The sequence below is a fragment of the Salvia hispanica genome, chromosome 1 (genome assembly GCF_023119035.1).
Source record: "Salvia hispanica cultivar TCC Black 2014 chromosome 1, UniMelb_Shisp_WGS_1.0, whole genome shotgun sequence".
In the NCBI taxonomy this organism is placed as follows: domain Eukaryota; kingdom Viridiplantae; phylum Streptophyta; class Magnoliopsida; order Lamiales; family Lamiaceae; genus Salvia; species Salvia hispanica.
In genome coordinates, this window is record NC_062965.1 from 33,678,870 (window position 1) to 33,734,811 (window position 55,942).

Below are 55,942 nucleotides of genomic sequence, written 5' to 3' on the forward strand. Positions count from 1 at the left end.
TTTCCCTTCTTTTTTTGGCTTGGGGTCTTATTTATAGGGAAGCCATTCCTTGTTGTAGAAGGAAAAGATCTCCAAAATATGGTAAATCGGGCGCAAATCTAGGGCTTTCGATGCCGCCTTTCTCCGGTGGGCCGCGCACTTGGGCCGGCGGTCGCCGTTGGAGTCCGAGTCGTTCTCGGCGGTGGACCGCGCACGCCTGGCGGTCCCCGGACGAGACTTCTCTTCCAAGCACATTTTTCCGAGGGGGACCGCCATTGATTGCCCTCGGGCGCGGCGTCGTCATGTCTGGCTCCAGTTTCCAAACTTGGCATTTTGGCTCCTTTTTCGGCTCAATTATGCACTTTTCCCACAAAACACGTCAAAATACCAAAATAGATAAAATATGCAAATAATGGACGTGTAGATTGACTTTGACATTAAAAACGGACCAAATAATGGCCTTAAAACAGTGCAAAATCCGAGTGTATCAAGCACCCACCTAATCAACCTTGGTTTAGACTCTTGCAAGAGATGAGTGAGCGGTTATGCAATCCTCGCGAAATCTCTGATGAATCTTCTATAGAATCCTGCATGCCCCAAGAATCCTCTAACCTCCTTCTGATTTGTGGGGTAGGGTTGCTTCGAGATCACATCCACTTTGGCCTTATCCACTTGAATACCTCTCTCAGAGACCACGTGACCTAGGACTATTCCTTCTGGCACGATGAAATGGCATTTCTCAAAATTTAGGACTAGATTCTTGTTAGGTTTGGTATACTGAAAAGCATGTTTCGAGCAAGTTTCGCGCGAATAGAATCTTGCTTGTATACGTAAAACTCTACAATCCACTTTTAACCCGATTCGATTATTCGAGAGGCTCGCACGAATAGAATCACTATTATTATTACATCGTGTTTGCTTTGCATTTATAAGAGGTTTACAAACATTTAAATGCATAGAAGTAAACAAAGTCTAAATCTTTTTTTAGTAGACCGGTTTTGGGCGTCGTCCACTTTAAGGTAACACGGTCGATCTATGCAATGCTTCAAAGAAAAAGAAGAATTTCACAACCTAGATAGGCTTTGGCTACCTATCGTGAAAGGTTGCAATGTCGATGCATATTTCTAAGCCTTAGAAATAAGATGACATTGGTGGGGTATAGCACGAACGGATCTAAAGAAGACGTGTCTTTATGCTATCTCGAAATACTAGGTCTTGATAAAATACTATTTCTTAATCTACATATGTTAGATTGAGCATACGGTATTGATTATGCACTACTTTGACTTATCAAATGGGTGCGGGGCTAACCCAATAATCCCGATATATTGGGGAGTGGTGATTAATATCTGCGGTGCTAGGATTGCTATTATGTTGAAACGTGCCCGAGGTGAGTCTCGTTTGATAATGTCCTCAAGAGGAGCCCCAACAAGGTTTTATTATTCGGAAAACCGGCAGCTTGGAGTTTTATTACTCTATGAATAATAAATAAATGTTTTTGCTAAGTCCACTTTGGAATTATGATATCGAGATACAGTTCGGGAACCAGAGAGAAGATCCGTGGTCTAGTATTGAAGATCATCGTGGAGAAGGCGCGAGCAATCGACGATTCTTTGAAGAATCAAATCGGTAACTCTAAACCGTAGTATTCATGTTTAGGATTTACTTTCTATGAGCATGAATTTTTTGCGTTCTAGCATGCAATTATCTATTTAACATGTGAATTGATTAATCGCATAATCGGTCAAATAGATATGTAGTCTGATTTATTTGTTTTGTACAAGTCTTCCGATTTGTGCAAGGGGCACCAAACCCCAACAATTCTTCTCCTGACATCTTCTCAGCACCAGATCTAAATTGGCCAAGCACGAATCAAAAGAATTTCCATACACCGTGAAATCATCCATAAAAATTTCAATACACACTTCCAGCAAATCTGAGAAGATGCTCATCATACAACGCTGGAATGTGCCCGGTGCATTGCATAAACCAAACGACATTCTTCTGTATGCATAAGTGCCGAACGGACAGGTAAAGGTTGTCTTCTCCTGGTCTTCAGGATCCACATATATCTGGAAGTATCCACTATATCCGTCTAGGAAGCAAAAGTATTGCTTTCCAGCCAATCTTTCCAACATCTGGTCAATAAAGGGTAAAGGAAAATGGTCCTTCCTGGTGGCTTCATTAAGCTTCCGGTAGTCAATGCACATCCTCCATCCAGTCACCAATCGAGTAGGTACCAACTCATTCTTATCGTTCTCTATCACTTGTATTCCTGACTTCTTTGGCACCATGTGACTGGGCTGACCCATTCACTATCTGGAATGGAGTAAATAATACCCAAGGACAGCAACTTCAGGACTTCCTTCAGAACTTCCTCCCTCAAGTTTGGGTTCAGCTTACGCTGCGGGTCTCTATGAGCCTTTTCCCCTTCTTCCAGTCTGATGTGATGCATACAAAGGTCAGGGCTGATTCCCACTAGGTATGAGAGGGTCCATCCTATGGTCTTCTTATTTCTCCGGATTACTTCCAGTAGATCATTCTCCTGCTCTGCTGTCAAGTGGCTGTTGATTATCACTGGAAATGTTTCATCTTACCCAAGGTAGGCATACTTTAGGCTCTCGGGCAATTTCTTCAACTCCTTCTTTGGTGTGATGGCTTCCTGGGGCAGGGGATTTTTCTCCAGGCTCCTGGTTGCCATTTCACCCAAGTCAGTTCCCTCGTCTGGGCTCCTCACTTGAACAGACCCTGTCGACTCGAATGACAGTGGTTGGTGGCAGAATGCCATGATCGCTTCATTGATCTGTTCGTCTGTCAGGTTCGAGTTAATAGGGTTTCACACCACCCTGCCACCTCCTTGTCAACAGACTGACTCAACTCCGAATTGTTGAACTGTTCCTGCATTAATTCGGTCTCAAGGTATTCCTGGACCAGGGGGTTAATAACATCAACAACATGCAAATTTTCCACATCCAATGGTTTTTTCATGGCTTCATCAATGCTAAAGGTGTATTTCTCCCCATGGTAGTCTAGGCATATAGTCCCGTCAAACACATCAATAATAGTCTTAGCGGTGCGTAGGAATGGTCTTCCTAAAAGCACTCCGCTAGACTCAGCAGATTCGTTATCACTCATTTTTATTACATGGAAATCAGCTGGGTACAGGAAATCATGCACTTTTACTATCACATTCTCCAGCACACCTTCGGGTGAAATGCATGTTCTATCGGCTAACTGAATTACTACTTTCGTATCAACCAGACTTACCCCTATCATCTTCTTATATATCGAAAGTGGTAAAACATTTATCGAGGCTCCTAGATCACACATTGCATGCTCAATTTTAATGTCACCCAAAGAAATGGGCAAAGTGAACATACCTGGGTCTGTGCATTTTGATGGCATTCTCCTCTTCTGTATCACAACCGACACATTTTCTCCAATTACTATCTTCCCGTCGGGTTTGGTTTTTCCAGCTATGAACTCCTTGATGAATTTGCTGAAAGTAGGCAGCTTCAGAGCCTGTAGGAACGGTAAGTTGATTTCCAGTTTGCCGAAGATCTCCATGAAGTCTTCAGTGTCATCCTTCTTCTTCTTAGCCTCCCCTCGGTGAGGAAATAGCTTCATGCGCTTCAACGTTCCTGCTGGACCCCCGACTGAAGATTCTCCGATTTCTTTCCTTACTTCCTCAATCTCCACTTCAGGCTCTGGGTCTAAGAAAAATGGATCGGCCATACGAGGTAGTGGCTTCTCCAAATCACTTTTTTGAAGGCCATCTTCTACCCTGGTGTTCCTTATCTCAGTATCCCCTTGATCAGTGGTCAGTTTCTCATCTTCCTTGCTTGTCATAGGAGGTACACTCTCATCATCTTTCATTACTGGACCCTCATAGCCCCGTCCTGACCTCAGAGTAATCTGACTGATATTTGCCCGGTCAGGTGGTTTCACTGAAGCTGGTATCCTTCCCTCGTGTCCCCTCATCTCATTCAACGAAGTGGCCAATTGCGACATTTGCTTGGCCAACATATCCATGGCAGACTTCTGCTCTTGTTGTGCATCTTGAATTTTGTGTACCACATCATTGTTTGCCTGCATATTGTTCTGCATATGTTGTTGAGAGTTGACTAGGTCGTGTACCATATCATCCAGATTCCTCAGAGGCTTATAGTTCGGCTGAATGGAACTTGTCCCTTGATTATGGCCCGGTCCACTCCCCTGATTTGGGCGATAGTTCCCTTGACCTCCTTGATTGTTGCTGAACTGACTCCCTGATCCTTGATTTCCCTGGTGTGTATGCTGGAAATTCTGATTGTTTCCCATGGCGTTCCTCTGGTGTGGTGGCACATAAGAACTCCCTTGTTTACTCTGGTTCCTATTGTTCCAATTGGGTTGATCCCCTTGATTGCGATAACTCCAGTTGTTTGGCCCTTCCTGATTCTTTCCTGACCAGTTCGAATTATGTTGTGGTCCTTCTTGTCTACAGTTAGGACAATTCTGTTGGGCTTCTGCTGGACCTGGGTACTGTAGTTGGAGCTGTTGGTTCCCATCGGCCCACCTGAAACAGGGGTTGTCTCTCCATGGTGCCATGTATTGGCCTCCCCTTTTAGGGCAAATGGGACTGCATGCAGGTGGTAGTCCTCCTCAGTGGCATCGTTGGGCCGCTTTTGGATGTTGCACAACTTACTAAGCTCGTTTAGGAACTCGTAAGGACATTCATTCCTCCATCCAGAAAATGTAGGTAAACACCCAACACATTTGTCTTAATATCAATAGACCTCTGTCGCTGATTCGAGACTATGGCATGGGCGGGTTCACCATCCAGATGCGCGGTGAGTGAACCGATCTCCGGATCAGGGTCCACTAGGTGTGCCATATCTATGTCTGCCTCCTCCTCTGCTTCGGAGTGCTCTGTTTCTGTAGACGACTTCGGGTCCTCTCCCCCTGACGAATTCCACTATTTTTCACTTTCTGATTCGAACGGAAATGGATCTACTGTTGTAAACCCTGATCTGGTGGTGACTGTGGATGTCGATTCCTTGACCTGCCACCTGACTTGAGCGTCCCTCGACCCAGACGGGTTACTCCAGTTTCCTAATCGTGAGCCCTTGCTCATAAACTGTCAAAGAAACAAATAAAGGAAATTAAAACTATACACACCAAATCTTTAAACACGTAAACAAACTACGCCATCCATCCCCGGCAACGGCGCCATATGAAGAGAGAGATTGGAGAGTACTGTGTAAAATGGAACTTCCCCGATCCAGATAATCCACTAGACACTGGGTCTAGGAACTCAGAGAATCCTCGGTTTACCTGTCGTTGGGCACACAATCACTTCCTTCTCCTTTCAAAACCCTCAACCCGCTATGCTAAAAAGATTAGTACAGGGAAGCAGGGATCGAATCCACAGAGACAGATGCGTAAGTAAACATGCTAAAAGACCTGGAAACTATTTTTGGCTGCTGCCACGCAATTTTCTCGGGGTTGAGATTTAATTCCTAGACTCTGGAAATGAAATGTCCTATCCTAACAGCTAGATCTAGGCAGAGATAACAGAACATGCATAATGGTGACCAAATGAGCTTGAAATTACTACTAGACGGGGTAAACGGCTTCCTAAACTAACCTAGACACAGGAAAGAACATCATGTGGGGACCATTTCCCTAAACGGCATAGTACGACGGAAAAAGCTGCAGATTAACCCACTAAAGGACTAACTAACAGCGACATCATCTTCTCTAACTTTTATCACGAAATAACAAATAAAAAAGAGACCAAAGCAAGGATCGAAACAGGGTAAACGAAATTAAACCTATTAACACAAAGAACTACTGAAACTAAAGCAGATCTATGATTACTAGACGAGGTAAACAAGTAAACAAAATTTAAATGTCACAACCATGCAAACATGAACAGATCTACACGCTGGATGCTTCATCCACTCCGGATCCAAGCCATCCACAACAATCCAACACAATTTCCATCTCCGATCTTCGCAGATTCAACCAGATTCAACCGATCAACTACAAATCTCCATGCAATTCAAACTCCACCTCAGATCAATCAACAATATCCACCAAAAACAAACAGATAATGCAACAATAACATAACCGAAACCAAAGTAGCAAATTCCATAGCAAAATACGCAATATCCAACGAGAAAGTAGCAAAACACGACCGAGCTTCGAACAGCGAAGACTCGGGAAATCCGAAACACAAACAAAAGCAAATAAAGGATTGTATCTTCGCCTCCCTTGGAGACGGTGTTACACGACGACGGAATTGAAACGTGAACCCTTAAGATGATTCCCCTAAAAGTGTGTGTGAAGAGAAATGGAAAAGCTAAGCTAAGAGCTGATGATGCAAAAGGAGAACTCTTCATGTTGAATGCGTGCTCTTATTTATAAGGGGCGGAGCTTCTAGACTCTTCCTGGTGTTTCCCATTTTTCCCTCCTTGCGGATGCTCCTTCGTTTAGTAAACTCTTCCATTTTTCTGCTCACTTTTCCCGCCAGCTTCTTCCTCCAGGTAATCCTCTCTTTCTTCCTGGGGCTGGCATTTTCTCTACACACCTGACTTATAAAACATTGTTAGACCCAGGAAATCACAGAATTTATCCCATAACCAATGCATGAAATTAGCCTTATCAGTGTCCCTAGAGTTATTAAGTCGAACACAATTATAGATTAAACCCCCTCCGGAGGTGAGAAACCAGTAGATTAGGTACTAGGATTGAAGTCCTCTTTTTAATCTTAAACCCCTAACTCCCAAAAGCACGATGAGATCAAAGACCTCACTCAAAACCTCAACTCTCCCAAGTTATATTGTATTTAGTTGTGAACTATTCTTATTTTCAGATTAATTATTTCATCTCCCGATTAATCTAATTAATCATACACAAACAAATGGTGATCAAACAATTGAAAGGAATAAACCCAAGAATAATAAAAAACTACTAGAGCAAGGTATGAACAAAATTGATTGAATAAAAACTATAAAATTAGTGCATCATCACTAAGAATTCTACAAAAAAGTATTTAGCTACTCATATTCATGGAGAAAACCAAGTCAAACACAAAGGAATTCAACAAATACATGAATGAAAGATTCTAATTACTCCTGTGAGATAGATCTATGGAGTGAAACTTTAATCTTCCGAGGTAGAGTCTTCAATCTTCAAATCTCTCTCTCAAAGGTGTTCTTGGGGGTGTGTATGAGTGTAGGAGGCGGTATGTAGTGAATAGATGTGTAGACTGTACAACCCTAGCCTTTTTCTTCTTCAAAAATCCTGAAGCTTTTCGATCCTTTACTGGAAGTCCAACGCTGTATCACTTGTACCCGGCCGCGTGAATTTTCTAGACAAAGCAGTGGTTCTTGGCCATAACTTCTTCTACCTGACTCCGATTGAGGCGTACGAGGTACCCACACGAAGTTCTTTCAAAGACAAAGAGATCGTTATGCATTGGCAGCTGATTGGACTTCAAAATTGCCAGCAGAATTGCCTCAAACTAAGGTTGTAGCACATCTACATATTTTGTATCTTTTTCTAATTTTTTTCAATCATATTTCAACAAACATGTCAAAATAATAAATTATAGAAGTAAAGCCATAATCATGTCAAACAAAGATAAAATATAATCGAAATCGTGCTAGACTACTCTCTAAAACCATGCAAAATCCAAGTATGTCATTGACCTTTCAGAATGTGTAAAGAGTTTTTATATCGAAGTTGGAGAGTTGTATATTGTAATTCAAGTGGTGTTTGTTACATATTTATGTGAATGATTATCCTAATTATAGGTTTTTTTATGGCACCGTACAGTAACTAGCATGCTAGCACCTCAATAATGAAACGCCCGGTCAGATGAACTGTCTGGAAACCCGAATGAAATGCTAGATGGGCATTTACCCTTTTTTCGTTTGCCCGAGTCGAGCGAGTTCTCTGGACTCCTCTGCCAAAACATAAAAATTGTCCGATCGGGCGTTGAGCGCTTCCTGCTTCGCCCGGGTCGGGCGATCCTTCTTCTCCTCTGTCTGAGAGGCTTTGAACACTTTCTTTGAGACGTATCCCGCAGATGAATATGCTCAATGCTTCTTGCATTTTCTTTGTCATGGCCCTCGTTACTGATCGATGCATGTCCTTAATAGGGTTGAGCACATGATGTGTGATGGAGATAGTTCACATCATATAAGTATTTCTTAAGTCCCATTACGGCTAAGCCATAAGCTTAAATTCTATCCCATAGACCTATTACAAACCCTACCCCACGACAAAAAAAAAATCACATTTTTTCATATCTATCTAAAATTGATGTAAATTATTATTTTAAAATCTTTATGATCTGAATTTATTACTAAAAATTCCAAGTAAAATTTTAATAGCTTCCACCTAGATTGTTTTGTGCTACTAGTATTACGTCAACTGGTGTGTATAATACGTTTGGGCCATAAAATTGGGACGAACAATAATATAATTACAAAATGGGCTTATGATTAAATCTTAGGCCACAGAACTCAGAAAATGGGTTCAATATAAATACGTGACATTCGACTTTGTGATGTTTCTCTACTAAATACCAATTTCAACGCATTAAACTTACTACTCTTCAATGAAATATTACATAGACTAAACATATTTTCGGTTTCGACTCTATATATATCTAGTATATTTTCAAAATTTAAGGTTGTGTTTGATATTTCATTATGTTATTGAATCTTGTATAACCAAAGTCAGACGACGACAAAGAATCTCGGCATCGAGATTCAATTTTTTAATTTTATTTGATCAATTTCAACTTTAGCACCTTCTCAGTTCACACCATCACAATTTTTGTTGATTTGGCTGTCCTCACCATCCATAATCTTTTTGGTATGTCAGGTCATCCACAACAAAGCTTGTCGCCATCTCCAGCTCGTCTTGCCGAGACGATCGAGACAATGGCGAGCTGGCGTTGTGGATAAAAAATCCCGTCCACATGGCACATTCCTATAGGGCTTTGAAGTCCACTCGCCCCTGCAAGTGGGCTTCTTTTGTTCAATTAAAAATAAAAATAGATTTTTAATTACATAAAATTAATTTTTATGTTAAGAAAATTAAAATAAAATAACACTATAATTTAATGATGATCTATTTGAATATTAATTTGAAACTTTAAAATTAATGTTATATGTAAATATTTTATATTTTTATGTATTTTAATTAAATTGAAAATTAATTAAATTAAATTTTATAATAAATAAATTAAAATAGAAACTGAAAGTAAATTAAATAGCGAAACTATGAATAGTGAAGGAAAAAGATAAATTAAAAATGAAGGATTGTAAGTGTTATCTCGTAACTAAAAGATTTATTACAAAGTAGTATATGGTCCATGAATTAATAGTGATTGAGATTGAATAAAAAATGATTGGCTTTATAGATTACCATAGTTATATATACAAGGACATGATGGGCATATTTGAGAAAAGGGAAATTGTAAAAATAAAAAATGAGTTATGGAAGGTAAACCAAAACCCACGTACAACTGAAACAAAACTCATTTCATTTTCCCCCAACCTCCAACTCTTCTAGAAGCTCTTGACAGAAACACACATAATGATCTCAACAAGTTGGAGCACCAAATTCAAATGTATATAAAGTACAACCACCACCACAATTTTTATTACTCCATATGCTTACAAAATAAACCCCACCTTAGTTTCACATATATGTACCTAACTTCGGACCTGTTTATCTTATCCACATCACGTTGTTCTATACATGAAATATTTTCCAAAAGTTCGAAACTTACATTTATGCAACTCCATTTTTAGTTGAAGATGGGCATAATGATATAAAAATTTTAAATTTCGTGATCATATAAAAATACTAACAAAAAAAAAATACTCCCTCCCTCTGTCCCACGATTAAGAGTCACACTTTTTCATTTCGGTCCATCCCCAATTAAGAATCATACTTCATTTTTACTATAAATAGTAGGTAGATCCCACATTCTACTAACTCAATTCACTCACATTTTATTATAAAATTAAGATAAAAAATGGATCCTACATTCCACTAACTTTTTCAATCAACTTTTCTTTATACTCGTGCCCGGTCAAAGTGTGACTCTTAACCGGGGATGAAGGGAGTAAATAACAGGGAGGTGGTTGTTGAAATCCGGGCGTGAATCTAATTCTAGGAAAGGGACTGAACTTGATTTTGAATTGATTTATTTTCTTAGTCTTTCTAACAATACATCACTACTCTAATTTAATTAAATGCACTTACTTTGCACCTACCTGAATGTCACCTTTAGTTAATAGAAGTATGTAAATTAAATAACTACGTGACACACCTAAGCTAAATGATAACGTTGTCGTACTATAATAGAAATAGATGATGCTTCATATCACCATGAGATGCCACCACACACTCTCTCTCACCTCTCCCACCAACCCACATCTAGAAGCTCTCTCTCTCTCTCTCTTTATATATAAGGCCACATCAAGGAGTCCTAAGGGCCGGCCTTGATGCTCAAGCACACCAAGCAAGGTTGGGCATTGACACAATCACTATAATCAATTGTACCCCATAAAAAGAATGGTTTTACAAAATTAAAGGAGGATCATATTCATAGTACAAGTTTGGTGGGCATGGGAAGGTCTCCTTGCTGTGAGAAGGCTCACACAAACAAAGGCGCATGGACTAAAGAAGAAGACGATCGGCTCGTGGCCTACATCCGCGCCCACGGCGAGGGCTGCTGGCGCTCCCTCCCCAAGGCTGCCGGCCTCCTCCGCTGCGGCAAGAGCTGCCGCCTCCGCTGGATCAACTACCTCCGCCCCGATCTCAAGAGGGGCAACTTCTCCCAACAAGAAGACGAACTCATCATCAAACTTCACAGCCTTCTCGGCAACAAGTAGTAACTACTCCTACTTTTTTTAAATAATTCACCACTTTTATTAGTAATCATGAATTAGTTAATTTGGTGCAGGTGGTCTCTTATAGCGGGGAGGTTGCCAGGGCGGACAGACAACGAGATCAAGAACTACTGGAACACGCACATCAGAAGAAAGCTCGTGAGCCGAGGAATTGATCCGACGACGCATCGCCCCATGAATGAGGCTTCAGCATCTCAACAAAGCAAAGAAGAGAGTAGTGAAAAGTGCCCAGATTTGAATCTTGATCTGAGAATCAGCCCTCCACATCAGCAGCAGAAGCAAGAAGCCTTCAAAATGGGCACGAGTAGTAGTACCTTGTGCTTCGCTTGTAGTCTCGGCATCCAAAATAGCAAAGATTGCAGCTGCACAAATGCTACTAATTCTCGATATGATTTTTTATCTGGAGTTTTGGATTGTAGAAGATTGGAGATGAAATGAACCGTCTTAGGAGTATTTCATTTCGTTTAATTAACACTTATTAATCTAGGTACATCCCACTATTTTTCCTACTGTAAATGTATTGATCACGACCAATTTAAGGCACATTTTGCAGAGATATTATTATGGGATGTGGATTTTCAAATCTACTTTCTGCAGAAAGTAGGTGTGGATCATGAATATGTTAGTACTACTACTAAATACGATCCAGTTTGGTTCACATAATAAAGTAGTAACATGATTCGGTGGTCCGAAATCTCATTCAATTTTGGTCTTGACAAAATTGAATTTGGTAGCTTAAATTTTATAGATATGATCTACTAGAATATTTGCATCTTGAATTTTAGTCTCATAAGCTAGTTTTTTTCTGAAATTGGGGTTTGGTCTCTAATAGATAAAGTAAAATGTTTTTATCTTTATTGATATGGAGTTAGTTGTGTAGATTGATGATATTAGGAGATAAGATTCAATATTTATGAATAGTGGTAGGTTCTTTTTGTGGTGGATTTGGCATCTTTGATATGGATGGTGTGAAGAATCATGTGACTTGGAGAATTTCAAGAGCTAAAAGAAAGACCATTTTCTGTTCATTACTTTTTCTTTTTCTAAATTTAGATTCCTTTTTGTTGTTTGTCCTCTTTAGCAAAAGATATTAATGCGGGAACGGATAAGCTGTGAGAGGATGAGAAGCAAAGAAGAGGAAGAAGAGGTGCTCACCCTATCTCTTCAAGTTTATATATATTCTTGTTTCATAATTTTACTTATAATTATGTTTATTTGGATATACAATCTACACACTCTTTTTGACCCAAAAAAATAATCTACTTTTACCTTAGATCTCTCCTTCATAATTAGTTAACCTTTTATTTTTAAAAATTTTTACATCACATATTATATTGTTAATCATGTGAAATTTACTATCAACTAATACTGCTTCTACTAACAATGTTTCAACTTTCATTCAACTATGAAGTACTTCCCTGGAGGAAAATTTCACAATCATCATCCAAGCCAATCTATAAAGAAAATATATTGATAGCAATACATATGATTCTTTCAAAATAGCATAAATTTTTTATAGTAGTAATAAAGTACTACATGACATTCATAATGCCTACCTGCCTAGCATTGTATACCGTATAATTTTAGCTTTATAAATTCACAATACACTCTAGATTTACTCACTATATTTATAAAAAAAATATCACCGTATTTTTTAATTTATTGTCCTATATAATTTTGTTTTGACGGTCTTAGACCCTTATATCCTAATCCTGGTTTTCAGAAACCACTTTGAGAGGTTAGCATCATATTCAATTATAAACAATAAAAATGGATTATTTAAGTTGAATGGAAGATTCTTTTTCTGTTGCTAGTTTCAATAAAAGTGTAATCTTAATATTTGTTGGGTGCAATGGTCTCTCATTCTCTTTCAGTTGGAGTAGGTGAGAGTGTTGAGAATTTATTTAAATTACATTTCAATTTTTAACACGTGAAAGATAGACAGGTTGAACGTTTAAAGGAACAAATGTATTTTTATTGTTGTATATGAATTACAAAGAGAGAAAGAAAAAAATTAATCACGTCCTCCCAAAATCCCTGCCTTTTTCACGTGAAAAACAAACTTTGTCAAAACAACATAATCTATTGCTATAACTAGGAGATGGCACATTTTGGATCCTTTAATACTATTGATTCCAATTGTCAATGCGTATCTTATACAACTTCTATATTAGTGATCTTCCCGTCAGTCGTCACATTACAGGGGGCATGTTCGCGACGGAACCAGTTGCAGGTGGACGGCCGTGCGCGCGCATAAGGGAGACTAGCTCTATATTGATAGGATATCAAAATACAAACGGCTAACTTGGTGTCTTTCATCTCTTATATGTTATTAGTTCGTTTTATCGGTTAAAAAAATGTGAAGCGTAAGTATTTTCTTCCTATAGTTAGTATTTAAGCATTTTTAAAGAATATGTAATATCCAACTCAAATAATCAAAAATATTTGTACATATATATATGGTCTCATTCGATTTCTCCACTATTGCTTATGACTAGAGACTGTATTTATTCTTATCTCTTGTTCAATTTTCTTTTTCAAAAACTTGGGCCACTAACAATATATCTCAATTGTGTCCATAATGCTAAGATTACAATGGTCTTGCAATTATTCATCCCACCCCACATTTGCAACTATTTAATCATAAATAAAGTCTGTTTTCAGTTTATCTTATAATATTACTCTCTCCGTCGTCAAAGAATATGCACTTTGGATGCCATATAGATTTTAATGTAAAATTAGTAAAGTAAAAGAGAGGTAGAAAGAAAAGTAATTAAAATATTGTTAGTGGAGAATGGGTCTCACCTCATTAGAGAGAAAGACATTTCAAAATTAGAAAGTACATATTTTTGTGAGACGGACTAAAACTGAAAAAATGCATATTCTTATAGAATGGAGGGAATATATATTAGTATTACTATTTTTTTTAACATACTCAATGGACACGCTGAAAATCAAAACAACTGTTAGGAACGTAATACAAAGAGGTGTTTTGCATTATGATCTAAACTACTAGTAGTATGTTTAGTCTAAAACTCCATCTACCGACCCATTTTCTTTGCTTTTACGAGCTAGATGGAAGTCTAAAACCTTAAAAGATCTGATACATGACGGTGTAAATACTAACTCTAAACCTCAATGATTATAAATTTGAGTTATCCCTCCGTCCCATTGAAGATGACCCACTTTCCTTTGTAGTTTGTTCCAACCAAGATGACCCATTACTTAAAATGAAAACACTTTTATCTCTACTTTATTTCATCTCTCTTACTTTACTCTCTCTTCTCTACACACAAAATAAAGTTGTATAAAATCTCGTGCCGCCCATGAAAGGGATCATCTTCCTTGGGACGGAGGGAGTACCATATACTATATACTAGACTGTTGAGTTAAATTGTTGAATTAATGGTAAAAAAAACTATCATGACACTACAAAATTAACTGTACTTCCTTCCTTCGTCCTATCACAAGTGAATCACTTTCTTTATTGGGATGTTGTATCATAAGTTAGTCATTTCTCTTTTAAGTAAAAAATCTTTTTTCTTACTTTATTTTCTCACATACTTCAATCTTTTCACTCCAACTTTTATCTCTCATACTTTATTCTCTCAACTTTAACTCTTTAAATACTAATTTCATAAATCTTGTCCCCGAAAGAAGTGGCTGGCTTATGGCAGAAAGGAGAGTAGTACTTATATAGTACTACTCCTTTTGTCCCAATGAAGATGACCCTTTCTTGGGGAACATATAAAATTGTATGCAAATAAATTTTGTGTATTGAATGGAGAGAATAAAGGAAGAAAAAGAGAATAAAATAGAATTAATAATGAGTCATTTTAGTTGGAACAAATCAAAAATAAAAATGGATCATCTTCAGTGAGACGAAGAAAGTAAAAAAGTTAAATAGACAAAGTAGGAACAGGTAAACCTAAATGATAATGACCCCTTGTGCACATACAGACTCACATTGAACGGTCATATTTCTTCTGTATTTTAAATTTCTCTAATCACCCTTTTTAATCGTGGTAGGTAGAAAATAGAAATATTAGAAGGTTCCACGCGATAGTATTTCTTAACCTTCTCCTTTCTACACATAATGGGGTGGGCATTATATTATTTAATGTTTCTAAAGGGTCACTCTCATATAAAAAAATACTTTAAAATATGTATTCTCACACTGTTTAATGTTTCTAAAGGGTCACTCTCATATAAAAAAATACTTTAAAATATGTATTCTCACACCAACAATGAGGTAATTATTGATTTTCTAACTATGTCTGGTAAAAAAGGATGGAGATCCTCTGCTGTGTATAAATACACAGCGGCCCATGTTTTTCTACACAAATGATTAAAATAATCAAATAAAATAAATTAAATTAAATAAACAAATATATATTATTTTATTGAATTGTGAGAAACAGTAAGAGCCGCTGTGTATTTGTGCACAGCAGAGGATCCCATCCCGGTAAAAAATGGTCCAAATCCAACCAACATCACATGCAAAGACTTTGTTGTGGGGCCATTGGCCATGTTCTACAAGTTACGACTTGCAGGAAGTATTAATTTTTACGATTCATTACAGAAAATGAAATAACTCAACTACCGCGGAATGGAAGGAGTAGTATATGAATGGGAAAAGTTCATATAACATCTATGTATATAATATTTGCAACCATGTTTTTCAATTTTTTATTTATATTTGATTTGTTTAAATAGGACCCTTCCGACCAACCTAAAAGTAGATGAATGCTTAAAATAAGTAACACATGAGAAAAATATATTAGCCAGATCTATAACATTGATCTTATATATATGAGACATATAAAGTCAAAGTCGTCTTACAGTCTATACTAGTATTAAGAAAAATAAGATGAATTAAATCCACAAAAGTTTATGTATCCTCAAAAGTTATTCCATATTTTTTTTTGCTTTAAGGGGTAGGGCACTAAGATCCTCCTCCACTCAAGTGGTAAATAAGTTGACTAAGGGTAATTAACGCGACTAAGATATGATACTCCTTTTAAATTTATATATACAGCCTTTATTGCACTTGTTAAAACATCAATGTAAATATCGCCATGAATATAATTTTAATGGTCCATCCAAAAATAAGCATGCACAAACCTGAACGACATCTCAATTGATGCTTACAGTAAAGTTGAATTTAAATTAAGTTGAGTGTGGAATAAGTGCATGCAATCATATAATTTACATTTAAAGTCTTTTATATCTCTTTTAGTTGTGTGAGAAGGGACTAGTGATGGTAAATATTTTAAATCACTCAAAATTCAGGGATATTGGTTCTATAATCATGAACTTTGGCAAAATTTTGGCATTTTCCACTAACTTTAAAATTGTTGTAAAATTTCACAAACTTTACCTTTTGTTTGTTTTTTCCCAACCAAGTCCAAATAAGATATCTTCAGCAAAAATCTTATTATACGTGGGCAACTGTGAAATGTTTATAATATTTTAAATTACTTTTTATGTTCGTGACAAGTAGGATAAAAAGCTACGTTGAAAATTACATTGATTTAGTAGTACCAAGTAGGATAAAAAAATACATCTAGTCGGATTAGGTGATTGAGCCACGGAAAATAATAAACAAAATGTAACGTTTCTGATATTTAGACTAATTTTAAAGTTTACGGGAAATACTAAATTTTAGCCAAAGTTGATGATTTTAGAGACAAACGACCAAAGTTGATGATTTTAGAAAATTACATTGATTTAGTAGTACCAAGTAGGATAAAAAAATGCATTTAGTCGGATTAGGTGATTGAGCCATGGAAAATAATAAGCAAAATGTAAAGTTTGTAATAATTTAGACTAATTTTAAAATTTACGGGAAATACTAAATTTTAGTCAAAGTTGATGATTTCAGAGACCAACTACTGAAACATTTAAAGTTTTTATTCTCTCTTTTGTTATGAATTAACTTCGATAGAAGGGGAATATGCAGTAATGAAATATGTTGAAACTTGAAAAGGAGAACTAACGATTAATTGAATATGTTACCAACTTCACCTCTGCAGTTGGTACATGCATTATTTTTCTGATGTGGGCCATGGGTCCACCTCAATTCAATAAGCTATATCTCTTTTTAAGTTTTTTTTTTTTCCATAAAATAAGTCTTATTTTACCATGTTACTGGCCTAACACATGCATTGTTTTACCAAATGCATAAGTCATTCATTTGAGATTAATACGGATTTTAATGCGTAATTGATAATGTAAAATAAAAGGTGAAAAGTAGTTGAAATTGTATAGTTGATAGTGGGTCATAAATGATAAAGTAGGAGAAAAAATCTATAATAGATGGATATAGACTATTTCTATAAGATAGAAGAAAAAGAAAATACATTTGCAACTATTTAATCATAAATAAAGTCTGTTTTCAGTTTAATTTTTATTGTACAATGAATAAATATACCTTCTTCGTCCCACTGAAAATGACTCACTTTTCTTTTTTATTTATCCCAACCAAGTTGACTCATTACTAAAAATGGAAACAATTTATTTTCACTTTATTCCATCTCTTACTTTACTTTCTCCACTTCACACAAAATAAAGTCGCATAAATTCTCATGGCACCCAAGAAAATGGGTCATATTACTTGGGACGAGTAAGAAATAAAGAAAAAATTACTATTAGTTTTTAGTAATAATTGTAAATAAAATGAGTTGGTAAAATATGAAATAAGAACTATATAAATAAGGACATATGAGACATAACGAGGACAAAGAATGTGAAGATGCTAATATTAGTAATCACTATTCATTTATGTTTTAATGAATACTTATATATGCTTGACATACGTAGAAATAAAGAAGTAGGTTTCAGCTTCATATGGTTCATGCTTGCCATTCTGATGGTAGTAGTAGCAATAAAATTTGTCATTTCAACCAATTCGCCACTATACAAAAACAAAAACTCTTCAATTCTCAAAGATAATATAAAAACTCAAGAATCAGAAAAGCTGGGGAAAATGCATCATCTTAAGCTTAAACCTAATAGAAGTAGAGTACAGACTTCATAATGTAATATTTGGCACACTGACTAAAACATTGTGTTTGCAAGTTCAGATATGTCAGATGCAACCTGATCATACTCTCCCTTCAACTTTTCTTGCTCCTCCTGTCCGATTTCTCCCTTGGCGGGCTTGGTTGACACGAGTACACAGCATGTAGGCCTCTTGGTAGCTCCTGCATTGGCGAGGTCCTGAAACGAGCAGTAAATCATACTCCTTTTATCAGTTCACAATATAACCAACATTTGCATCAACCTAGTTGCTGTAGTTATTGTTTTATGCAATGGTAGGGCAAACCAAGGCCCTAGGACAAACAGGTTCAAAAGAAAAGGAAGTGGTGAAGTGAGAATCAATGCAGATTCAGCTGTGGCAATATATGCAGTAGAGGAGAGGGTCGAGGGGGGAAATTTTCTGCCTTCAAAGTAAACTCAATATGCACAAATGATTTGTTAGGGAGAGTTGAAACAATAACAAGGGAATACATGAGCACCTACATCTTTGGCTAAACAGGCTAAAAATACGATTATGTGGCTACTTATCAAAAGGTAATAACAGGGCAAGCAATCATAAGGAAATGAAGAGAATGCGACTTGCCTCTTTCGATGAAACATAGATATATGGTATATCAGCTTCTTCACACAAGATTGGAACATGAGTGATCACATCAATAGGTGATATGTTCCCTGCGATAACACAAATTCTGCAAGCAAAGAGTAAAGGCCCAGTTTCAAAAACTAAACACAAGAAAAAAAAAACCTAAAACAGGTTACTCAGTAAATCAACCAAACAAACAAATCAGGTTAAATGCATACAAACTTATTCTAGCAATCACTCAACATGATGAACCATGTCAAGGATATTTCAAATTAATTAAGTTCTTCCCACTTTAATACCATAATCGAAAACGAAACAAAGCCAGCTACAAACAAACAGATGCTAAATTCTAAACGATCGACCTTATTCATGTAGCAGCAAAACAAAACTAAAATCGAACACAGCTCACTGAAGCTCATGATTCTATAACATCAAATAAGTTTTTGAGCAGACATTTCTCAAATATACTACATAGCTGTTTAAAAATTAACCAGAAACGAGTATAACCTCCAACAACACATTAGAAACTCCATAAATTAAGGCGCCTTACAAAATAAAAACGTTTATCAAGGGAAACAAGAGGTTGCAATACTAAAAAATCATCCAAATCTAGACAAAATCAAAATACCCTTTGTTCCCGCGGCGAATACTTTTGACGACTTCCTTAACTCCTCTCTTCAAGCACTTGTGTTCCGCAGCTGAAATCACGAACAAAAAACAAGGTTACGGAAACAAAACAATCGAACGGAAGTACAAATGGATAAAAGAGAGTGAACCTCGGCGAACAAGTTTGAGAGCACGTTTGCTCAGCTTTTTGCCGGCGAGTGGCTTGGCAATGGGGGCGAGAGCCAAGAGCTTCTTCTTCTCCCTCTCCTTTTGCGCGGTTTTCTCAACCTCGCTGTCGCTTCCCATCTCTGCGTGTGTTTTGTTTGTGTGGGCGAGCGACGAATTTGGGGTTTAGGGTTCACAGAAGTAGGGTTCTAAGATCAAAGATACTGATATTTAAAACATCTAAAAGGCCCTCCATAATTTCTTTTCGATTTTTTTTTTTTTTGAATTTATGAACTCTCTTTTTTTTCATCTATACTTTAAAAATAGTTTTATATTAATAACACGATAATTAACACTAAAACATTTTCTTTATTGGAAGACTAAAGAGAATATATACATTATAATGTTAATTTAGACGTTAACATGACAAATTGCGAGATCATAGTACAATTTTAAGTTCTTTCCTTGTAAGTCCGTTAACTGAAATTGGGCTCTTTATAAGCCCATATGATGCAACTTTAATTTAAGATATTGACCTCTAATATCACGAAATTTTCAAAAAGTTAAAATTTTTCCCACGAACTTTGAAATTGGCAAATAATATTATGAACTCTACCCCAAGTTTGTTATTTCTCACCAAGAAAAAATTCCGGTAAATAATATCATGACACAGATTTTTTTTTATAATTCGACAACAACTTCGAGAGCTTCAAGTTTTTCAATCTTTTGAGGATAGTTTTTCTTGAAGCATACCCTCCAAAATTGTTCTTCAATCTATTAATATAGCCGAAATTTTTTCTTTGATCGGAAATAACAAACTCGGGATAAAGTTCGTGATATTATTTGCTAATTTCAAAGTTTGTGGGCAAAATCCAACTTTTTGAGAGTTCCATATCTCTTAATTTAATAGGGCACAATTTTGAAGTTTTTCCAGTTTCATGGAGTAGTTTTTTTTTTTCCATAACTTCAGTTCTTGATTAAAAATCCATTCTACAAAAAGACAGCACGAAGCCCCTTTTGTGTGTGTGAGAGAGAGTGAGAGAGATGAAGCATCCATGACCATCAAACTATCAATACGCTTCAAGTCGTGATCATAAACTGAAAAAGTTGTCCTTGACACAAATAATCTAAATGAGCAACTGCTGACCATAATATGCATTACAATTCACAAAAAGATATAATGTGAAGCATTTAAAGAAGTACAAGAGCTTAAGTTTCCTTGGTTGCAGGGGCCTTCTTCGCAGCTTCTGCAGCAGCCTTCTCCGCTTCTATATCAGCAACTATGGCGTCAATTTCAGCTTCTTCAAGTTGGCGAAGTCCCTGCTCTCTAGTCATCACAGCAACTTCAATGTTCTTTCCTCCACTTTCAACCACCTTCAAGCAAGATAATAGAAAAAAAATTCTTAGACATGAAATCAAACAATGCATTTGCAGATGTCAATACTCTACCGAAATAGTACCTAGTTATGAAAAACACCATCACAGAGAATTGAGATGCAGCAACAGAGATCAAAAGATGGAAGAACATATGCAACCAAGGCATGCTACATATTTATACAGAATAACATGCCATGCAATAACATATTCAATTGGTATAACATACAGCACCAGAGATTGGGTCACAGTTGCGAATATCAGACTTTTCACCTAGGATAACTTGGTTTTAGTGTTATGTTCAAAATCTGTTCTGCCCAATTAATTATAAATATACTCTTTCCGTCCCAGAAAGTTTGTCACATTTTTCCATTCCCGTCCGCCCCACAAAATTTTTCACATTTTTCCATTTTTGTCCATCCCACAAACTTAGTCACATTTAACTTTTTACCATTTTTGGTAGTGGACCCCATATTCCACTAACTCATTCTCACTCACATTTTATTATAAAACTAATTTATAAAAGTAAGATCCACTTATTTCAACTCACTTTCCGTTACATTTCTTAAAACCCGTGCCCGGTCAAAGTGTGACAAAATTTATGGATGGATGGAGTAGTAACTAAATGGGGATTTACCTCACACACTACCCATTATTCAAGAATTGATGCATTCATTATAACAGCAGACCTAAATATAGGACATGCATCATGATCGCCTTGCCACACATTGCTGCGGATGCAGGTTGAATCATGGATCTCTTTAAAGATATTATAATTCATAATAGTTCAAAGTAGTGTGGGAAGAATGTCCATGGATCCCTTTAACTAGAACAAATAAGTTACAAGGACAAAGTGACAAAGTCAACTACACAGTACACATTCTTTGTCAAAGAGAATGCTTGGCAGTGAAATAACACAATAGTGATAGAAACAAGTGAAATGGTAAATTTAAGTGTCATTCAATTAAAAAAAAATTTAGATTCATTTAAAATTTACCTCCAATAGAGCACGGATGGCTAACTTCACGGTTTCTTGGCCAGATGTTTCTGTGTAGTTCTTCTCAAGGAACTCTCTGATGGAGTTAGAATTTCTCCCAGTAGCATTGGCTTTCCACGCTGAAAAAGTGCCTGATGGATCTGTCTGATAAAGTGCTGGAGTACCTGTATGTGGATCAAACCCAATGATCAAGGTTGAAAGGCCAAAAGGTCTCACACCACCACTTTGTGTGTACTTTTGTTGAAGACCAGCAATATAGCGAGTTATGTATTCAACAGTTACAGGATCCTCGATTGTAAGCTTATAACTCTGACATTCTATACGTGCCCGATTTATCAAAACACGAGCATCTGCCTTCAAGCCTGCACATGCCAATGCTATGTGATCATCTAAGTTGACAATCTTCCTCACTGACCTGAGAGATACCAAATAAAAGTAGGTATTTAAAGCAAAGAGGCTTCCTAGACCAGCCAAATTTGAAGTACTTGCATTGATTCCCAGTGAAACAGTAAAGAGATATAAACAATTTACAAGTAAAGTTATACAATTCAACAGGTTAATGAAAAAAAAAAACTGGCAGACTCAACAACTTTCATTAGTCTCGCCTTAGCCAGGATAAATCACAGGGAATGATGAGAGAAGAAATGGAAACCGCATTCAGGAATACAACCGATCCTCAAAATACTTTGAACTATACCTTAGAACTGTGACTTACTTATTCTGAATTCTTGAAAGATATAACAAATGAAACTTGAAGGTTACATACATAAATCAGTAATGGTAATACACTACTTTTCAAAATGGCATCCGGTTCAAAGACTTGCATTCTTTTCAAAAACGGTATCCAGCAGCAGCTCTCTGAATCATTTGAGCTATGAGCTATCAGTATTCACTTCATGTTTTCAAAACCAGTTTGCAAAAGGAGTTCTCTAGCATTTTCTTTGCCCACAACAATCCTAACTTGTGAGTTTAAACAATGCAAAAATCCATCTCCTTTTACAAATCAACCCAAGCTTTAAATATCCTTCTTCTCATCCACAGGCAAAATCTTGCCAGAAACGGCAATGAACACAATGAAACTGATAATTGAAGCTATAGACTCAGCAATGAAAGACTAAGCTCAAACCGAAATTTATTTACCCAACACGTATAAACAACACAGGCATATCATCTTTAGGAAAAGATTACAAAAAAACTCAAATGAAAAATCTCATCAAGAAAATAAATTAAACCTCAATAGCAAACCTTAATCCCTAACTAAATCTATAGCACGATACATATAAACCGCAATAAGTTCAGTAGAGAGTGAAAAGACAATATTGCCCGATCTGCAATCATGCGCGTGATAAAGAGGGAGAAATACACCTTGAATCCTGAAGCTTAGGAGTGGACTTCTTCTCGACGGCGAGTACGATAGTGTCGGAGCCGCGAACACCGACGGCGGCGTTACCCTTGCGCACGGCTTCGAGAGCGTACTCGACCTGAAATAGGTGGCCGTCCGGCGAGAAAACGGTAATTGCTCTGTCGTATCGCGCCATATCTCGACAATCTACCGATCCGTCGGAATCTGTTTACGTTAATGCAATTTTGTTGAATTGAAGAGGAGTGGGAATGAAATTGGGAAGTTTAAAAGAGAGAGCTTGGGTGACACGACAATTGAATTATAAAAGTGTTGGATTCAAATCGACTTAAGCCCAAGCTACTCAAATTTCAAGGATAACGATTTTTACACACACAAGGCCCATAAATACCAACTAAATGATTAAAACAACAAATGCCCATGCCATCCCTTTCAAGGTAACTGGTAAGGGAAAAATCCGATTTTGGGTACAAATGTTATGTAAAAGGATTTTTTTTTAAATGGTTAAGAGTAAAGACGATATTCTCAAAGGCGTGTATATGCAGATATTTTTCGTGTTGTTTTAATTCTTGTAAAAGACACCAGCATAGTTGAGGACTTTAGGAAGAACGTATGGAAATATAGTGGAATGTAGGGCCTTTAGCCAAATATAATAAAAGTGAAATGAGACATTTATTGACGGACGAACAAAAAGGAAAAATGCGACATTTATTAACAGACGGAGGGAGTATTTAATTTATTTAGTCTGTGTGAGAGAAGTCCGTATTACAAATGGATGTAGAAATGGAAGTGCGTGATCTTCCTTGTCTCGGAGACAAAGTGGGTTTCCGACTGCAGCGGCACTGATGATAAGCATATGATTAGCATTGGGGTTAGAAATGGAGTAGACAATTAGTTATACGGATTTACAGTCAAACAAATTCAAATCATTTTTTCAAAATTGTAAAAATGACATTAAGTGGAGAATATTCTTTTAAATTTGAGTTTATATTGTGAATGATTGGAATAAAATCACTATTTGAAGTGAAATATATACACGGAGGGATATAATAACATTTATCTACCAAATCCAAAATTATCAATATTGCTTGATCATTGCAACAAAAATAAGACCTTTCACACATGAATCCATTAAAAATAGTACCTGCGCTTACATCACACAGAATTATACCTATAATAAAATCACATGCCTAATCCAAACAGATAATAACATATTTAAGAAAACTCAAGCCCAATCCAAACATATAGCAGTAGCAAATTTATGAAATCTCATGCCTAATCAAAAGAGGCAATTATTTATGAGGAACGAGTAAATAGTAGTAGTAGATCAATAAGTTGAGCGGTTGACGTTGGGATCCATATGATAGACGACCGCAGTGTACTCAAAAACACTACGAACATTAGTAGGGTCTTTATAATAAGTGCTAGTGATGATATAGCCCGTGGCCATCCTAAAGGCACCGGTGCCGGCCACGATGGAAGCCTCCCTTGACTTCACGGCCAAAGGATTCCGGCCGAGAATGCTAAGTGTGCTGCCCTCGAACTTGCCCTTGGTGAACACAAGGTTGATGAGCATGACGAGAGCCGTCTCACGGAGGTCGGCCATCGCCACGGTCCCTTGCATTCGCCCCACCTCCCCGGAGTCTAGCTCGGGCCCGGACGTGACGAGGTTGTCCAGCACCAACACCTTCCCGAACAACGACGGCAGAGTGTTGGATAGTTTGCATTGCGCCACGGTCCAATCGGTGGGGCTGTCGCCGCCGAGGATATCATGGAGGTAGAAATGGAGGCGCGTGATCTTCTTCGTGTCGGAGACAATTTGGGCTTCTGATGATAAGCATATGATTAGCATTAGGGTTAGGGTTACAACGAGCTTCTCCATACTCAACTTTTTCGATTTATTTTAGGGCTTTTGGGATAATGAGATTTCATGCAAAGTAGTGTAGATATATAAAAGCGAGGAGAGATATACTATTGACAATTTCTTTTCTTATGTTAATAAATTATTTTGTGTACGAGTAATTTATAGATGTGTTTAATTCCTTCTCTATATATGAAACATGTGCTAAATTGTAACTCTATCTTATGTCGGTAGCTGTCTCTCTCTCATCGCTAATTATAGTTATTACTACCAATTTACCATTAATTACTCTTCCTCTAATTCTCTTTCTCCCTCCCTCTCTCGCAGCTTCACGGCCAACACCACAACTGATTCCTACCATACCAACGTTCATAAATACCGCAGTGCTATTAACAATGGTAGAACTAAAGCAGTTCCTTTAGAGCCCAATGTCAAGATCTTTGACTCACTCCTAGTTATACTCGCAATTACAATTAATTGCCGTTAATTAGTTTGCAAAATTGTCCTTATCTTAGCATTGCCTAAAGCATTTTTCAAATAGCGTGATGCTAAGCGACCATAATATAGCTAATCTTAAATATTAATATAAATAAAACAGTATATTAACGCTAATACATTGAAATTAGTTCATCTTGCATATAACAAATTCTTTTGGAGTATTATATAGTAGTTTTCTTTTCTTTTATGTATTTTCTTACTGTAAAAATATGATTTGTGGATGTGTTGCATTCTACGTGTAATTAATGGACACCACCCATCATACTTAACTAGTTAACTCGATACCTCATTTTCAAGTAGATAAATTTAATTAGTGTACAACTGCCAGAGGACATATAATGAATTAATATAACTATATATGGGTACTAGTTTTATTTTTTGTATCCTTTTGTCATTTTTTCATTTTAAATGTTACAATTTTTATCCCTCTTTAATATATTATCATTTTTACGTCAAGAAATTTCATTATATGAAAAATGGATTATTTTCTAGTATTACTATTTGAATGACATTTGTATATAAAAATGAATTAAGTACTTTATGGTGTTACTACTCTATCTTTTCACCTTGAAAATCACTCGGTCGGGTTTTTTTCTCTAGAATCCTCCAATTGCATTGTTTTCGTCTTCGAAAAGGCTTCGCGTGAGTATCTTAAACACCCCAATCAGAGTCCGGATGAGAGAGTTATGGCCATTATACGAAAGTCGCACAGTGAGGCGCAAAATGACTCCAAAAGAAACGTTTGGACGGGCGTCGCTTCCGTTCCCTCCTCCCACGAGGCCTTGAGCACCATGCTTAGCTTCCGGTTGTTCCCCACTTGAACACTCTCTTCGGAGGAGCTTAATCCACGGATGAATGTGCTCAAGTTGTCTTGCATCTTCTTTGCTATTCCCCTCGTCATTGGTCGATTGATGTCCTTGGTGGGGTTGATCAAATGATGTGTGACTTATGGATTTGCATCAACTTCTAGTTGTTTTAAAAAAAATTAAAATATATTTATTAGAAACACAAAAGATAAAAATACCAAATGCACTAGAAGAGAATTAAAATGTTTTACAATATCATTGAGATATGATAAAAATAAAATAAAAAATAAAAAAATACTTTACAAGAAAAATTAAATGCATTAGAAATTTTAAAAACGAAGATACTTTATGAGAGAACCAGAGATAATATTAAAAAAAATGATATGGCATAATATCAAGAAATTTTCAAAAAGTAGGGTTTTTCCCACGAACTTTAAAATTGGCAAATAATATCACGAACTTTATCCCGGGTTTGTTTTTTCTATGAATAAAAAAATTTCCCAAATAATATTATGATACGGAATTTTTTTGTAATTTCTCGACAACAATTTTGAGAGCTTCAAGTTTTTCAAACTTTGAAGATAGTTTTTCGTGAAGCACACCCTCCAAAATTGTTATTCAATCTATTAAAATAACATGAATTTTTTCATTCGCGGGAAAAAATAAACCCGGGGTAAAGTTCGTGATATTATTTGCCAATTTTAAAGTTCGTGGGAAAAACCCAACTTTTTGAAAGTTTCATGATATTAGATGTCAATTTTCCTAAATATATATATATATATATATATATATATATATATATAGGGATGTACTAATATGCTAACTAATTTTAAAGTGCTAACGTACATCCAATCACGTGCTGCCACGTGGCACAAAAAATGCAATATTATATACAGAAAAATGCAATATGCATTTGTAAAAGTTATAATTGAATTTCGACAGATTGCATTTTTGTTATATGCAGATTGCATTTTTTATTGTTGAGTTTTGCATTTTCGATATTGACTGTTTAATTTGCATTTTATATCTATACGGATTGCATTTATATATGTGAAAATGCAAAACTTAACAAAATAAAATGCAATTTATGTGAAAATGCAAAACTTAACAATAAAAAATGCAATTTTCCTATAACTAAAATGCAATCTGCGGAAATGCATGAACAACTTCACAAATGTGTATTGCATTTTTATATATACAATATTGCATTTTTCGTGCCACATGGCAGCACGTGGTTGGATGTACGTTAGCACTCTAATTAAGGATGCGCCTAGTGCTCCCCTATATATATATATATATATATATATAGGGATGTATTCAAATACTTTTCATATCTTTTGTCCTTTTTCCTTCTTAATCCTAGCCCCACGATTTTGTCATCTGACGGTTAGATTAATGCCACGTGTCATTTAATAATGCACATTTTCATTCTAATAATGCACAACGGCTAATAATGCAACATTATAGACTAATAATGCACATTTTCATTCTAATAATGCACAACGGCTAATAATGCAACATTATAGACTAATAATGCATTGATCACAACCATCCAATTCAAGGATCCAAGGGCTGAGATTAAGAAGGAAATAGGACACTTAGGGTGCAAATATATATATATATATATATATATATATATTTTATAAGAAAAAAATGAAAAAATTATATTTTTGAAATGCATTAGTAGTATATACATAAAATAAATAATAGTGGTATTAAAGAGAACGGAATTTTCTAAAGGTAAAAAAAATTATACTATCAACATAATATTGAAAAGGTAAAAAAGTAACTGTATTCAAACAGCAGAAAAGACTATCATACGATGCATACCCCTTTATTCTGGTGTAAATTCGCCACTGCTGATACCTCATATTCAGAAAGATAGATGAACAATCCAATTGCTATAGCAAACATAATGTAGTAATATAGGAGTAGATTATAGTACTACTAATATTTGTATCCTTTGTGATTTTTTCATTATGACTCGTATTTTCATTTCTTTTCAATTTAGAACTAGTTCGAATATCTAACTTTCTAATTTCCTTTCCGTATCGTAGCTCAATGTCAAGATCTTTTCGCTTATATACGTAACACCCCAACTTTTATGTCTTCTTGGACATCGATTACATAGCCGAATTTTTTTCTTATTTTTATTTGTCAAGGACCCAAGTTCATCCACGTTTTAGATTCCCGAATACAAATATTCAAAATGACAAAGAATGTCAAGTTTTCTCAAAAGATTCAAGAACGTATATGTTTATTGAATTTCGAGTAAATGAAATGTCGCGGATCACATATCAGCGCATAGTTACACCAAATGAACTAGGGCCGATTTATCTATACATCTATACATATATAAAAGACGAGTTTTGGCCTTGATTTGAATATCTACGAATTCTGGGTATGAATTTGAATTTTTATAAATTTTAACCTCACTATATAATTCAAGCATAATAAGCATATAATTCAAACATAATAAGTTACAACCGTTACAATTTTATTAATATATCAAAACTAATAATAATTCATAGTAGTAATAAGTTGACACCAATATTAACAATTTTATAGTATTAAATTTTCAATCTTTAATGCATGAGAAAGTGGGTTGGCAAATTCATCATTATGAATATAAAAATTTAAAGTTTTTGGCTGTTACAAGAAGTGGAGGAAGGTGCATTCTATTTTCCATTATTATCATTATATTGTCATTTATGTTCTTTTCATGAATCAAAGTTATAACCATTATATATATGTGTGTATGCCTCGGGAGGTTTGAGAAAAGGCACCAAACAAAGAAAAAGAGTATTGTATTGTGACATTTTTAGCGAAGACCTTCATTTTGAAGGAATTATCTATTTATCCATCCAATATGTACTACTTTTTTGCTTTTCTTAATTCGCGTATCGTTTTATGCATTTCTATATTTTGATTATTATGTTATTATACCATTATATGTATTGCTGCTGATGATTTTTGAATTTTTGGTATTTTTTTTAATATTTTATAGATTATTTTGATGATATATATTCGAGGACTCATCAAAGAATCATTAATAATGGTTATGGAAAGGCCAAATAAAGGTATTTCCTATTAATTATTTTTCAGTGTTTAGACCCAATAGTAATAATAATTGGTTTCTTGATCTATTCATTTACTAATTGGTTTCTCGATCTGTTCATTTACTAATTGGTTTCTCGATTATTTATTATTTTTTTGCTATCGGTAATTCGTCCATCACTCTATGCAATTTTATATTTTGGTTAGCATGTTATCATATTATATTTGTTGTTGATGATGTTGATCTTTAGGTATCTTTTAATATATATTTATGGATTATTTTGATGACATATATTCATAATTTTATCCCATAACCGTGGTTAATGATTATAAAAAGGGCCAAAATAAAGGTATTTGTTCTATTTAGACCAATAGTAGTAATAATTGGTCTTATAAACAAAATCTCCAAATAGATTTATTACAATTGTAATGAAATAAAGCTTCAATTTTTTCCCTACATTTTAATTTCAATCTATCATTATAAAGATGCATACAAAATTCTCAAAAATATTAACAGGGCAGAATCTTCCTTTGATTTGAATAAATTTTTAAAATGCTTAAAAAGAGTTTTTTTTTTTAATGTGAAAATACTAAAATTTAGCATATATAAAAATCATATTTTGAGTTTAAATGTCCCACCATTGTTATAATTGAATTTACTAATTTAATCAAATTTGTTGTGAAATACTCCCTCCGTCTCACTTTAAGAGTCCCGGTTGAGTTCGGCACGAGTTTTAAGAAATACAAAGGAAAATTGGTGAAAAAGTATAGTGGAATGTGGGTCCTACTTTTATATATTACTTTTATTTATGCATATTTGATATGAACATAAAAGATTGTTACAAATTAAGAAACGATTAGTTAAGAATTAAGATCGCGGTCAAGCGAAGCGACCGCGATGAATCAAATTAACTAAATCGAAAACGAATAAATGAACGCAAGGGTTTAAAACCTAGATGTGTTCAAGTACCGAGCTGCCTTCGTCAGGATCTGAGATCCAGATCTGGTGAGAAAAAGGCGGCGGCGGCTTCGGCCGGTCGGAGGTGTCAGCGGGCAGCAGCTCCGGCAGCGACTGCATCGTCTTCGGACAGCAGCGCCGGGCAGCGGCTGCACAAAGCCGAGTAACAGCAGCTCCGTTGGACAGTGGCAGCCCTGACTTCGGTTGGGGCAGCAGCTGCCGTGTTCCAGGCGACGGAGGGCGACGGCGGAGGAGCTGAGCTCGTTGGACAGCGGCCGGCAGAGAGAATCCCTCAAGAGTGAACGCAGCAGTTGCTGCTGAAGGAGACAGCAGTCGTGGATTTATGTTGATCCAGCTACGGCAGCGGTATCTTCAGGAAATCAGTGGCGGAGAACAGCTCCGATCCAGTGGGAGCAACTGCCGGCAGCCGTGCAAACGAGCGCAGAAGCGGTGGTCAGCGGCAGCAGCGCCGACGCTGCAGTGGCAGCAGCGCCAGCAGACGCGAGAGGCGGCGGAGGTCAGACGTGGCAGCAGCATCTGCTGCAAGGCCCAGTGGCGGGCTAAACCCTAATTAGGGTTTTGGTCGCGTCGTCTCGTTCTTTGTTTTCGTATTTTCGTTTCTTAACACACAAGTAATTTATAATTGTGGTTTAAAATCCTAAACCTAGAATAATTAAATATCTTGTGGGAATTAGAATGATTTTGCAATTAAATCAAGATTCTAATTTAAAAGAGAATAATTGCCATCTTTAAATATTGCCAATTGAATAATTAGTCAAATAATTGATTTAAATTGTTAATTAGTTGATTTTGGTGGATTGTTTCCATCTAGATAATATCATGGTAATTAACATAAGGAAATTCAATATTTGTTTAATCTAATTTTTGGCTCTTCCATAATGGATGGAATTTTTAAAGAATATTCTCACTATATGCTTTCATGTTTTATTTTAAGGTTTAATTAAAAATTGTCTTTATTTTATTTTGTGTGTTATGGAATTATTTCCTAGAAATATACCTTGGTAAGAGACATAAGCACTCCCTTATTTCTCCCTAACTCCTGCCTTACATGGTATACATCAGCATCACATTTTATCCCCAGTTTTTAGCCAACTGCTACATTGGTTTCTCCGCTTATTTCTCCCTTATTTCTCCCTAACTCAACATTTCATTTTTACATCATTATTTTTTATATTATTTAATTTTCCCTACAAATGTATTTAATAAATAGACTAATAATGAACAATTCATCGTTGTATTAATCATTGGAAAATATAATACAACGAGAAAAAAAAAACTACAAATAAAAACCGCAAATAAACAAAGATTTAAAAAAAAAAAAACTAAGACGGAGGGGCCGGAGGGGCGTCGGGCTCGAGGCCCATCCTAAGCTGCAGGCCTTGGATGCATTTCCAGAGGGCCGCCTTTTCTTCAGGGGTCCCGCCGCCGGTGAAGTACAGCGTGTACATCTGCGTCAGATTGGCGACATTGCTCGAATAAGTGGCTTTTTCTAAGTCGATGTGGGGTTCCGAACCGACTTCCGACGTTGTGCCCTTCCCCTTCCGCCTCCCCTTCGCCTTCTTCGCTCCCTCCGGGCGCTCGTGCGGACCATCCCCACTCAAGTCGATGTGGGTCGCGCTCCCCTCGCTCTCCGAAACGCTAAGTCGCGAGCGCACCGATTTCCCGTGCAGCGCGGCGTGCATTCCCGTCCGGAATTTGGGGAGATCCTTCAGCTTATCGTAGATGTTCCAATACTTGAACCCCTTCGACAAGTACTTGCCACAATACCTCTGCATGGCCTCATCTCGGACCATATGCTCGTTCTGGCCACTGGGCATGTCCGCCAACAAGTTAGAATAAATACCGTTGAAGTGGCCGCAGTCCCTCATGAGGCGCTCCCAATGCCGACGGATCGCCTCGCTGCCATGGTCCTTCATTGAGGCAGTCTTGTGGCTCCTGTACTTCGCGGCAACCCGCTCCCAGAATATGATCTCAGTCTGGTAGTTGCTGCGCTCCGCGTTCTGTGACGTGTCCGCCCAGCAGGTGGCTATCAGCTCGGACTCTTGCAGAGTGTAAGTAGTCCTTACCCGCTTCGGCCTCTCATCGGAACCCGTATCAGTCGCAGGCGGCTCGGTGGGCGTTTCTTCCACCTCGAAGTCCTCCGCGCTCAGTGTCGCGGCCTGAGATTCTTGGTCGCCTGGGGTTGATCCGGGGGTGTCGAACTGGGGCCGATACACATCGTCGGCTGGAGAGGGCATTCTGCCGGCATAGTTGAAGTACGGAGAAAGTCTCCGCGCCGGAGGAGTCTGCAAAGGAGACGGACCCGCGTATGGAAGTTGGCCGGGAGGAGAACCCATCGCCAACAACGAGTGCATCCACTGCTCGTTTGCTTCATCCATGTTGGGAATTTGTGAACTCGACTCTTTCCCCTTACCCTTACCCTTACCCGAGCGGGAATTTTTCTTCCAAAAGCTCATAATTTGATGAAGATTGAAGATTGGGAGAAGAGATTGAAAATGGAGAGAATGAAGATTGTGGGTGATGAATGGAGGAAGTGGAGGAAATATTTATAGGGGTGGGATGTAAAAATAGCCGTTGGGCCGAAAAAAAAAAAAAAATTTAAATATCGCCGATTTATCGCCGAGCGTCGCCCACAATGGCCGGCGATCGCTCGGCGATAATCCGGCGATAAAACGCCGGTTGGCGAAAAAACGGTAACATTATCGCCGAATTATCGCCGTTTTCACCACAACGGCCGGAGACATAAGTCCGGCGATTGTTCGGCGATTTAACCTTAAAATTTTCGAAAATTACAGTATTAATAATAAGATGGATTTTAATTGGAATTTATTTCCTAGTTTGAATTTTGTCTTTAATATGATGTAGATGAATTTTATTTCATCTAGATAACATCAGATTAATTAAAGAAGTGAAAAATTCATTTGGCATTAACATGCTACTAAAATCCTATATTATTAAAGTTTGAAATGATTAATAGGATTTTAATTGGAATTCAATTCCTAGTTTAATTTGAATTTTATCTTTAATTTTGATGAAGGTGAATTTGTTTCATCTAGATAACATTGAATTGTTTTAAAGATGTGAGAAATTCATAGAGCATTAATTTTGCTATTAAAATCCTTAATTATTTATTTAAGTTGAATTTTGTCTTTAATTTTGATGAAGGTGAATTTTATTTCATCTAGAAAACATCATTTTGAATTAAAGATGTAATAAGATTCTTCTTGTCATGTGATTTTATGAAAGCTATGAGAAATTTAGTTCTCGAATTTAATTGGTTTGTTTTAAATGGATTTAGTCTTAATTGGATAAATGCGGATTTATATATCCAAGTGGGCATTTAAAATTAAGACTTAGCTAATCTTTTATGATATACACCTAGACATTAATTTTAGGATAGAGATGGATTAATTCTATCTAAGTAAATCCTAATAGTATTAAAAGGTAATTCTAATAATCAAGATACATTATTTTAACTAATAATGTATGATTGTTTAAGATTGGACTTAATGTCTAGATAATCTTGTTTATGTGAAGATAGAATTTTAATTCTATCTATTTATTTTAGATGCTTAATTAAATGATCAAGTTTCATCATTATATTTATGTGAACCTTTTGTAAATATGTTTTACATGTTTTATTGATGAAAGATGGGTATTTAATTTGAGTTATGTTTTTATTTGTTAAAAACTAGTTTGACTCGTGCATCGCTTATGTGCTTGTTGCTTTTCATGCATAGCTAGTACATGTTTAATTATACTTTGAATGTGGATATCTGCCTTATCTGCTTAAGTGATAATTAAACTATTAAAACCACCAACAAGAAAATATGAAGCGATAATTACAACACGTTTGTATATGGCCTCCATAAAATTGGTCTTAGTGCAAAAGTAGTGACCGACTGCCTTTACGTATAAACACAATGCCCTGTAAGTTTGGATCTCTTTCTAGATAAAGACATAAAATCGTTTTTCAAGAATATCGCGACTGTCTTTTAATGTGAGCAATATTGCTATGAAATTATAAGGATTGTATTTTAATAATGTTTAGAGGGAGCTATAGGAGGAGGTGCTTGTCCGGTTCGACCTTTCTCTAGAGGAGTTCACGCACAGGTAAAGAATCCTTAGTGCTTAATTTTATGGTTATACGCTTTTAGCATTGTTAGTCAGCCATGCCATTCTTATGGTCTCTGGACTATCTGTCGACATTGTGGCCAATAAAAATAATGGATTTCTTGCATGAATATGACACGGCTTCCTAGTAGAAGAACGTTTGTGCTTGATTTTGTGGATGTAAAATTGATGAATTGTTTTGTGGTTATTTGCAATTCTTTTTTAAATTTTACATGTTTATATTATTGGTGTTTATTCTCCAACAAAAATGGTTTTCCACTTTGGGGAAATTTATAAACGATCCTTAAATCAAAGGAACGCATTCCGATTCTTATTTGGGTTGGGAAAAAGATTACATTAATCCTTTTACTAGCGATTTGAGGTTAGGTCTCACTAGGATCGCCCTCCCGCTTTTTTACAATCAGACAAGGAAAATGATGCTTTTATCGAGGGATACCCAGTGGTCATGCCCAAAAAAGTTTTTTTGGCCCTTGGGCAATGCTCTTTTGGGGGATTGGGCAAGCCCCCAGTCAGATTGAAGAAACTAAATTAAAAAAAGGTTTTTTAAAATGTCCACCAAGTGTCTCATGAGATCGGGGGTGAACATTTTGGAGGGGAACGGTCTTGAAGGAGAACTAAAAAATTAACGACTATGTCGTGGAAATGGTTGAGGTTTTGATAGGGCCCCGGAGGGCCCGGGGGGAAAAAGGGCCCAAAACCCCAACTCCATGATTCTCGACTGACTTCCAAAGAGTTATAAAAAGTTAAGAAAGAGATAATGGGCATGTTTTGGCCAACATTTTCCCTTTTAGTACTCTCTAGCAAGCTCATTGAGGCACAAGCCGATAAGGAAAGAAAAGGGGGGGAACCCAAAAACCCACGACCCAAGACGCAAGTCCGAATGGGGTAGAGTTTGAGCCAAAACCAAGGGTTGGGGGGAAAAACATGATTCCAATCTAGCTATGAAATTTATGTTTTGAACAATGAAAGTCTTATTTTGCATTTAGGGTTTTTGGCTTTTTAAACCAAAATTTTCCCCCGGGTTGGGTTTTTTCCCCAGAACTAGAGTTTTTTTAAAAAACCACAACTTTTATTTCGTTGGGGATTTTCCCAACCCAACCCAAAAAAGATAATTCAAAATGTTAAAGTTGTGTTTTGTTTATTCAAAAGTTGTCATTTGTTATGTAATAATTGGGGACGGTGTATTTTGTCCAAATATTTCCCAAGTAATCAATTTAGTGACAAAAAAAGATTAAAATTGAATGTAGACAACCCGGTTTGGGCGGGGCCCCGCGGGGAAAACCTTAACAAATGAAAGTTCGGGGTTTTTAAAAAACAAATCTCATAGTTCATGGGAAAAACCAAAATTGGGAAAGATTTTTTTTTAAAAAAAGCCAAAAACCCGTATTTATTTACATTTTAAATTTTTGGGGTTTTTTGATTTTTAAAAATGTACATTGTTTAGTTTTGATATCATATGGGATTATTGATGTGGAATTTTATTCCTAGTTTATCAATTATGTTTTTGGATTATCAATTCATTTTATAATGTTTTCATTATTAGATAAATGAAGTTTTATCATCCAATTATTTATGACATCAAATGTAAATGGTTAATATCAAAATTGTTTATTTTGTGGTTAAATTTGTTGATTTAATTATTAAGAAGTTTTCTTCTAGAAATATTGGTTATTAAGTTTCTTTTTAAACCTTAAGTTCCCTTTAACCATTATTTTGTCGAGAGTCAATAAAAATTTATGTTGAAATGGGTTCAATACAAAATAAAATGATCTTATGATCCCTTTGTTCAAATAAAGGGTAAAAAAAGATAATCACAATAAGATTACAAAAAATGAGTAAATTAATTCAAAAGGACAAGATAAGTATTTATTATAAATACTAGAAATTCTTGTATAGTAAATATAGTGTGCACATTAAATTTATTCTAAAAGTTCCAAGCCAAGAGTTAACTATTTAATAGTTGATATTTTATTTATTTTGTTGGAAAGTTTATAATTTAAATAGTGGGGGCTTTTTTTAATGAAAAGATTAAATTCTAAGTTTTTTAATAAGAGCTTCATAGCCTGTTTTTTTTAAACTAGGGTGAATTTAACTCCAAATTTTAAATTTAAATTTTTTTTAATAAAACTTCCCCAAAGGTCTCCCCTTTTTTCTCCCTAATCCCCCCCACATCCCACATCCACCAAAATTTATCCCGCTTTTTTCCAACTTTTGCCAACCCGTCCAATGATTTCTCCCCTTTTTTCTCCCTTTTTTCCCTAACTCAACATTTCATTTTTTCATCAAAATTTTTAATATTATTTAATTTTCCCCCACAAATGTGTTTAATAAATAAATTTATAAATGAAAAATTGCCGGGATTAATCATTGGAAAATATAATCAACGAAAAAAAAACTACAAATAAAAACCATAAAAAACAAGGTTTTAAAAAAACTAAGAAGGAGATGTCCGGCGTAGGCCCATCTTGATCTTCATATTTTGGATGGTGCCCCGGAGGGACCGCTTTTTCTCGGGGTTCCGCCCGGTGAAGTACAGGTAAAACTGCCCCGAGTGGCGGCATTGGAAGAAACGGTCGTTGTAGAACGGATTCCCGACTGGGCATCTGACGATGTCCCCTTTCCCCCTTCCGCCTCCCCTTCGCCTTCTTCGCTCCCACGGCGCTCGTCGACCATCCTCGACAAGTCGATGGGGATCGCGCGCCCTCACTCTCCACACCGCTAAGTCGCGAGCGCACCGTTTTCCCCGTGCGCGCGCAGTGCATCCTCGCCCGGAATTGGGGAGATCCTTCATGCCTCTAGATGTTCCAATACTTGAAGCCCTTCGTCAAGTACTTGCCACTATACCTCGCATGGCCTCATCTCGACCATGTGCTCGTTCGGCCACTCGCGTTCGTCATCAAGTTAGAGTATATACCGTTGAAGTGGCCGCAGCCCTCATGAGGCGCTCCAAATGCCGTGGATTGCCTCGCCGCATGGTCCTTCATCGAGGCAGCTTGTTGGTCTTGTACTTCTCCGCAATCCGCTCCCGAAAATGAGCTCGGCCTCGTAGTTGCCGCGCCCGAGTCTTGCGTCGTGTCCGCCCAGCAGCTGGCTATAAGCTCCGGGCTCCGGCAAGTGTGTAGTTCCTGCCCGCTTTGGGTTCATCGAGCCGTATGCGCAGCCGCCCACTCGAACGGCGCCTTCCCTTCCCCGCTCCCGGAAGGCGGGTCCGGGCGTTTCTTCCACCTCGTAGTCGCCATGCGAGTGTCGGATCTTGTGTCGCCGGGGCCTGAGACCCTTTGCGTCTGAGGGGGCTCCGGGTGCGAACAACGAGGGACATCTGGGGCGATACACATCGGGGGGGGAAAGAGGCTCCGAGGGCGCGAAGTACGGGAAAGTTGGCAGGGAGGAGTCGAAAGGGGGTGGCCCCAAATGGAAGGGGGCCGGGGGGAGAACCCATCGACAAAAACCCCACCCATCGATTTGCTTCATAAAAGGGTTGGGATTTTGGGAACTCGATTTCGCTTTACCTTTTCGAGATTTTTCCTTTTTAACTCATAATTTTGAAGATTGAATGAAAGATTGAGAAAATGAGATTAAAAATTGGGGAAATGAAGATTGTGGTGATGAATGGAGGAGGAGGAGGAATTATTATGGGGAAAAAAAAAAATTGGGGAAATTTTTTATTTTTAAAAGGGGGAGCTAAATTTTGTCTCATAGAATATTCATAAATGGAATTAAGGTTATGTTTGATAGAAAAGGGTTCACCCCCTAGAATGAAAAAAGGGATGAATTGAAATTTTTTAACACTCTAATAAATTAAAAGACATTTCCAAGTTAGTATTAAAATTAGAATTGTTTTTGGATTTAAAGAAAGTTTTTTAAAGATCACAACAAATGGTTAAAAAAGAACTTTTGGGAATTTTAAAATTATAAAAAAAAGAATGCAATTTGGTTTTATTTTGTTAAGGACTTTTCAATTAGTCATTGTGATATATTGTGTTATACATAAATTTACACCCGTTATATACAAGATAATCCCGGTTAGGTTGGTATTATATAATTAAATTTTTGGGAATCATATTGAATGATTAAAACTTTAATATATTGCTATAAGTATTCTACTTTAATTATAGAAATTGAAGGGTCAAAATAATGGATTTTGATAGAGGAATATGTATAAGTGCACTTGGAAAACCATAAAATTATTCCTGGATCAAAGGGTAGAAATATTTTGGTCAAATTTCGGTCCCTTAGCAAAAAAGGTTATAGATTACAATTATTTTGTTTTTTGTACTCTAGAAAACATTGGGAGATTTTTAAAGAATTATAGTTTTATACATAGGGCCAAACCCTTTTGGATATAAGGGGGGATAATTTTGTGAATGTGTAGACAAGGCCAATAAAGAAGGTATCTGAAAGCATTTTTAGTATAAGTGGGGGTTTTTTTATACTAAAAGATTTGACGTAAGCCTTTTCGAAATTTTTATGTATACAGAAAGCCCCTCCACTTTGGGACCTAATTATGAGAATTAAAAAATAAAAAAATGGTTTAATTGAAATATGATAAACAAGTTAAGGGTTTTTACTAAAAAGGGCAAGAGGAAAAGATGAATCCGAGTTTTCCAAAGGGGGGCTTTTTGGCCGACAAAGAAGAAAAAAGTATTCACAAATTTAGATGGGTTTGGCTACCCATTGGTTTCGGTGTTTGTGATAACTCTTTACCTAAGCAGTTATTGTGTGGTAAAACAGAAAGGATCCAAAATGAAATGTATTCTTTATTTTAAAAAGGGTAAGATAATCTTCGGGTAACATGGTGGGGTCTCATTCACTATCCGGAATGGAGTAAATAATTCCTGGGGGAAAAGACTTCAAAACTTCTTTTAAAACTTCCTCCCTCATTTGGGTTCCCCCGCGGACCCCTATGAGCCCTTGTACCTTTTCCCCATCGATAGGGTATGAAAAGGTGGGACAAATTTCCTCTGGTCAGAGAGTCCATCCATGGCTTTCTTTTTCCCTTTTGATTACCCCCCAAAACTCACTCTCGGCCTCGTCAAGTGGTATTTATTATCACGGGAAGGTTTCATCTTCCCCGGGTAGGCTCTTAAGCCCCGAGCAATTTCTTTAACTCGTTTTGGGGTGATGGATTCTCGGGGTTTTCTCCATGATCTTTTTTGTCTTTTCCCCCCAATTCGGGCCCCTGTGGGCCTTTTGAAAAAAAAGTCGATTCGAATGATAGGGTTGGGGGAAATCCCTGATCGCCCTTGATCTTTCGTCGTCTTCCCCGAGTCAATGGGTTTCACACCCCCCCTCTCCTTGTCAATAGAGGACTCCCGAATTGTTGAATTTTTGCATTAACTCACTCAAGATTTTCCCTGAGGGGGGGTTAAATAACATCGATAACTCAAATTTTCAACACCCGGGGGTTTTTTTCTTAGCTTCATCAATGCAAAAGGGTTTATTTCTCCACATAAGTGGGGCAATGGTTCCATAAAAAATCAATTATACTTAGGGGCAAAAGGTTTTTTCCCAAAAAGCACTCCACTAGACCCCGTTTCATTCTCCTCTTTTTATCACATGAAAATCGATGGGGCAAAATCACGCACCTTTACTATAAATTTTCCCGCACCCCCCTGGGGTAAATGCACAATGAACTCCTTGGTGAATTTGCTAAAGGTAGGCAACTTCAGAGCCTGTAGGAACGACAAGTTGATTTCCAACTTACCAAAAATCTCCATGAATTCTTCGGTGTCATCGTTCTCCTCCGTTGCATCATTTGGGCCTCTTTTGAATGCTGCATAGCTTGTTGAACTCATTTAGGAACTCATATGGACATTAATTCCTCTGTCCAAAAAATGGGGGGAAGCCCCACGTTGCTTGATGTCGATGGCCCTCGACATTGATTCGAGCAACATGGCGGGCTCCCGTCTAGATGCGCGGTGAGGACCGATCTCCATCGGGATCCCGGGGTTTTCCATATCCCCGCTTCTTCCTCTTTCCCAGTACTTTGCGATGACCCATCCCTTTTCCCCGACAATTTCGCCCCCGCCTCTCGAGCCAAACGGGGAAAGGATTCCCGGTTTTTAGTCCGTCGGTGGTGACTGGATAAGACTCCCCTTTAAAACCCCCCCGGAAGTGATCGTCCCGCCCGGATTTCTCGGTTTCCCCAATCGGGGCCCCGTCATAACGAAAGACAAACAAATAAAAGGAAATTAAAACTATACACACCAAATCTCTAAACACGTAAACAAACTACACCATCCACCCCCGCAGGGGCGTTTATTTGTCGGATGTAAGCGTGAGTGTAGTGCAAAATAAAATCAGACTTCTCAGACCCGAGAGCCCGCTAGACCCAGGGCCCAAAGCAAAGAACCCTTGAAACCTCAGTCGTTGGTGCACACAATCTTACCCCCCCTTGCCTTTCAAAACCCTCAACCCATTGCACTAAAAAGATTAGTATAAGGAAGTAGGGATCGAATCACACAGAGATGGAGGTGTAAGTAAACGTCGGGGAGATTTGAAACTTTTTTTTCTGCCCCCTTTTTTGGGGTTGGGTTTTAAACACTGGCGAAAATGAAATGCTCCCCTTTATAGACCAGGCAAGAAAAACAAAAACATGCATGACGTAAAATAAGTCGTATCCAAAAACACTCGGGCGAAAAAACCCAGACCCGGTAAATGCTTCCCAAAACAACGGGGAGGAAAAATAAATGTGGGGACCATGACTTAACCAAAACTGCAATTAACCCGCTAAAGGAACAACAATACCATCTTCTCAAAAAGTTGATGGAAATCGGAAATCGAGCAAAAATGAAGCGAAAAGGAGCAAGCTAAATTAACCCTTACAACGTTACTGGCGAAGCAAAACTTTTCCCGACGAGGTAAATGAGAAATAATAGATTAAACATCAAAACCATGAGATATGAACAGATCAAAACTGGGCCCCTTCTCCCTCGGATCAAGCTTCCCACACAAAACCACGGCAATCCCCCTTTCCCTTTTCATCAAATCCCGATTAAAAAATAAACTCGATCTCCACACAATTCAACTCCAAACCCCAGATAAACCCCAAAAACATCCAAAGTAAAAAAGAAATTAAAGCGCTAACATGAAAAAAAACCATAGCGGCAACTTTCTAGAAAAAAAATTGCAATATCTGAAAAAAATTAACAAAATGGGGCCGGAGCTTAAACGGCGAAGTCTCGGAAAATTTGGAAACAAAAAATTTGAAAAACAGAAAATAGATTGTTTCTTTGCCCCCCGTGGAGACGGTTTTTGCAAACTCCGGGGGAAATTTACGACCGGGGAAAACCCCTAACTGATTTCCCCCAAGTGTTTGTGTGTAGAGATTGATAAAGCTAAGCTAAGAGCTAAAGGTGATGGATCTCTCTCATGTATGCCGCGTGCTCTTATTTATAGGCATGGAGCTTCTAGATTCTTCTTTGTAATTCCCATTCTGCCCTTGTCTAAAACGAGTGCTACTGTTTCCTTCAACAGGGGAATGTTGGCTCATACCCTAGGGTGCCCATTGATGAAACCCGGGTTCGGGATAAACTTGGCCTTTTCAAATGGGGTCCGGGGGACCAAGAGATTCTCTACGACCTCATTATACGGGGGGTTGAATTAGGGGGGGGCGAAGAGGTCGGGGGAAAAAGGGGGCGCCGGGGCGGGGGAAATCATTTTTTTTTTTTTGTTTTTAAAAAAAATTTTGTTGACTTTTCATCCATATTGCGACTTGTTTCTCTCAGTGGTACAGGTGTTTCACCTTGCGTCATGATGCCACCGGTCGACCCGGATTGTCGACATATCAGAAGTGCACCGTGGCAATTAGGCAGCTTGCCTATGCCGGGCCTGCTGACATGTTCGACGAATATCTACAGATGGGCAAAACGACTGCGCTTAAAACGCTGAGACAGTTTTGCAAGGGTATCAAAGCTATCTTCAAAGGGGATTACCTACGGAAACCAATGACCGATGAATGCCAGAGACTGATAAATATGCTCGGGACTGTGCATCATTTTCCGGGGATGTTGGGCAGCATCGATTGCATGCACTGGGAGTGGAGGAACTGCCCGGTGGCTTGGAAGGGGCAGTTCACTTCTGGTTTCAAAGGGCGACATCCCACGATGATCCTTGAAGCCGTTGCTGTCTACCGCTTGCAAATCTGGCATGCGTATCTTGGTGTCGTTGGGTCGAACAACGACATCAACATTCTAAAATCGTCACATCTTTTCAATGATGAGTCCCAGGGTGAGGGTCCACAAGTCAGCTTCGTGGCCAATGGCACGTAGTACAACATGGCATACTATTTGGCAGATGGAATATACCCTCGTTGGCCCGTGTTTGTCAAGATGATCCGACAACCGGTTGGGCCGCCCGCCCTCCTAGGGTACAATAAATGCGGCGGCTGCTACCCTAAACCAACTCTAAAGAAGTAAACATAGACTAGGGTTTCATTTAAAGAGTGTTGACCAAAAGAATTGAAAGAGATATCAGAGTATTAAATGCAACAACTTAACCTAGATGATTAGAGGAAAGAAAAGTATCATAAATCATGATCAAAAATCTCGAGAGTACGACATCATCTCCAAGTCAAAATCACAAGAAAAGACTAAGGCTTCAAACCGAAGGCAAGATGCAAATATTCCAAAAAGAAATTCTAGAGTGTATCAAAAATTCAGCGGAAAACGACCAAGAGAAAGTATAGCTATGTATGAAGACACAACTACGCTTGAAGTTCAATATATCCTTTTTAATTCATTAATCTGCTCAACACCCGCCACCACTCGTCGTCATTCAACCTGCACATAAGGAAAACACATGCAGGGCTGAGTATTTTGAAATACTCAGTGAGCTCGTTGCCAAAACATTTTATAAGTTATGCCACCCTTACCAAGTGAACTCGAGTTTTAAGCAGTTATAAAAGGAATATCACGAGTATCACAAAATATATTTTCATAGACTGGCCAGTCAAAATAACCTCCCATTTTCTCATCAATTAACAATCATTCCATGGTGCGACGAAAGTGTGGCCACACTTTTCGCCCACGAGACCGGCCGACTAGCAAGGACGGCTCTCGATCCCATTGTGTACACAGCCTGGTAGGGCTTGCGCATAGGCATGGCATAACAGTTAAACCACCCTTATAACACCGAATAACATTTTGACAAAATAAAAGAGAGTTTTAAGAGTAAAGCCCACCTCGATTGCTTAGTTTTCAAGTAGATTCGCTTTTCCGTTATCCGGCTTCGCAACCAAAGTTTCACCTTTTAATCACATAGGCACATATCACAAATTAGGTTCAATACTACTCTTACTCATGCATGTCTCATTACTTTTCCCTCTTCCCAACGATTTATCTTATCATTACTAATTAATCAAGATCATGTTTATCGCACACGAAGATTTAACCATCAAACACACACTACACAACACATCAACACACACACACACGGCACACACACACACACGCCACACACACACACGGCACACACACATACACATGTCCCCACATCCCTTTTTATCCCTCTTTCACTCAACCAAGATGCATGAGGGTTCAAGAAGACCGATTAATCGGTTGGAAGAAGAAAAAGAAGAGGTAGAAGAAGAACAAACATAACTCTTAAACAAAAATACCTTTTTAGCGAAAAACAATCGGTAGAAAACAAGTATTAGCCTTGATTCTTCAAAGTTCTTGGATTAAACTTCAATTTCTTCTCAAAGGATGAAGGATTAATGGAGTAATGTAGAAGAAAAATTGAGAGAGTGTGTGGGAGGGTGGGGGCCGAAAATTATGGGGGCTAGGGTTGATGTTTCTCTTATTTATAGAGCTCAACAAGATCTTTAGGTAATTAGAATAGAATATTTGGTAAGATCTCATTCTCCCAATTAATTAAAATAAAATAAAATAATATTGTGAAGTAGGGAAGAAGAATTAACAAAAATAGATCCTAGGGCAAATCCCTATAATTTTCGAAAATGAGGCTCTCCAACTAGCCATGATTTTGTTTTGGTATTTTTCCATATAGAATAAAATATCATGGAGCAAAATAAAAATAAGGAAAATTCTCCATGCAACAAGGTAAGGGGCGATTTCTAGCCTTTTTAAATAAGGCATGGATTTTTGGAATATTAACTAAAATAAGGTAAGGCAAGATCTCTTGAAGTATGGAAAGATTTGGTAGAATATTTAAATTCTAGGTATGGAAGGAAATCAAGTAAGGAGTCAAATAAAATAAAATAATTCCTTCCTTCCCAAAAATGGTGATTTTCGAAAATCACTAGAAAAATAAGGGGGCTCGATTTTTCCATCTTTAAACAAGGAAATAATTGGCTCTTGGAATTAATTTGGATAAATATCCCAAGGATTAAATAAATTCCGGAAGAAATAGAATTTCTCTTCAAAGGAGTCTAGGGTTCGAAAATTACAAGAATTAGGGTGACAAGTATTTATGGAAATTTTCTCTAATATTCTCACTCACCCTTAGATAATTAATTTACCACATAATCTCACAAATAAATAAATCGCATGCCACATCATTTAAATCACATAGTTTGACTTTTCAAACTTTCAACACAAACCCTAAACTCAAATCGACCATAACATCTCATGAAATAAATGCATTCTCGATTCCACGTCATCAACAATTAATTCTAGGGCTCTAAAAATTAGGGTTCTAAATTCCGGGATGTTACCAGTTGGGCCGAAGCAGACCTATTTTGCAAAAAAACAAGAGGGTGCTAGGAAGGATGTTGAGCGGGCTTTTGGAGTCCTCCAAGCGTGATGGGCCATTATACGGTGCCCGGTTCGACTATGGCACAAAAATAATGTCGCAGACATCATGACTGCGTGTCTCATATTGCACAATATGATAATAGATGATGAAGGCTTTGCTGCAGAGCGCTGGGCACCGGAAGATGGTGCTAGCACAAGTCACGGTATTGCAACCTCTCCCCTGCAGATGGGTGTACCACGCAGTAATGAATACTTCATTCAGTGCTTCACCGATATGCGGAGTAAAATATCCAATTCAACACTGCAAGCTGATTTGGTTGAAGAGGTCTGGAACCGTAGAGGAGGAGGAGCAACGTGATATGAGTTCTCTGTGTTGTTCGTGTTGTATCGAAAATTTTCGTTGGGTAAATTTCCCTTTTATATTAATACAACGAAAATTTTGTTATAATTTTTTTAATTTTAATTATGCATTATGTGTTTTAATTATTATAGGCAAATAATTTTTATTATAGCTAAAATCAAAATTTAACAATAAATATTAGAAAATTTAATCAAAATTTTTATTGTAGTTGCCAAGTTTTTATGAACTGGGCCAAGTTTGTTGGGCATGTCCAAGAAATGGTGGCTTGGGCATGCCCAAGAGTGTCCACAATTGAGAGTCACCATTGTAGACACTCTCATGTGCACTGATAAAACAAAAAAAGTGAATCATGGATATGTATAGGTGTTTTCTGACTAGGGAATCAAACAAAATAAGTAGTGTGGGCCCGGCCATAAACACTTTCCATTTAAATTAAACCCCTTAATAAGTGGAATTTATTGTGATGAAATTAGGGAAACAAGCTAGGTAACAGTGATTCCTGAATTTTGTGCCTAGTTATCTAATAGTATAAAAAAGCGTGAACTATAAATATGATCTCTGGATTATGTGTTTATTTCTTCTATAATCTCTGGATTTTAATAATATCGCCAGTAGTCCCTGGACTAAAAGTATCCATAGTGGGTGGGCCGTGGCCCTTGGCCCAGAGTCGGCCCAGGAGCGGCTCCCCACTACCGAGGCGCAAGGTGGACGAGAGAGGGCCGAGCTCTCAGCCAGGCCGAGGCCCTTGGGCACACAACTCGGCTCGTCACTGCAGGGGCCGAGAGTCGCGGCCCTTGGGCAATCTGAATTAATATTTTTTTTTTCAGTTTTTATGTTAATTTTTTAGGGTTCTAGAGAAGATGAAGTGGAGAGAGAGAGAGTGTATGTGACGAAAATTATACAGCAGTTTTGAAAACTTTTTGCATTAACTTAGGAAACAAATCAATCTCAATCACTAAATCCTTATTAATTTGGTCAACCTTTTAATTAAGGATTGTGATTTCAATTCACACCTTAATTACGGAAATAATTAAAATTAAAATTTTCAATAAATATATATATATATATATATATATATTTATTTATTTATTTTTTTAAAAAATTAACTCCTATATGAAGGAGAGGAGATTACAAATAAACTCCTAAGAAATGAGGAAATTACAACTGATGTCAAGAGGACTCGTACTCTCTTGGCACCTCATACATTGATGTTAAGCTCCTTGCCGCTAGGACAAAGAGAAATGGTGGCTTGGGCATGACCAAGAGGGCCACCACTGTGGATACTCTAAGGGTTTATCTCGAAATTGGTCATTTTGGTTTTTTTTGGGTACGAAAATGCCCTTTTGAGGGATTTTGATGGGTTTGGGCAATTTGATCTTTTTCACACTTTTCACATTTTAAATCTGATATTATTTCAGTTATGTACTAAATCTGATATTATTTCAAAATTATCATTATTCTTCCCTTTTGTCATCCTTCACTTTGCTTCTTTATTTCAATATTAGATTTAATTTTACAAAATTAAATTTTAAATTTCAATTTTTAAATATCAATAAATTTTTTTAATTATAAAAATTATTAAGAAAAACAAAAATTAATAGTCACAATCAATATTTGATAGTGTCTACTAATATTTAATCAATAAGGTATGACAACGTCTTAGTTTTAATCAATATTTAATAGCTTTAACCATAAATGGATTATATAACTCGATTTATTCTGAAATATATATGCATCTAATGTAAGACTAATATAATTTTCGTTTATTAATTTGAAAACAATCAAAATTTACTAGAAAATTTCAACAAAAATGCTCCTACATAAAATTTTTAGTGGGATCAAATTTTTAGTCAACTTCATAATATTCAATCACAAGCAATTATCACAACCGAACGAAGGCTAAATATAATAGCTCTTATTTTTTCATCATGATTAATATTATTTTTCTGTACTTCTTCAATTCAGCTGAATATTATACTCTCCATCCCCGTCCCAGATTAAGAGTCACTTTTTGCCATAAAAGTCCGTCCCAGTTTAAGAGTCACTTTTAGAATTTTCCATATTTGGTCATACAATTTTACCCCATTCTTCATCAAAATTACATAAAAATGCCATTATCTACATTAAAATAAATCAAAACAAAAATCAAAAGTCAAAAGGGACCCACCTTCAACCAACTCCACCATTTCACTTCATATATTACACATTCTACCATCTCACTTCATTTATTATACATTCCATCATCTCACTTCATTTATTATACACTTCAACTCTTTCTTAAAATCCGAGCCATAACAATAAGTGACTCCAAATGTGGTTAACTAACAAAAATTAATAGTTTTAATCAATATTTATTGTGTCCATGAATTAATAGTTTTAGTTAAATTTTTTTTATATTTAAAAATCAAAATTTAAAATTTAATTTTATAAAATTAAATATAATAAAAAAAACAAAAACAAAGATGACAAATGATGGAAGAAGAATGATTATTTTGAAATAATATCAGATTTAGTACATAACTAAAATAATATCAGATTTAAAATGTTAAAAATGTAAGAAGATCAAATTGCCAAAAACCCTCCAAAATCCCCCAAAAGGACATTTTCGTACAAGAAAAAAAGCCAAAAAAACCAATTTTGAGATAAAGTCCAAAGACTATGAATGAGATAAACTCATAATCCAAGAACCATTTCTGTAGTTCACTGTATAAAAAATGAATACACATTCCACTCATTTTTTCTTCACATTTCTTACGACTTGTGTCAAATGAGAGCATGAGATTATAAATCGCCGATGGTGGGAGACTGGGAGTTACTTTTATCTACCAAAAACATCATTCCTCGATCATTGCAACAAAAACGATTTTCCCACTCAGAACATATCAACCAACAAAATTAATCATCAAAAATACAAACAGAACAAATTTATGAAAACTCACGACTAATTCAAACAGAGAACTATTCTGAGTACGGAGAACATACTCTTTTCATAGAAATTCATCCGTAGATTACCCTATCAAACATGGCCTAGTATATCAATAATTACAGCAGAACACAACGTTGGGATCCATATGATACACGACCGCATTGTACTCGTAGACATTATGAACCCCAGCGGGATCTTTATAATAAGTGCTAGTGATGATATAGCCGGTGGCCATCCTAAAGGCGCCCGTGCCGGCGACGATGGAAACCTCCCTCGACTCGGCGCCCAACGGATTACGGCCGAGAATGCTAAGCGTGCTGCCCTCGAACTCGCCCTTTGTGAGCACGAGGTTGAGGAGCAGCACGAGAGCCTCCTCGCGGAAGTCGGCCACCCCCGCGGTCCCCTGCAGCCGCCCCACCTCCTCAGAGTCTAGCTCGGGCCCGGACGTGACGGGGTCGTCCATCACCATCACTTTCCCGAACAGCGACGGCAGAACGCCGGTTAGGTTGCAGGCCGCCACTTCCCAGACGGTGGGTCTGTCACCGTCGATGAAGTCCTGGAGGTAGAAATGGAGGCGCGTGATCTTCTTTGTCCTGGAGAGAGACTGCAGCTTCAGCACTATTATTGATAAGCATATGATTAGCATTAAAGTTAAAACGTGCTTCTCCATCTTTCTTTAATTTCTTTGTCGTTTTATTTTGGGAGAATGAGGTTATATGCAAAATAGAGTACATCTATAACCGCGTCTATAACAGTAAATTTTAAAGTACACAATTCATAATTTTTTTTTTTTTTTTTTGCGATAAAAAATTGTTTTTTGTGGATGTGTTTCACTCGTACGAGTTATTCATGGAAACAGCCATGACCCATGTACTACTTTAGATATAATTAGATACATCTGCGAAAGCAAAAGTAATGAATTACTCCGTCACCGTCCCTCCCTCCTCTTAAACATTGAAATTTTAAAAATTAATATAAATAATGAGCGAAAAAAAATTAGTGAATAGTTTGTCCTACTTTTATATATTAATTTTATAATAAAATGTGAGGAGAAGAGAGTTAAGTGAAGGGAGAATAAAGTAGGAAAATGAAAAAGGTAGAGAGAGCGATGAAGAGGAAATAAAATAAAAAAGAGTGAAGTAAAAGAAGAAAAATAGATTTTTTTTGCTAAAAAAAAAAGAAGAAATGATTCCTACATAGGACAACTCAAAAAAAAATAATGTGATTAGATCAATTTCATGCAAATAAACATAGATCCATGATGAATGCATCAAAATACTTAACAAACATGAATTTTAATGAATATTCGATTGTTACCTTCTTATTCTCCAAATAATTGACGTGAGTTGCACTCTCTCCACGTGTAGAGTCTTGTCTCGACCACAAATCATCTAACATACTCCCTTCGTCCGCCAATAAGTGTCACAAGTTGACCCGGCACATGTAATAAGAAATGTGAAGGAAAGTGGTTCCTACATTTTTATATTACAAATGTGAGTGAGGTGAGTTAGTTGAATGTGAGGACAATTATCAAAAGTACTAAAAAGTAAAGTGTCACAAATATTGACGAACGGAGCGAAAAGGAACTAGTGATATATAAGTAGTGGCGGACGGAGGGAGTATTACCTTGCTCCAGGTAGCCATTTGCGTGGGCAACTCTCAGATAATCACATTAGACCAAGTTTATCAATGACCTGGTTGGGTGCCATGTCATCATTTTCCATTTAAAAACAAATAAAAATTGAAATGGTGGTCTCTCACTTGGACCTCGGTCGGCTGGTTGGTGAAATGAGACCAACGGTCTCCTTGCTCATTTATTATTTCAACCAATGAGATGGTGCCACATGGTACAATCTCATTTTTCTCCATATATAATCCTTCTTCTTTGATATAATTTCTTATTTTTTAAGTATCGTTTATTTTTCACCATATGTTTTGAACACCAATTACATATCTTCAATTGCGTATTTCAACATATTAATTTTAACTTTTTATTTGTTAGTTTTTATAATTTTTAATTTGTCATTTATTGTATTTTTTTAAAATTTTGCAAGGAAATATTTCAAGTAATAATATTATCATGAAAAATAATGTATATATATATAAAATAGTGTGGTTGGGTGGTCATTGATAAACTTTGAAAAATTTGAATGGTTGGATTGGATGAATATTGATGATGTGGAAGAGATAGAAATTAATTAAATATTGAAAAAGTGGTTGGTTAAGTTGGATTGAGTGGTTGCTGATAAACATGGTTAGGTCTAGATGTTCTATGAAGACAACCAATAAATCTCAAGAACGTAGAGAATTTGATTTTGTGGATGTGTTTCATTCGTACGAGTTATTCATGGAAACCGCCATGACCCATGATACTCATATTCAAGGAGTACTAGTACTTCAGATGTCACGACCGCCCTTTAGGGTTAATAAATACGAGTGGTCGCGACTTAAAGAAATTTAAAACAGACGAAGAATAAGACTAGGGTTTCATTAAAAGTTTGACCAACAATTATTTTGTAGAAGAAAAGACAAGAGTTTGACATTATCCAACAAATAAGTCTTAAATTCTCAAAGATAAACGGGTTCAAAGTCAAACGAGTAATGAGAAATGTCGTGTATGAAGACACAACGATACCCAAAGTTTTAAGACAAGCAAGTAAGGCTCAGATTTTATTTGTGCTCAACACCGGCAAGTGCTCGTCGCCGCTCAACCTGCACATAAGGAAAACATATGCAGGGCTGAGTACTATAAAAATACTCAGTGGACTATGCCGAAAACAAGTTATAAAAATAATATTTATCATGCCAATAAGTAACCATCGGGGTTTTAGCTTTAGAAATGCCCGAGGCACTAAAATCATTTCCATTGTAAAAAGTCGACTGATCAGTCATTTTCCCATAGACGTTAACCATATCTGCTCATACATGGCTTGGAATGTGGCCACAAACCAAGCCACTTGACCGGCCAACCCGTACACTGACACACGGTCCACCATAGGTGTACACTAATTGAAAGGTCGTTGTGCTGCGTGTGTTCAAGAAATAACAGGTTCCCTAGGTCCAACAAATCCACTAGATCACGCGGTCTAGGAACTTGTTGGTCGAAGGAATTGACGACTTACCACATTAAAACCAGTATAGGGAAGTAGGATCGATCCACAGAAGGATAATACTATATTCAAGGGTTTGGGGGTGTTTTGGGGTTGCCCCGCCCCCATTTTTGGGGGTTTAGGAAAACAAATTTAACTTTTAAGGGGAAAATTTAAAATTCTTAAGCCTTTTGGGGCCTAGGGAAAATCATAAAAGAGCGTAGTAAAGGAAATTAACTGTCAACACTTGATCTAAGAAAACTACTTCACTACTAATAGGAAAAAACCTCTGGGGGCCATGGAAAAAGGGAAAGTCAAACGAAAAACGGAATAACTAACTCTCGTACAACGACCAAAAATCATCTTCTCAACCAAAACGTAAAAAAACCCAAAAATTAAAATGAATGAGATCAAACAAGAAACTAATTTTAAATCAAATCTATCAGAACTACAAAAAAAATAAACTATCTGGACAGACGAACAAAAAAAACACGAAAAAACTCGAATTCATCTAACAAACTTTCTTTCCTCCGTCGAATCCAACCCCGCGCTAAATCCACTCCGGATCCAAACGTCCAACACGAACCCAACCAGAAACTTTCATCACTTGATTCGAACACAAACAAAAAAACCCCAAACTATCACCAAATTCCCATATCACCAACTCAAAATCAAAATAAAATAGACAAATCATATTTAGAAATAAACTAACAAAAGAGAGATCATGCAAATCGACTTGAAATTTAATCGCAAATTGAAATCAACAAACGAAAGTTTAAGATCATAAAATGGGGGGTCCGACCCCCCAAAAGTGAAGTTCGATAGAAAAAACGAGAAAAAACAACCGAAATTAAAGGAATTGTATCTTCGTCCACACTTGACTTGGTTGCCAACCACAAATTTCTAAGAAAGAACCTTCCGTTCCCGACCCCCCCGATCTCCTTTTCCCAAGTGTGGTAATGGTGGGGCCTAAAAAGGTTAAAAAAAGGTATAACCCTTCTTTGCATGCTTTTTCTTATATAGACGTTTGAGTGGGGCCCAAGGATAGATAAGACTTTTTTGGGCCCAAATTTTATCCCCTCCTCCGGCCACGCCAATTTTCCTTGTAAATCTTGCTCATTTGCCCCTTTTCCCCACCATCTCCTTCGCACTTCCGATCTAGCGATTTTCTTCACACCCCCGGCTTGGGAAAAACGTTTAGACCCAACAAATTATAACATTTTTCGCAAACTGATGCATGAAATTTGTTTTATCACTAATCTAAGTGGGGTTTGGGGCCCTAAAAGGGACCCAAGGGTTTTAAATAATAAAGACAAAGCCATTCCGATAAACATTAAAAATTAAAAAATTTTAATGATAAACACAAATTTCATTCCCATAGGTAAAAGTATTTAGGATAATGCCCTTTATTTAAAGAGAGCCCAAATTAAGCGCTTAAATCTCAACTATATTCTTCCCTTGGTATTGTTAGGGGAAAAAAGCAGTGAAATTGAAAAACAAATAAATCCACAAAAAAACTTTTTTAAAAAAGGGGTTATGGGTCTAAATCCCCAGCTTGAACATGTAAAAATATAATTGTGCAATTAATCACATAACCGCCCCTCCAATCCCCTGATTTTCAAACCCGGGTTTAAACCCCTTTAATATATTATTTCCTGTCTAAAACTTTCTATATCCATTAATTAATTTTTAGATGCTATAGACTTTAAAAATTTTAAATTTTTTACTTCCAAGAGTTTGTCTAGTACGAGATGTATAACAAAATATACTATTTCTTTTTTATTTATTCTTTTGGGTTAAACCAAAACCGGTTTCAAAAAACTTTTCAACACCCCCGGGGGATATATCAAACCACGCAGACACACGATTCAATGTAATAATAAAAACCCACACCCCTACTAGTTATTAATTACTACTACCCAAGATATCAAAAAACCCAAAGGGAAAAAACCCCCACCTTTTTGATAAGTCAAAGCAAAACCATGATTAAATAACTTCCCTATATTATTACAAATATTAAGAAATATTAAAACCCCCAAAAATCGTTTTACAAGATAGCAACAAAGACGGTTTTATACTTTTTGATCCATTCAATGCTATACCACACCATGTCACTTTTATTTTTTAAGGTAAAGATTTTTTCTTCGGGGTGGGCACGCACCTTTGGGGTAAATAAAGCCTATCTAGGTTGTGAAAAGGTTTCTTTCAAGGTACCGAAAGGGGGCACCTACCCTGATGACCCCGTTTCCCCGACCCAACCTTCAATGTAGAAGACTTTTGACCGATTTTTTTTCCGGCCTTTTAAATTTTATAATTTAATATATAGTTAAAAACGGCCCAAAACCCATTAAAGTAAAAACACAATAAAAAAAAACATTTTTTATTCCCCTTAAATGAAGAGTGTTTAAATATACAATCAATTTATCAAATTCAAAAAAAACTCAAAAAAAGCTTTTTTAAAAATATTTCCAACAATCTCCCACTTATTCTTAAAACATGCTTTTTGGAAAATATACCATCCAATTTTTTTCAAAATTTTTCCCACTTATAGAGAAAAGGGTCCGAGTCTTTAATGTATCTAACACCTATGCCTTCCATATGACGATTGAACGTCCCCCCCCGATAGGGGTTTCTGAAAGGATCAACAAGGGTTTTTTTGTGGCAACCCTGATTACTTGTATTTTCCCCCTCTCCGTAAATCTCCTGGGGAAAGATACTTCCCCTTTTAAAGTGTTTTCTTGCTTTTGTTAATGTTTGTATACTAGAAATCACCTTCGGTGATTGAATACCGTTTAAACTCCCTTTTTTTATTTTCCAAAAAATAAGCGATTTTTTTTTGTTATATGTTGTTATGTTTTACATTTAATGGATGTTTAAAAGAATTTAAAAAAGAATTAAAAAGTTTTTAATTTCTTTTTTTAGTAGACCTATTGTGGGTCAGTTTCACTTTAAGGTAACACGGCCCCCTCTAAAAAAAAAAAGAATAATTTCACAACCTAGAGGGGGTTTAGCCCACCTATGGGAAAGGGGTTAAATGTCCGGTCCATTATTTCAAAACCCCTTACCGAAATAAGATGATTTGGTGGGTTTTTGGATCAATGGATCAAAAATGGCAAGTTTTTATGTTATCTAAAAAAGACGAGGTCTCGTTAATTTTTTTTAACAATGTACGTTGGCATTGAGCATACCATATTGATTTAAACTACTTTTGCCAAAGGGCATGCCCGTGAACCCAAAAGCCCGGATATTGGGTAGTTGTGATTAATATCTAGCGGTGCTAGGATTGCCATTATGTTGAATCGGCGCGGGGGAGTCTCGCTTGATAACATCCTCAAAGGTTTTTAAATAAGGTTTTATTATTCAACCTAGCTAGTTGGAGTTTAATTACTCTATGAATAATAAATAAGATTTTCATGCCGAGTCCTCTCTTGGAATAAACAAGATATTAATTAATTAAGTCCATAGCAAAAATAATTAATTAATGGATGTTTCTATCTTAAGCCGGGGAAAAAATATCATTATTTTTGGAAACCCAAAGTACTTGTAATTTCGATTTTAGGGGAAAAAAATATTTTTTAAAGGGCGTCGAATTTTTCAAATTTTAAGCTTATACTAAATTGGGTTTAATTTAATTAGTAAAAAAATAATTGGGGGAGCCTATATCCAAAGCCTTTTATGATCCCCGTCTCCGGGGGCCCCAAAATGGGCTTATTATAAAAAGGGGAATAAAAAGGGGACAAAATACACTTTTTTTTTTTCTTAAAAATTTTGGGCCAAAAATTTTCCCCAAAAAGGGTTTTAAATTTTTCCTTTTAGGGGGAAGGGTTGCCTTTTTATTTAAGTCCCAGTGTACCGGGGGAGATCAAATTTTAAACCCGATATCCCACAAACCGGGGGCCAAATTTTTTAAAATCCGGGGGGTTTTGAAAAAAGATTTTACGTGGGGAAAGTTACACCTTTCGATTTTTTTGGAGGGAAACTTCAAGGTATAATGGCTAAACCGTAGAAAAACATGTTTTAGGTTTCTATTAAGATGATTTATTTGAGTTATGAGCATGATACATGTAATAAAAAAAGCCCCTTTTTTAAAAGTAATAAAATGTCATAATACCCCATTCCCCTCAATTTTTCCTTATCCCAATGGTCCCCGATATTTTTCTCCCTATCAACCTTTTCTTTTCACGTCCCGGACTTCCCTTTTCGTAGCTCTTTTAAACTCTTCACTCCGGGATGGGTTCTTTCCCCCTCGGTCCCTTTTAACCCTTTTCCCCCCAACGAATAAGAGTCTTGGTGCCCCGGAAATCCGGCAAAGAACCCCCTTTTTAAAAAATAATCAACACTAAACACCTTTCCGGGGTTCGCCCTGACTACCGCCCGGGGGGTCTTGGCAATTTTCATTTTATACCCCGAGGTGCCCCGATGAGGGGGAAGGGGTACATATGGCGCCCCTTTTTGTAAGGGCATTTTGGCACGCCCGCACCAACCAATATCC

At 36.9% G+C, this 55,942-nt stretch overlaps 7 protein-coding genes across 7 annotated transcripts; 2 read left to right on the top strand and 5 right to left on the bottom strand.

Moving 5' to 3' along the window:
- Positions 1-2,793: 2,793 nt before the first annotated feature.
- On the bottom strand, positions 2,794-4,566 carry LOC125194865. The gene has a single exon (XM_048093081.1). It carries the CDS (start codon positions 4,564-4,566, stop codon positions 2,794-2,796), a length of 1,773 nt encoding a protein of 590 aa, XP_047949038.1.
- Positions 4,567-10,386: 5,820 nt separating this feature from the next.
- Positions 10,387-11,459, top strand: LOC125201884 (myb-related protein 308-like). The gene is made up of 2 exons (XM_048100174.1): positions 10,387-10,876; positions 10,952-11,459. Exons 1-2 carry the CDS (start codon positions 10,614-10,616, stop codon positions 11,334-11,336), a joined length of 648 nt encoding a protein of 215 aa, XP_047956131.1. The 5' UTR covers positions 10,387-10,613; the 3' UTR covers positions 11,337-11,459.
- Positions 11,460-17,878: 6,419 nt separating this feature from the next.
- Positions 17,879-19,509, bottom strand: LOC125204980 (H/ACA ribonucleoprotein complex subunit 2-like protein). Its single transcript, XM_048103763.1, has 4 exons — positions 19,299-19,509; positions 19,151-19,220; positions 18,523-18,628; positions 17,879-18,119 (listed from the first exon to the last, which is right to left on the bottom strand). Exons 1-4 carry the CDS (start codon positions 19,432-19,434, stop codon positions 17,958-17,960), a joined length of 474 nt encoding a protein of 157 aa, XP_047959720.1. The 5' UTR covers positions 19,435-19,509; the 3' UTR covers positions 17,879-17,957.
- An 840-nt stretch (positions 19,510-20,349) lies between these two features.
- On the bottom strand, positions 20,350-23,325 carry LOC125202300 (proteasome subunit alpha type-7). The gene is made up of 3 exons (XM_048100679.1): positions 23,030-23,325; positions 21,665-22,079; positions 20,350-20,667 (listed from the first exon to the last, which is right to left on the bottom strand). Exons 1-3 carry the CDS (start codon positions 23,200-23,202, stop codon positions 20,503-20,505), a joined length of 753 nt encoding a protein of 250 aa, XP_047956636.1. The 5' UTR covers positions 23,203-23,325; the 3' UTR covers positions 20,350-20,502.
- A 794-nt stretch (positions 23,326-24,119) lies between these two features.
- Positions 24,120-25,005, bottom strand: LOC125222934 (dirigent protein 11-like). The gene has a single exon (XM_048125874.1). It carries the CDS (start codon positions 24,904-24,906, stop codon positions 24,352-24,354), a length of 555 nt encoding a protein of 184 aa, XP_047981831.1. The 5' UTR covers positions 24,907-25,005; the 3' UTR covers positions 24,120-24,351.
- Positions 25,006-41,717: 16,712 nt separating this feature from the next.
- Positions 41,718-42,629, top strand: LOC125194871. Its single transcript, XM_048093087.1, has 3 exons — positions 41,718-41,732; positions 41,836-41,979; positions 42,087-42,629. The coding sequence occupies exons 1-3, from the start codon at positions 41,718-41,720 to the stop codon at positions 42,627-42,629; spliced, it is 702 nt and encodes a 233-aa protein (XP_047949044.1).
- Positions 42,630-48,247: 5,618 nt separating this feature from the next.
- On the bottom strand, positions 48,248-49,074 carry LOC125190791 (dirigent protein 11-like). Its single transcript, XM_048088538.1, has one exon. The coding sequence runs from the start codon at positions 49,029-49,031 to the stop codon at positions 48,471-48,473; it is 561 nt and encodes a 186-aa protein (XP_047944495.1). The 5' UTR covers positions 49,032-49,074; the 3' UTR covers positions 48,248-48,470.
- Positions 49,075-55,942: the final 6,868 nt, after the last annotated feature.

Bases quoted from the DNA above. Each gene is read 5' to 3' on its own strand.
- LOC125204980 (XM_048103763.1), bottom strand. From the start codon at position 19,434: ATGGGAAGCGACAGCGAGGTTGAGAAAACCGCGCAAAAGGAGAGGGAG. The intron at 19,221-19,298 runs GTTCACTCTCTT...TCGTGATTTCAG, and splicing joins TCTCAAACTTGTTCGCCGAG to CTGCGGAACACAAGTGCTTG. The intron at 18,629-19,150 runs GTATTTTGATTT...CTTTGCTTGCAG, and splicing joins ATTCGCCGCGGGAACAAAGG to AATTTGTGTTATCGCAGGGA.
- LOC125201884 (XM_048100174.1), top strand. From the start codon at position 10,614: ATGGGAAGGTCTCCTTGCTGTGAGAAGGCTCACACAAACAAAGGCGCA. The intron at 10,877-10,951 runs GTAGTAACTACT...AATTTGGTGCAG, and splicing joins CACAGCCTTCTCGGCAACAA to GTGGTCTCTTATAGCGGGGA.
- LOC125190791 (XM_048088538.1), bottom strand. From the start codon at position 49,031: ATGGAGAAGCACGTTTTAACTTTAATGCTAATCATATGCTTATCAATA.
- LOC125194871 (XM_048093087.1), top strand. The intron at 41,980-42,086 runs GTCGGGGGAAAA...TGTTTCTCTCAG, and splicing joins AATTAGGGGGGGGCGAAGAG to TGGTACAGGTGTTTCACCTT.
- LOC125202300 (XM_048100679.1), bottom strand. From the start codon at position 23,202: ATGGCGCGATACGACAGAGCAATTACCGTTTTCTCGCCGGACGGCCAC. The intron at 22,080-23,029 runs GTGTATTTCTCC...GGTATCTCTCAG, and splicing joins CCTAAGCTTCAGGATTCAAG to GTCAGTGAGGAAGATTGTCA. The intron at 20,668-21,664 runs GTAAATTTTAAA...TCTTGCTTGAAG, and splicing joins CCATCCGTGCTCTATTGGAG to GTGGTTGAAAGTGGAGGAAA.
- LOC125194865 (XM_048093081.1), bottom strand. From the start codon at position 4,566: ATGGCACCATGGAGAGACAACCCCTGTTTCAGGTGGGCCGATGGGAAC.
- LOC125222934 (XM_048125874.1), bottom strand. From the start codon at position 24,906: ATGGAGAAGCTCGTTGTAACCCTAACCCTAATGCTAATCATATGCTTA.